Here is a 72,089-nt window from a genome sequence, read left to right as displayed (position 1 = left end):
AATTTAATATACGAATTATTATATCAAATTTAACAACAACGTTATTGTTATATTAAAAAAACAAATATTTGTAAAGGAAACATTTTTTCTTTCACCACATTCATTTGAAACTCGCATGACTTTTAAATTTATTTCTAATAATGATTATAAGTTGGTTAATAAGGTTAAATAAATATAAAACCTAAAGTGTAATCATATATAAACTAAATTTCAATATTAAAATGCTATTTTTACTTTTACTTACAAAATCATGTCTTTAACTTTTAACACATTATACTTAATTTATTAGTTTTAAAATGTTGTTGTATGTAAATCATTATCAATTTAAAGCTACAACTGTTGAACAGTTTTGATAAAATACTTAAGTGTTTAATTTAAATATAACATTATAGGCTTAACTTAAATATAAATTTTTATTCAACTTAAACAACCCAAAGAATATTTATTAAATAGTCAAAAGTGATAAATTGTAGTGTCTTTCTAATAATGATTATAAATTGGTTAATAAGGTTAAATAAATATCAAACCTAAAGTGTAATCATAAATAAACTAAAATTTAATATTAAAATAATATGTTTACTTCGACTTATAAAGTTATGTCTTTAACTTTTAACATAGTATATATTATATTTAATTTATTAAATTTAATATTTTGTATGTAAACCATTATCAGTTTGAAGCTACAACTTTTGAACAGTTTGGATAAAATAATTAAATTGTTAATTTAAATATAACATTACATGGTTAACTTAAATATAAATTTCAGTTCCACCTAAAAAACCCAAAAAATATTTTGTGAATAGTTAAAAGTGAGCAATTGTAGTGCTAAATGGAAAAACTAAATTATAATCTCAATTTAACTAATATATTTTCTAAAGATATTTTTATAATCATTAAAAACTTTCAAATAATTAGCTTAAAATTACTTACAATAACAATAGTTAAAAATAACTATATATAAATGATTATATTGTTACCTTTAAAAACAAAAAACAATGTTTGATGTTTTAAATAATTACAATGATAGAAATTAAAATGTTGAGCAAATAAATTTTAAAAAATTAATTAACAATAACAACAACTATAAATAACATAAAACCATATGTTATTTTTTTATTTTCATTCATGATTAACCCACGGATAGAGGTTATTCAAACGATTGAGATTATGTAGTTTTAATATATGTATATATTATCATATAATTCAAAATAATCACTACATTATATGAACTTAGTATACAAATTATTATATTGATACGTAATAATACCACCTATTAGTTTTACCAACTATCTAACTAACTATTAAAATTTAAGGCAATGTACCTTCTCACAAATAATATAGCACTAACAATCAGGTATCGAACACAGGGAACAGATTTAATTATATAATTTAATTACTAAAAATTAACCTAAAAAACAAGCAAAAGTTAAATTGATTTTTATCTGATTTTGCGAGTTCAGATAAACTTAAACTCTTAACTAACGATTTCAATCAATTACTAAAAACACTTCTGTTTAGTTCGAATCCACTTTTCCTCTATGGTTAGCTATTAATTATGGACTATTAGTGTTGGTTATCAAATATTATGTTGTTAGCAATTCAAGTCCAAATTTACTAATGTTTTTACTAATTCATGTAACACTATGTATGGTCACACACTAGCAAACACATAATCAGTTATAAGATATGGATAAGTTATGTAAGATTGATCTAAATAAACACAATTATGGTCATAATTTATGTTCTCTAGCACAACTAAATTAGTTACTTTCATCACTTATCTACGATTTGGTCGATCCTAGCTCTAACAATTTCATAGTCACTAAACTACTAGGTAACAAGTTCATGTAGTTTAATAGTCACTAAGCTACACAAAACCTGAATTCAAGCAATCAAAGTATCAAATATTAACATGTTAGGTAAAGATAATCAAACACAAACTCAAAACCAACTATTAAAATCCATAATTTTATAAACTAAAACACAAAGTTAAAGCTTCATCTAGCTAAACGGAAGTAGCTAAATTCAGCTACTCATAGATGAAAACACAAACACAAATCCAATTAAAATCTACATAATCAAAGAATATCAATCCAATGTAATGAATATGCTCTTCAATCTCTCGATCTTTAAGCAATTCTCCTTCAAGCAGATGTTTTTCTCACTTTTATGACCTTCAAACTCGGTTCTCTCTCCAGAATATGTCTCCGCCAACCTCCTCAAATCGTAAGAGTGAAGGAGTATTTAAAGTTTTGGAAATATGTTGCTCACATCATGAGCTTTGATGTCTCACATCGTGAGTTGGGTAGTTATCCGTATTGAACACGGATTCTGACTTCCCGTATATTAATCTTCTAGAATCTGATACTCACATCATGAGCTTTGACCCCTCACGTCGTGAGATTGACTTTTCAGCAGGAATTTCCTTCTTTTAATCTTCAATCCTCCAAAGTTCCAGTTCTTATTAGTTATGGACCTTTATCTTCAAGAGTGTTCCTTTTGGCTGCAAAATTCAATTTAATCTTATAAGTATCATATGTCTTTGCATTACCAAATTATTAATAGGTAAGTGATTTGTACACAACAGTTTTTTTCCATACATAACAATTCATGCATTATATAGTTGTACAATACAACATTTTAAAGCACCAATTGTTGTGTATGGATAAAATTTGTTGTGTACGGATCAACTCCCTTATTAATACAAATGTATTAAAATATTGTCTAAAATTGTGTATAAATATGACAATATCATATATCAAATTCAACAACAACGTTATTGTTATATTTAAGAAAACATATATTTGTAAATATTTCAAGTGTATAGATGTTTCTGCACAACTCACGGGTATTAATATATATGGATTATTGACATTGTTAAGGTTGCTCGTTTACAAATTTATTGAAATAATTTTAATGAAGTATTTATATTACATAATATTTAAATTGGATTATGTGCATCAATCAATAATCATTGTTGAAAGTTAATACAACACTTTAATCATAAATGATTGATTAAGCAATTTTCTAATTTAAGCATGTAATCGGAAATAATATAAACGCTTAATAAGTTAATAACAACAGGATTTTGAAATCCAAATTAATGTTTTAGATTTTAACATGATTTTCCATCATTTTACCAATTTTGTCAATAACCAAATTAAAACTAGAACTTGACTTTCTATATAAGTTTGTATTTATTATATAATTATCGCGAGTTAACGTTTCAATGACTAGTTTACAATATTTGATTATATGATATTTTAGATGTAAGATAATCATAGTTTTATGAAGACTTATAAAATAATTATCATCTACTGAATAATAATGTGTTTATATATTTTTTTCTTATTTTTTCGAAAGATAATTTTCACATAAGTTAATAACAACGGGATTTTGAAATCCAAATTAATGTTTTAAAATTTAACATGATCATCCATCGTTTTACCAATTTTGTCAATAACCAAATTAAAACTAGAACTTGGCTTTCTACATAAGTTTGTATTTATTATATAACTAAGTGTAAGACTCATGTGTTATATGGGTTAATTTTAAAATTAAAAAAAAAAAGTTAAATATGAATGTTTAAATATTTGAGAACTTAGGATTTATGAAAAAATAATAATGAATTATTAAAATTGAAATGTTTTTTATCTTTTAAATTTAAACAAACAATTTAAATAAAAAAACTAATGCAATTTAATTTGGGAATTTTAAAATTAAAAGGTAAGTTCATTAATGAAATTTATATCCATTTATTACTACACTAGGTATAAGACTCATGTATTACGTGGGTTAATTAAAAAATTAAATATAAAGGTCTAAATATTTAAGAATTTTGGATTTATAAAAAAAATAAGAAATATAATGAATTATTAAAATTGATTTTTTTTATCTTTTAAATTTAAATAAATAAACAAAATAAACTAATGAGCTTTAATTTGGTAATTTTGAAATAAGAAGGTAGGTTCATTAATGAAAATTGATATTCATTTATTATTATATTTATTGAAATTATTACATTAAAGTATTATGTGGAATCTACTATAATAAATGAAGATAATTTTACCACATGTAAATCTCTAATGTGTTTTAATACTTGTCATTTTGTGATATTTTTTAAATAAGTAATATTCACATGTCAATTTATAGTTTTTTTTTATTTTTTAAAATTAAAAAGTCACATAATACTTATACTTATATATGTAAAGTATCAAATGTAATAAATATTATACTAAATTGCAAATAATATGTTTCTTCATTCATTATTTCAAAATTTTATTTTGAAAAATACTTATTATTTACATTTTAATATTTTATTTTCTTTAGTCAACCTTTTTCTTTAATCAACTCATGTAATACACAGGTTTTACACTTAGCTTATTAAAAGAAAAACCCATGAAATGACTTGTGGAAAAAAATTAATTCAAAATAACCACAAAATGACATTTGATAAATTAAATGAGAGTACGACATATGACAAAAAAAACATTCATTTATTAGAGTAGATTTATTGTAATATTATATTTAAGTATTATATGAAATTTAAAAAAAATAAAAAACCCATAAAATGACATGTGGAAAAAGATTAATTTAAAATAACCACAACATTTGACAAAATGAATGAGAGTGTGACATGTGGCAAAAAAATATTCGTTTATTATAGTAGATTATCGCGAGTTAACATTACAATAACCGGTTTACAATATTTGATTACTGACTTGTGTAATACACAAGTTTTTTTTTAAAAAAAAATTAATATGTTTTATTAAACATTACATGTTTAATAATTTACAAAACTGAATTTGGAAAGAATATAAATATTAGCTGTGAATGAATCAATTTTTGCAAGGTTTCTGCAAATTATCGTGAATTCAAAATGGATTAGACGAAAATTATGTTTCTCAATTAGGAAGGTTGATATGAATTTAAATTTAAATTGAATTTAATACATTAATTGACAAATTAAGTGAACATTTATGGAGACATTTAAATTTTCTTATTTTCTTTATTATATTTTTAGATTAGATTTTTTTATAATTAAATAATCAAGCCAAAAAAACCACAATTTGCCAAGTGGATGTAAATGAAATTGAAAAAACTAAAAAAAAATATTATGTGGCATATTAAATTAGGTGATAACATGTAACAAAAAACTTTCATTTAGTAGGTATGCTATGATATTTTAGATGTAAGATAATCATAGTTTTATGAAAACCTATAAAATAATTATCATCTATCGAATAATAATGTTTTTATATATTTTTTTCTTAATTTTTCGAAAGATAATTTTCACATAGCATTGTTCATATCAACGACTACCTAATTTGAGAGATTTGTAAGTCTAGTTTAGCATAACGCTTTTTGAAAATAAATTCCATATTTATTTATTAGTTACTTAATAAGTATAATATATCAAATACTAATTTATAATCCGTGTAAACTATGGTTACAAAATTAATTAAACTTTCATAATAAAAACTTAAAATTATTAATCAATTATTTTAAATAAATGATTAATTAAGAGATCTTTTTTAGATATATAAAATTAATAGTTGATTTAAATAAACACGTGAAATTATATCATCTTATAATTTGTATTCATTTTATTTTAATTTTTATTGTAATGTTATGAATTTAATGTATTTAGAGTGAGAAATTTAAATTTTAAAATTTAAAATGAAGAAACAATAAGTTGACAAGTGGCATGACATTAATTAGAATGTCTAATATGGTGACACATGATCAAAAGAAGAATGAAACTATTATTTTCTTAGAATATAAAGATTTGAAAAGTCGATGAAGTAATTATTAATATAATTAATTAGTTAGTTAATAACTATCATAACAAAAGTTTAGGTTCATTACAAAAATAGCATGAAACTTCAACTTTATTTTTGTAAAAATAACTATTATATATTTTTTGAAAAAAAAAAGGCTCGACTTAATTTTCAAAAGAAAAAAGAAAAAAAATCCTCCAAAATATCTTTACATTTGACTAATGTTTTTGGTTTGGCTCATAATTTCTCACAACATTAAAATCTAAATGAGACATTTGATTTTTTCAAAACAAAATATGATTGATATTGTGTCCAATTTTTGTTGGTAAAATACATATCAAAGTCTATTTATAGGATACTCGAAGATTGTGGCGTGTGAAAAACATCGATCCAAGCTTCATTGGTATCTTAGATTGTTTGGAGTTTGGAATATGTCCTTTTGTTTGATTCTTAAAAGAAGCTAGAGTATATTACACAATTCATCCCCGTCCAAGTGTTAAATTGCTCGTTTAGTCAATATTTTCAAAAATTAACTCGGACCGTCCCTATAATGTTTTATTCTCATTCGGACCGTCCATGGCGAACATAAAATGACTATTTTATCCTTTCTCTTTCTTATTTGATATATTTTTGATTTGTTTGTTATTAAAAATCTAAAATAAAAATAAAAAATAAAGAAAAACAAAAAGGCTCCCTACTACAAACACTTATCATTTACAGTAACCCCACTCACACCCTTCAATCCTTTATCATCATTTTATCTTCATGAGTTCATCTTCTACCACCAAACCACCGCCTCTTTTTCTCTCAGAAACACTGTCGATGACCCCTTCTTCCCTCGTTCTTCTTCCCAGTTAGTCCTTGAGCCACCACTGTCGACCACCAGGTCCTGTAGAAACACCGGGTGGAGCAAAGGAACATAAACACAAATTTTTTGTGTTTACTGATGCAATATAGATAAATAGAGAGTAAGAGAGACGGAGATAGAGCCGTCATCGCCATTATCGAAGGTAGCTTCATCTTCTTCACCTAAATCCATCTTCATTGATGTACAACCCAACGTATCCGATTGTAACCCAACATATCTGGTGGAGATGGACAATTATTTCACGTGGTTTCAACAGATCCGCCGCTACTTGTGAGATCCAAACCCTAGCGGACGGAGATGGCGACGCAAATGTGACGAAACCCTATCGTACAAAGGCTTGGAGGCAACGATTACTTAAACATCTGAAGCGGTGTTCAATGATGATATAGGTGAAGGAGGTCACAGGTGGTATCGTTGACATTCTGGGGTGAAAGAGGCAGGAGAGGAAGGTTGGAAACGGCTTTGGTTAGCTAGGGCTTTGGATTCCTGTTGGGAGTGGGTGAGAAAGAGGGAGACAGCGCCATATTGTGTCTTTATTGGGTGCGGAGCAGCAGCGATGTAGTGGTGGTGGAGCATCGACGCTAATGCAGGTCGGTGGTGGGGTGGTGATTCATGAAAGAAAATAGGAAGAAGAAGGATATACAGAGGCGGGGCCCAATTATTTAATGATTTCTTTAAAATTATAATTAATAATAATAACAATATAAAAATAAATCAAAAATAAAAGAATAAGGGCAAAATATACAGTTTATGTATGGTAAGTGCTTTAAGGGACAAAACATGTAATTTTTAACTATATAAGGGACTATCCGAGTTAATTTTTGAAAATGGGGATTGAACGAGCAATTTGACACTTGGACGAGGGACGAATCATGTAGTTTACTCCAGAAACTAAGATGCTAAGTTAGCTTAAACTATTAGTATTCGCCTGCTACAATCTCATAGCATCATGTAACTAGATTTTGATATGAATTTTGCCAACAAGCGTTAATCTAAAATTGTTATGCATTTTTCCAACACAAATCAAACATACTAAGTCGGATTAAATTGTTCATCTTTCTTGTTAGCATCCACTTGCTACAATCCCCTAAGCCATAATGTGACAACCTGACACTTTTACACTGTACAATCGATCCATATATCCATAATTCACTTGAATTTAGCATCTTTTAGCAGAATTTTGGGTCCGCACGAGTGCTTTAGGCTTAGTGTATATATATATATATATATATATATATATATATATATATATATATATATATATATATATATATATATATATAGGGAAGAGTTATATGAAAACATGACAACACATCACTTCCACAATAACTTCCACAATACATTACTTGTGAAGAAAGAAATGGACACGTGTCATTTGATTATTGGTTCCGGTAGATGTTGCCCTAGTTATTTGTTTTCCATAGAACTCATTCCTATATATATATATATATATATATATATATATATATATATATATATATATATATATATATATATATATATATATAGGCCTTAAGAAGGGTTAGGAAGGGTGTTGCATCACAAAATCGAGCCAAACACACCAAGAGAGGTGTGTGCGGCCGCACACCAGAAAGTGCGGCCAGCCAGCCGCACACCCAACCGCAAACCCCCTCCAGCCTCACACCCAATCCTATATATAGTAGAGGACCCCCCTTCCATTCACTTTTGGCTGCACCTTCTCTCTCTCTCTACTTTCTCTCTCTAGAAACATCATCCAAGAACACTTAGAAAGGCCTCCAAAACGTGAAGAACATCATCTTTTAGCTTGTTATAGAGGTAAAACACTTGAATCTAAGCTTAAAACTCATAGTGTTCTTCGTGTTCTTCACCCCTTGAAGGAGTGCGGCCGCACACCTTCATCAGGTGGCCGCACACACTCAAAACATCCTCCAAAGTGAGGGTATGGCCTCTATAATCGATCTAAGACTTAGTTTGACACTTGAAACCCCTCAAAATCGACACATAGGACTCAAACAAGGAGTGTACGGCCGTACACACCCTCTATACGGCCGCACACTCCAGTGTGCAGCCTCACACACAAGTCTGGCCGCATTCCCTAGCCGCACACTCACTTTTATGGCCATACACCCACTCTAATACTCATATTTGGCCTTAAACTTGCATAGATCATTAAGTATGGAACATGGGACACTTAGACTTAGTGATTCCAAGCCCTTAGGGTGATTCCCCATCATGTTTAGTCATGAAACACCCTAACTCTAACTCATATATGTGTCACCATATGATTAATAGGGACCACTTGCGTTCAGATCATCCGTTGACACTCAGCACTCACATCGATCTCACACTCGAACCCTACGTTAAACAGTGAGTTCATACCCTTTAATTAACCTTTCAAACGTTTTTGAATGCTTTTATGGGGGGGGGGGATACAAGTTGAATCCAACATGCTATAGTATCAATCACATGTGACTTATAGCTTGCAACTAAAAAGGATTTTCTATATTTTTGAATTGCTTTGACAACAAAACTGTTCTAAATGTTTATTTAACTCATTTTCCACGTAAAATTTTTTATAAAAACTATTTCCAAACTCTTTCAAACTTCCTTTGTTTCCCAAACCATATCTACATCAATATATTTATATAAGTAAGACTTGAAGGACTTAGGACTGATAGCTCACCTTACTTCCTATTCTTGTTTGATTGTGGACTTAGGGTATTTTGTTATCTGTCCGACTGTCGTTGAATTCTTAGTTATATATCATATATATTTGTGTTGGATATAAAAGCCTTCATTTCAAGTTCAATACCTTTGTGTACCCAAGGTACGCAACTAACACTTCTATTTAACTATAACATGTATAAGTAAGGATTCCCACCCGTTACTATTATTACCATGATACTTACTATAGTTAGTACTATTACGAGTCGATACACGATTAATACTATACAACGAGGGTACTATATACTATACAAGAGAACACTCGACACATTATACCAAGAAGTACATTATACACTAATACAAGAGAATATACTAAAACAGAATGTGACATACTACTTCTCGATACAACACTTCATTGTGTTATCACCGTGTAACCAGAGTCTCCTGGAGGGAGAGCGGGCATTATGTGTATAGATCTATACGGGACAGACACTCCCACATCCCGACTACTAGCTACAGTCCACGCCGACTACGCCCAGGGATGACAAAATGTCACCATACTACATATGACCTGGAGGGTCAACAGTTATTCGATCGTCAATCAGCATGGTTACATACGAGTCCACATTCTAACCTTTAACTAACACATTATGAATTAAAGGCCAAACAGACACCCTGAGGTGTATTGTACATTTAATACTACCTGGAGCTTGCATTTTATTACATTCAGCCGACAATGATATTGTTGGGGTAAAACGTTATTTTCCCAATTACCTTACATGAGTGAAGCCTAACGCTATATTTTCATATTAATAATTTCATTGGGAAAACTTTTACATTTCTAAAGGATCAAACTCACAAATAACCAAGTCTTGGTAGAAGACTACTTTTGCTGGAAAATATAGGGTTTTCTAGAGATCATACTATTTTCAAACTTTGATAACAGCTATTTTACTACATGATTGAAAACACTTTTTATACGAGCAAAGACACTAAATACTTATGAACTCACCAGCTTTATGTTGATACTCGTTTTCAAAATAACTTGTATTCTCAGGTCAACAATAGGCAGGTACTGATGCCACTTTTGAGAAGATGGAGCACATACAAGACTCATCTTTTATTTTGTTTATACTTTTGGTGTCTAACAAACTGTACAGAACACACTTGTATTACAATTATGATGTTAATGCAATGGATGTTGTTGCTTGTTTTTACTATTATGCATTGTTATGATACTGTACATGACGTCCTCCACCCCAGAACGTATTCCGCCGTTCTCGGTTTTGGGGTGTGACACATAATCCTTAAATCATAAGCCATAAACCATAAACCTTAAGCCCATAATCTCTAAGCCATGAACCATAAGCCAAATCCTTAACCCATAAGGACAAAATCCATAAACCCTAAGTACTAAGCCCTAAACCATAAGCTCTAAGTCTGTAATCCCTATATCCTTAACCATAAGCCAAATCCCTTAGCCATAAGGCTAAAATTTGTAAACTTAGGCCCTAAGTCCTAAGTCATAGACCATGAGCAATAAGCCCTAACCCATAAGCCATAAGCCATAAGCAATAAGCCCTAACCCATATTACATAAGCCTTATGCCTTTAAGCATTAATCCTAAGCCCCAAGACTTAAGCCATAAGCCATAAGTTTTAAGCCTTAAAACATAAGATGTAATTCAAAAGCCCTAAGTCTTAAGCCATAAAGCATAAACCATGAACCATTAGCCATAAGCTATAAGCCCTAAACCATAAGTCATAAGCCATAATTTGAAATCCTTGGGACATAAACAAAAATCCCTAAGCCACAAGCCTTAAGCTCTAACCTCTAAGCCATAATCATGAGCGATCTAAGATACCAAGCAAGCTTAGATCGTTGTCTAAGATACTAAGTCAGCTTAGACCATTGTTCTTCACATGCTCCAATCTTCGTGCATCTACAAATAGATTTTGATATGCATTTTGTCTGCTATAATTGGACACGACATCCATTCTTTTTGTTTTGAACAAAAAAAATGTCACATCCATATATTAATTTTGAAGATTATCAATAACACCATAAAAAACATAAAAAAATTAAGAATTATTAGCCAAAAAAAAGTTTGCCAAATGCAAGGGCTTTTTTAGATAGAGAAAAAAATCAAAGGTTTTTCTAGACATTTTCTTTTTTGAAAATAAAAATGTATAAAATCAAAGATACACGTTGTAAACCATGGTTGTTAAAATCACAATCCTGATGGTATGATCGTACGATCTTATAATCTCATATACGTAAATCGATCCCGATCTTACTTGGATTGTTTTTTTGTAGGTTCGCGGTAGGATCGTTAATATATATATATATATATATATATATATATATATATATATATATATATATATATATATATATGAAAAAGTGAATATGTGGCTGTCATGTATGTAGTATTAAATATAAAACTATTTTAATTGACTTTATTTTGATTAAAAAACACAATTTTCTTTCACCGTTAGCTTTTTCCTTTTGCTTTTAAACTCATATTATTTTATATTTTGTAATTCATCCCCAAAATTTATGTAGTAGTTCGAATGTGTTTTTTATTAGACCTCTAGTAAAATTTTCATAACTTTCTCCGACACCTACGTTATGTATACTTGCATTTTTATATAGTTTTTTATGGTTCTATATTTCTCTATCTTATCTAATATTAGGTATATATAACATCCACATATTCCTCCCTCTCTCTCTTTATATATATATATATATATATATATATATATATATATATATATATATATATATATATATATATATATATATATATATATATATATATATATATATATATATATATATATATATATATATATATGAAACAGCTTTTTTAGAAAGAAAACATATGAAAGTTATGGTTTAATATGAAAAAAAAAATATAACGGCTTTAATTAGTTTTTGTTAGGAAGAGAGTGAATATATAAATCCCTCGGCGACACATTCCTGATTCCTCTCTCATAAGTTAAGCGCCAAAAAGCAACCATGAAGCCTGTCGCTTCACGTTTCTTCTTCCCATTTCTTCTCCAAATTTCAGTTCTCATTCTTCGAATTTCTCCCTGTAATTCGAGCTATCTAATATATGGCGAAGCGCTCTCTAAATCAATCCTGTTTTTCGAGGGCCAGCGCTCCGGTTACCTCCCAAACGACCAGAGAATGAACTGGCGGGGGCATTCGGGACTCGGAGACGGTTCAACCGTCAATGCCGACCTCACCGGCGGGTACTACGACGCCGGAGATAATGTGAAGTTCGGTTTTCCGATGGCGTTCACGACGACGATGCTGGCGTGGAGTGTGATTGAATTTGGAGAGATGATGCCGCCGGCGGAATTAAGGAATGCGTTGGTGGCGATTAGGTGGTCCACTGATTATTTGCTGAAGACGGTGGCGCAACCGGATCGGATTGTTGTTCAGGTACGATTAGTAACTGCTATGTTATGAATTATTTGGTGTGAGTGTAATTGATTGGTAGAGGTGAGGGCAATTTGGTAATATAGGTGAAGTGGTCTAGCAGTTGTTGAACCTCCTTAATGTGGCTATACAGGACAAAAATAATGACGGTGGGGTGGATTAAAGCTTTCCTTTAAAATAATGCTAACATGTATGTCACATAAATTTTACAACAATCATTAATAAAACGCGATATAACATTCCATTTTAGTATAATAATCATATCATATACCATCATTATGTTTGGGTAACATTTTTTTTTTGATCTATGCATTTTTTTTTTGGTTTACTCTCAATACAAATTAGTTTATATGTAAACATTCAATGAATGATTGCAAGTAAAAACTGAAAGTGATTTGTTGATGTGTTATGTGTATTATATGGTGATGTGCATGGGCTATCCACTATCCAACTAGTAAAATCTGTTAGCGGGTATTCGGTGCACAAAACCTGTAGCATGACCACATTTGTTATTTACTTCAACCAGTGATTTTTTTTTTATTATTAATAAGAATAATAATCTGTTAAAATTATTATTATGATTGTCAGTGATGGATTTGGCATAATTGTTTCAGTTTTATTATGTGTGTTTTGTTTTTTCTTTTTTATTGGATCGTGGTCAATGTTTGGTAATGTTTTTTCTCTTAGTGGTGAACGTTTGGTAATGGTTTTTTCTTAATGGCACATGACATAAGCTAGAATCTAGATATGAGTTTTTCTTTTTGGCTTATGCACAACGAATAACTCAATAGAAAAACCAAAGAAATGAGTTTTATACTAACTTTTTATGAGTTTGTCCTTATTTATTTATGTTTTCCTTTTGATTTCTTATATTGGTTAGTTACTTTTTTCAAATATATTTTAAAGATTATCTATCCAGACAACTATTAATAAAAAAACATATGGTTGTTAAGAGCGTTTAAGTCTTTAAAGGTTTTAAGTTTGTGTTGGTTGGAGTTGAATGTTTTTGGTCCTTTTGTAGGACAACCCGTGAGGCTAATGTAAGTGAGTGTGTATTATGCCTTGTGTTGGATTTATTAGCGTCACCTCCCTATCCACTTCTGTTGGTGGACCCCACATAAATTGAACCCGTGATGTTTAAAAACCTTTCGTTCCTTAACTTTTTTAAATAACCTTTCTTTTTTTGCTGTGTTAAAAAAATAAAAACAAAAACAAAAAACTCATGTATAGCTTATCGGGTTAATTTATGTCCCTGCTTACAAGAAATAGCAATAATATATTGTAGCATTTTACTTTCACCTTTTTCTATTGCATATTAAAAAAATCTATCAAATTATAACAATAAATACAATAGTTGAGTGGATTTTTCAAAGTACAATATGATAAAAATTGAAACGAATGTAAAAATGTTTTTCAATTTATTGTAGGTAGGTGAGCCGATGAATGACCATAACTGTTGGGAAAGGCCAGAGGACATGGACACGGCTCGAACCGTGTACACCGTGAGTGCACCAAACCCAGCCTCAGATGTAGCCGGAGAGACCGCAGCGGCTCTAGCCGCTTCATCCATGGCTTTCCGGTCTTCTGATCCAGGCTATTCAGACACACTTTTAAGAACAGCCACAAGAGTTTTTGAATTTGCTGATACTTACAGAGGAGCTTACAGTGATAATTCAGACATTAGGGAAGCTGCTTGTCCTTATTACTGTGACTTTGATGGATATCAGGTAACCAATTTATCTATTTAGCTCTTGAACTTTTTTTTTTAATCAAAAACAAAAAATTGAAAAGAAATAATTAATTTGGAAGGATGAGTTATTATGGGGAGCGGCATGGTTAAGAAGAGCATCAGGAGGTGAAAACTACTTGGATTACATACAAAACAATGGTAAAACACTTGGTGCTGATGAAAATATTAATGAGTTTGGATGGGACAATAAACATGCTGGCCTAAATGTTCTTGTTTCCAAGGTAAACTCCAATAAAGCAATAACAAGTTATTGAGATATACACTTTAGGCCCTTGTAGTTATTGAAATTGCAATAAACTCCTTTGGATTTGAAATGTAGGAAGTTGTGGAAGACAATTTGTATAATCTCCAATCTTACAAAGCATCCGCGGATAGCTTCATGTGCACGTTAATACCCGACTCGTCTTACTCTCACATGGAATACACTCCGGGAGGCCTAATCTTCCGACCCGGTGGAAGCAACTTACAACATTCAACCACAATCACATTCTTACTATTAGTTTACGCAAAATACCTACAACAATCATCAACATCAATAAATTGTGGTTCCGTAAGTGTGGGGCCCACATTCCTTCGCCAGATGGCCAAACGCCAGGTGGATTACATCCTCGGGGAAAACCCTAATGGGATGTCGTATATGGTTGGGTACAGTGATAGGTACCCGCAACGGATTCATCACCGCGGGTCGTCCCTGCCGTCTGTTAGGGACCACCCGCAGTTCATTGGGTGTAAAGAAGGATCGGTTTATTTTAACTCATCGGGCCCGAATCCCAATGTTTTGGTTGGAGCTGTGGTGGGTGGGCCCGGTGAGGATGATCTGTACGAGGATGATAGGGCAGATTTTAGAAAATCTGAGCCTACGACTTATATTAACGCACCGTTTGTGGGTGTGTTGGCATATTTTTCGGCTAACCCTAACCCTAGTTAGCGAATTGAGAGTTTTGATTAGTATGGAGTATATTGATGTTTTGGGTTTTAGGGAAGAAAGTCTCTCATCTTGTGCTAAGCCAAGAAGGAAGAGATAGGTTTGAGCATGATTTTAAGTACAATGTTTGGGTGGTAATTTTATTTGAAGTTAAATGGTTGTTTATGCGATTGATGTTTATATATGTTTTTAGTTTATGTAACAAAGGAGTAATTTTTAGATGAAATATCCAACTATGTTTCTTAATAAGAACAAAATATACATGTAACCAGTAACATGTTATTTTATGCAACAGTCTTCCATTTCTTCACAATACGACAAGTTGTGGGAAATAGCACTTTACTTGACTCATATTAGTCGAACCATTGTACTTTATTTTATGTGTTGCATACATTTTTTATGCATAATAACAACGTGCTTACATTCTTTTTACAAATAATACTAATATTACTATAGTTGGTACCAATAATAGTGGTGTGCTTGTATTTTGCTACTACTAATAATGAATAATATAGATTTTTGTTATGTATTGCTATTATTGTTAAGGAAATGAAAGTATGATGCTAATATGGGTAAGGAATTGTATGTACATTCATACATTGTTATTTATTTGTGAAAAAAATGCAATTGAGTAGCTATCATGTGTAAGTGTTACATATTGCTATTATGGAAACATAAGAACTTTGCTATTATGGATAAGGAAATGTAAGTACATTGGTTTTTATGTGTAAAGAAATGTAACATCTTGTTGCTCTTTAAAGCTTATATACTGCAAGTGCATTAACGTTATAGGTCAGAAAGTTGAAGTACAATGCTGTTATAGGTATAAAAAAAAATAAAGTACATTGCTTTTATTATTAATAAGAATCATAAAATACATTGCTATTTCCTGCGGTTTGCTCTTGACAAGAACATCTCTAGAATTCTAGTCAACATTTAAGTTTGATTAATTTTTTAAATTATAAGACCAGTAAAGTATTCATTTAAAAATAATCAACAAGAACATATCTAGAAATTCATAAACTTATGCTTCTTTCTGCCAACAAAACAGTGAATTACTCATTTGAAAGAAATCATCTCTAGACATCTTCAAAGTTAGATTTCCTTTAAAACAGATCAAACATACACATTCTATTCAGTTGCTAATCAAAATCACCTGTGAAACATATTTTAGAAAAAATTATACTTAATCAAATTGCATATCGATATCTGATAAAAAGTCATACAAAAACAAGAGATCTTCAAACATTCAATTCTTTTTGCCAACAAATCAAACTGACACTTTGATTCAGTTTCGAAATCAAACCAACAGTGAATTGTTCAGTAAAAAGATAAACTTAATCAAACTTCACAGCGACTACAAATCATCAGCAGAAAACATCAATCCTATTGATTTCGAAAATGAAATGTTATAAATCATAAAACCAGTAGATTATTCATTTGAACGATGAACTACATCAAATTTCATATCAATACTTTATAACAGCACATCAACAAGAACACTGCTACAATTCTTGAAAATTAAGATCATACTCAAAAATCCAAATAGGGCTACAGAATAGAAATCAAATGAGTTTAAAAGGGAGAGGCCAAGGAGTTGACCTGGGGACCTCGAGCTTGTCCTTAATCCGTTGAATCTTCTTCTCCTTCTTCGGCCTCGAGTTTCCGTACGACCCTTTGAAAATCTTCCCCTTTTTCGTTCTCTTATCCCCCCTCCCGCACAGAACAGGTGAGGGCGCCGGAGCAGTCGACGTTGACGATGGTGATAATGAAGTAAATGCGTACCGTTGCTCAGCCGTTAGTAGTAATCGCTTCGCCGTTGTGCCCCATCGTTGGATCAACATTGCCATCTCTCTGATCGCTGCTGAAACCCTAGAATGTAAGTCGACGCGTACACATGATAACTTCGCCTTCCTCGTAACTATATTTCCACATATACCCTTCAGGCAATTCAAAACCTTTTCCTTTTTTTTTTTAAGTTACAAAATAAAATTATTTATTTATAACTTTTGTCACATCCCATTTTTTATTTATTTTTACACAATAATTTTTTTAAAAGGAAAATATACTAAACTATTTTTAAATTATTTAAAAAATTGAAAGAGAACAACATTGGTTACCGTTAGGCTAGAAAACATATTTTTTTTTTTGCTAAACATAGTTAACATTTTTAAAATAAAAAAGTAATTATTTTATCAGTTATTTATCTTGAATATTTTATTAGTCTCTCATGTAATTTATAATTTTACTAAGGTATGTTATAATTTTATTGGATATTTTTTTCCGATATTATAAAAGATGATAAAGGTTTACATACTTATAGTTATAAAAGTACAAAAATAATAAAATACTATGTAACCGTGATGTTTTATAACTTTTAATAATTTTTAATTTTGAAAGTTTTAAAAATTACTTTTAATTTATATAACTTTTTAATAAACTATATTTATTTATTTTTTGTTTATTAAATCAAATGATTAATTACTAAAGAAAAATCTAACATCTAAATATAAATAGAAATATAAATAGAGTGTTTTGAATTAGCTTTTAAAACTTGTTCTTCAATAGTAAAAAAAGAATTAAAAAACTTATTGAAATAGTAAAGAGTTTTAGAAAAAAACTACCATCATTATAGATGCTCATAAAAGATGACATTTCAAAAGTTTATTTTACTTCTGTCATATTATTTTTTCATTAACTTTATGTTGAAAAAAAAACATTTATCAAATAATTTCACCAATGGTTTACATTTTTAGAAGTTTTTTTTTTCTAAAGTTAACTAATTTATTATTTATCTATCTTATGTGTTTTATTATGTAAGATACTATTTTTATGGGCTTGAAGTTTTGAACCTTTTAGTAAAAAAAATCTTAAATATAAAAATATTGAGTGGGAAAAAAAGAAAGAAAAAGATGGTAATGACAAAGAACGAGCAATTGATTGAAAAGACTTCTACAGGCAAGAAAATATAATTTTAAGGAGTACTCATTGTTATCACTACAAGAAGGAAGACTAACCGCATTTTTAGCTAAACATTAATAAGATAATATAATAGTTATGGTCAACAATTTTCAACTATTTTGAAGTAACGAAGAAGATTTATTTGAGTATTATGTGATTTATGTGCTACATATGTAAATATAACGATGTAATAAAATAATAATAAAAATATGTGTCAAAAACTAAAATAATAAATAGACCCAATATCAATGAAGAAAGTTGAAGTAGCTGTGACAAAGATTCCGGAGATATAAAGAACGTTGAAATATGACTTATAACGAAGAAGTTATGACCCGTCAAAGTTTTGCGACAAAACCGGCACGATGCTGTGTATCATAAAAAATGAGTTCGCGATAAAATACTTTTTACCGTTAGCAATCTAAACGAAAGTCATAGTATACGTTAAACCGAGAGCATGCATATAGAGAACGTCCAAGTCTGACTTCGTTAGAGGAAGTTATGATTTTTCTAAGATTTGACATAACAGTATGCAGCCCGGAAATCGAATTTTAGCTAGATCGATTTTTTAGCCGACGCAATCTAAATGAGAATCGAAGATCTCGTTAATAAGAGCGCAACGATATAAAGACAGTCGAAATCGGACATCGAATGACAAAGTTATGAATTTTTAACGGACTTTAATTGTCTAAATCTGTTAAAACATAACTTTAAAAGTAAAGTAAAAAATAGTCGACAGAGTCTAAACAAAAGTTGTAGATCACGTCGCTACTTATGCGTGGATATAAAGATCGTAAAAAATGGAGCTCGTATGCAAAAGTTACGGAATTTAGAAGATAATTAAATTATGGGTTAAGATACGAGGCTGACACGTGGCAAGATCTCAACCCCACCATCTTCCCCACGACTTTGCACACGATGCTGACACGTGGCCTGCGTGCGTCCAGTGTAGGGCTTGGTATGCCCAACGTACTTCAAAATTACGCCCCGCATAATGCATTTTCCTAGCCTATAAATAGAGTCGCAAATCTCTCATTTTCTTCACACCTTTTGTTACCAATCTCTCCCCATAACCCCAAACCCTTTCTTCCATTCCCTAGAACTTCATAAGTGTTAGAGGCGAGTCCCAGAGCGCTAGAAGGCCCCGATAAGAAGAGCTTTTGGCTCAGAAGTTCTGTCCGAGCAGAGCCCGGTTCCTCGCTAAACCCCCTTGTAAGTGAGTTATGCTTACCCTACTTTAAGTATAACTTATGTTTAAGTTCATTATCGTTATTATGAACCTATAAACAAGATTTGTCAATGATTCAAAGTCATTATACTTATTGATCTACTTACGGGGATGATGTCTAGGCTGTGATTTAGTGAGGTGTTTAAAGTGGGTTTTCCAAACAGTATACTTCGTATACCAAACGGACCCTACCTCTGATATAATCCTACCTGTTTGTCCCTTACGTGATAGATCATGACATTAGACTTTGAGTTAATGATGAATTTAGACTAATAATTAATCGCAATAAATATTAGACGAAAAATTAGTAATAATGATACTAGGTTTCGTCGAATGAAAAGAAAATTGTTAGAAGCGAAACGCTGCCCGAGTTTCGAGTCATCACTTTAACAAGTGAGTGCATAGTTACTTTCATCTTACACATAGATATGAAGTATTTAATATAAATTACGTGCTATGTGTGCATATTATTTGTGTTCTTGATATCTATGTTGGATGAACAAAATATACATGTTTTACTTGAATTCTCTTTTCTTCCAATATTAGATGTCAAATTAAGACAATGATGATCTTCCTCGTTCTTTGGGAAATGTTTTTCCTCAATCATCTGGAGATGATCTTCCACATTCTAATCAAGGTGAAAATGTGTTCCTTTCTTTGGCTAATAGTGGAATTGGACATCATCCTTCTTCAACTCTTCCACATCCTTCTCCTGTGACTCTCCCAATGTCACGAGTCGAAAGATATGAAACAACTCAAGCACTTTTGGCAAGTAAGTATGAAGATGGAAATTTTGTGTGTGCGCACGTTCTGAAAATGAAGTCGTAAATTGACAAGTTAGAAAGGATGGGTGTCGTACTCCCAAAGGAGCAAGCCAATGATTTGGTTCTTTTTTCTCATTATGAGTCATATGGTCAGTTCGTTAAGAACTTTCATATGAGGAATCTCGATGTGACCCTAATTGATCTGACCTATATGTTGATGGTTGTTGAAGCATAAATGCTTAAGAACACAACTAAAGTATAAATGCTTATAGGGTCTAATTCCAAGAATTTCATGGACATTGGCAATGGTAACATTAGTGATCTTGAAAAGATTCCTCTTCCCAATCGAAAGAGATCGGCAAGGTCAAACTATTTGATTGTATGGTAAAGAGAAATGCTCGTTTTGAGATCATTCCACATGTTGAACCCAATGAGTCCATTTGTTTCTACTGCCAATTGAAGGGAAATTGGAACGAAGCTATCCAAAATACTTGAAAGATCTTAAAGATAGTATAGTCAAGTCGTGTGACTCTACTTCAGGAACATCCATTATCTAACTCCATAAATTCCTATTCTTAGACTCTTAATACATAATGTGATGATCACATTTTGATGGTATCACAAAATCTAAAAGAAAGAAGGAAGATTGAGCAAAGTGACCTAAATCTGATCGTGAGAAATGGACTTTGGTCACATGGTTCAATGGTCAGAATTTGTAGCTAATACTAGGGAGTTAAGATAATATAATAGATTGTTATTACTCTTCGGAGATGTTTAGAAACATAGTTTTTCATTCCATGGATTGTAAGGACTAGTTCCAATTTTTTCATTTATTTCAATAAAAGAGAAATTTTGGTTTACGTAGTTGCCTTATCTTATTTCTTTGCAATGACATTAATGAAAGTGTTGGTTATGTTTCTAATAATAAAAATATTAATTGTGGATTTAATTCTTATGGTATCGCTTGTGGTATTGTCATAATTGACCAAATGAAAAGAAATCTCATCACCAGTAGGACAGATACTTGGTGTTGTACAAGTCGAACTGTATAATATATGAGAATCTTGGTCATTGAAAAAATTATGACTTAATTCATTTTTCACACACTTATGTGAGTCAAATGAAGGAATAATGGATCTAGTTTATGTTGATATGGACTCTTCAGATCCACCACAAGTGATGATAAATCTATTCGTCATGATTTACTGATGTTTCAGTAAATATTGTTTTGTTTATATGATTAAATAGAATTTTGATACTTCTGAAAAGTTCATGAGTAGCAGAACGAATGGGATAATCTATTACGCAGAAAGATAAAAGATTTTCCGATCTGAAAAGAAATGAGAGTGCCTTAATATCATGTTTTATGATCATCTTATTAATTGTGGAATTTTATCACAATTAATCCTCCAAGAACATCTTAGTGCAATTGTATGACTAAGAAGAGGAATCGAACATTGTTAGAAATGGTTCGATCATAAATTAGTCATACTTTGTTCCAATCAAAGTTTTAGAGCCATGCACTAGTAACTGTAAATCGTATTTTGAAACTCATTTCAAAACTAAGAAGGATAACAACACCTCACAATATGTGGAGTAATTATGTTTTCTTACTCTAGCACATTTAGAATTGGAGTTGTGATGTTTTCGTTGATCGAGAAACAAAAGATAAACTGAGACCTATTCTATGAAGTGTTTTCTTATCGGAAATCTGCACAAACTTTTGAATATTGGTTTTAGCTCGTTAGGGAATGTTTCTTAAGAGAAAACTTATATGTCAAGAAGTCAGTGGGAGTCATATTGATCTTGAGAGTTTCAAGAGTCAACCGACAATGATCCTTTTAGTTATCACTAGCACGCGACTTGATGGTGATAACATGTTGTGTTTATTGATACATTCTACTTTCTTTGCACTTCCATTTGATTTGGAAAAGCCTATGAGTTCTATGTTTGTAACATCCGGGAATTTGGGTATATCTGTTTAACCCTTCCTCTTCTCCAAATTGTCAAGAGAAGCCCCTAAATGGAAAATGTTGCAAAGGAGTACGTTGGGCGTACTCATTCTCTTATAATAAACGCGGACTCCATGAAGTACGCTGGGCGTACCAAAGTTACGTTGGGCGTAACCGAACCAGATGCAAAACCCTAATTTAGACTTGAGCCCCATATAAAGAAGTTTATGGCCTTATCCTCAGCCACCATTTGAGTGAGTGAAACCCTAAAAGAGAGACAACCTTCGTTCTAAGCTGGTGTGAGTGTTTTTGGAGCTAAAAGTGCCTTTGTGTGTTAGTAAAGAAGAAGATGAGATTCTTGTGAAGGCTAGAAGTTGGAGTGCAACCTTGGATTTGAGTTCTACAGAGGGAGAAGCTTCACTTGGAGGTAAAAAGCTCAGAACTTTCTTTGTTATTATGGTTGTGTGCTTCTTGGACCAATTTTCAGGGTTTTTGGTCCCAAGATGGAGACTTTTGAGTAAATGGCCTCCATAAGCTAGAATCTGCCTTATTTCAGTGTATTATGCATTGTGGGTTCATAAAAATCCAATCTTGGACGTTGAGACTAAGTCATGCATGAGATTAGGGCTTAATGGGGAAAGATGTTATATGTTGGAAGTGGTTGGTGACCTTTATATCCACGCAAAGGCTTAAAGGTTTCGAATTTATGACTTAAGAGGCAGTAGAGAGCCTAGATCTGTGATATGAGCCCATGACTTAATCTGTTCAGACCAGAAATAGAGGAAGGATAAGTCTGGGACTTATGCTAGGCGTAAGTCTCAGAACGCGCGGCGTAGTAGGTTGAGGTCCCCAATCAGTTTCAGGCGCGCTTGAGTACGCTGAGCGTACCAAGGAGGTACGCCCCACGTAACTCCTTCTGTGGGCTTTTGAGTTATGTTTTGGGCCTTGAGTGTTGGGCCTGGAGTTTGGGCTTCATGCAATAGAGTCTTGGACCAGAGAAGTGTATATGTGTGATTTGGGGCCCTTGGGTTGGGCTTGCCTTTTAGTTTGAGGTTTTGAGCTGTGTGAGGGTCCATTTATTATTGGGCCTTGGTGGGCCCAATGGGTTCAGGGCATTAATGGGCTGGTAGGTGGTCTATCTTTAGACCAAAATAGCGAGAGGTTGGACTTAGCTCCTAATTAGATAATTGTGGGTTTGGCACAGAGCTAGAGGTCGGTGCGTGGCAGCAGTGTTTATAGGAGTTGTTCTTCATTCGAGGTGAGTCTTCTCACTATACTTTACCTTGAGTGGTAGTTATGTGTGACACGAAGGTCTTATGTGCTTACATTGAGTATTATGTTATCCTGATTGTATGTGACATGATATGCATTATGTCTTTGTGATTTATGCTATACCGAGTTTATAGACCGGACCGGAGGGTCCAACGATTCATGAGGTCGGAAGGCTCAAGCAGACCGGACCGGAGGGTCCAACGAGCTTAGGACCAAAAGGTCCACAGAGTTAGGACCAATGGGTCCACAGAGTTAGGACCGGAAGGTCCATAGAGTTAGGACCAGAGGGTCCACAGAGTTATAGCCTCGAGTGGCTGATATATGTTGTATGTGGTATTTTGGGGAACTCACTAAGATTCGTGCTTACAGTGTTATGTGTTATGTGTTTCAGGTTTTCAGGTTAGCGGGACGACACCGGCTTGATTGTACATGTTGGATTAGTGTCAAAGTCCATAACTATTTTAGTATGTACTTGACCCGATGGTGCATGGTCCTTTTGGGTTGCCTTCACCAAAGCAACTTGATAGGATTAATTATGGAGAGAAAGGATTAAATATGGTTTATTAATATATTATGAGAATAATATATTAAAGGAGAAATCATATTGTTTAATTAATATTAGTCAATAATTAATTGGTAATTAGTTTTGTGACTAAAAGAGATTAATTAAACTTAAGGGAGTGGAATTGTAATTATAAGATAATTGCAATTTGGGCCATGGATTGCCTTTTATTATAAGGTGGACGAATTCTATGGGGGAAGCCCATATGAAATCGTCCAAGGCCTTAAGGAAAGGGCTCCATGGGTTGCTTAGGGCTTAAGCATCCAAATTAGGGTTTCCTTGTTAGATAACCCTAATTGCCTCCTATATATAGAACCCTTAAGGCTCAAAAACCTGGGGAACATCTCTTCTAGGGTTAGAACACGTTTTGGGCAGCCTCCATCCTCTCTCCTCTTCATCCTCTTGCTTATGGTGTTTGTGAACCATTAGAGGAGTGACATTTGTGACTCTAAGCCTTCTAAAGTTAATACAAGGAGATTTAGGATTGTTATTGCTACATAACAATCAAGGTAATATTATAAACCTATTCTCATGTTAATATGATTACTTGAATGCTAGAATTAGGGTTTATAGTCTTGGATAACTTGCATGTACAATAGAGAAACCTAGATCCAAGCATTAGGGTTTGTATGAGCACATAGGATGTTCTTAGGACCAAAACCTATCAGTACACACCAGAGGAAGAGTTATGTTTGAGGATCCTGGATTATTAATTATTCAAATATGGAGTTATGTTTTGACAATTGAACAAATGAGATTGTTTTACAAGTGTTATGAAAAGTATGCATTTTAAAAATGAAAAAAAATGTTTTAAACTTTCACATCGTTACAATGTTATTCATTTAACTACAAAAGGCTAAGCATGTTGGTCGATGAAAGTACACTGATTAATATGGGTGAGCTACTAACAACATGGAAGAACTGGTGGGCCTTTTAAGCTACCATAAGGCAAGAAATTTAGATTAAGAGAAGTTCAGTCCATGAAAGAGAACTAAATGTGATTTTGGTTTGTCCTAAACCTTGTCTTATGACTGTAGGTTGAAAATGAGAATTCTACATGGATGGGAACGTATGCACCTTCGAATCTAGGTGACAAAAAGGTTTCGCTCTAATTCATGAAAATGGTTATGAGGAAATACTTTCATTAATAGATTTTGAAGATCTTATCTATATGAATATTAGTTGTGTAAATTGCATTTTCAAATTCACAATATGATTACGACATCCCTTTTCATATTTTAAATTGTGAGGAATGGCAAGGGATTGTTTAAACTTTCAGGAGATATGTTTATCACGTCTTGAAATATTTTGAACATATACACTATCCGGATAAAGTGCATAAGATTAAGAAGCCTAATTAGAGGCTTGACGTAGCATCATGAATTACGAATATGAAATTCTATGAGAAAGTCAAAGGGTATTGATTTCTACAAGTCTGGTTGATTTTTGAGTACTTGTCAAAGCTAGTGGGAGCATAATTGTTATGCTGGTATTGCATATTGACAACATTTTTCGTAGGAAACAATGTCTCTGTTTTTTGCAAATTGCATAGTTCAAATTTTTTTTTGCTATAGCGGACTTAAGGGAAAGTGCACTCATACTTCATTATGAATCTAAAGATTTATATTGTATAGCTTAATATAACTTAGTCAAAGGCATATATGAATAGCATGTTGAAATGTTTCAACATTGGAGATTCTATATATGAAAATGTTATAGCAAGAGAATGAAAAGATATTAACCCTTGTAATAATGAATCGATTCCTATATGCTTCGGATATAGGATCGACTACATATGCTATAATATTCAATTATTCTATTTTTCAAATGCTCTTAGCATTGCGTGAAAAGGATTAGAATTTCATGTGACTAGAGTTGTTAAACAACTGTCAAGAACATTTTGAGGTTTACCAAAGACTAGTTGTTTGTGGATAGTTGGAAGTATGACATTATTTGGAAGGACCATAGTGACACCTTTTTTATTGAGATGATTCTTGGTTAAAATTGATGGTCATATGGGAATATGGAAATGTTTGAAAAATCTACATGTGAGTTGGAAACTTTAATGCAAGAGGAGTGTTCAAGAAATGCACCTTGAATTTGAAAGTTTATAACCATGGAATTGTTTCTGGTAACAAGTTCTAGTAGAACATTTTGTAATATCGAAGGCTCAGTCTCTATGACTTTAGAACCTCGACATCACAGAAGGACAATGCATGTAAAGATGAAATTCCACTACATCTTAGATAACGATAAGAATTTGGAATTGTGAAATGAGCATCATTGGAGTGATGTCTAGTCGATATGTTCACAAAGGAAGGACCATCGAGAGGCATAGTATGCATGTTCACAACATGGCATGATTGATGTTATTTAATTCAAGTGGTTAGTTGATTACGCAAAACAATATATAATGAATATATTCGTAATTGTTATGGTGATTAAATAATAAGGATTTGTTTATGATTAATGTGTATGATCCCATATTTAATTGATTTATTATTGTGTTTCTCTTTGCATGTATTACTTACTTGAGTAATTTTAGTATTATCCAAAATTCCACAGTCGTTCATACTTTTGGAAGTAAGTAGTTAATTAAGACTGTCATGAATAGATTGTAGATTGTCGATTGAGGTTAAGACATTGCAATTGGAATTTCTACAATATTCTTGATTACTTTGAAAATAAATATTTTACATATTGGATAAACCCATGCATAGAGATTACTTCATGGATTCAATCACAAGTAATTCTAAGACGATAATATCTTATATTCTTAAAGCAAATATATATAGTTCATAGTTTGCAAATCAGTTGTGCATTGGTTTGCTCAAACACATCTGATAATTTGATGTTATAAAGGGTTGTTCCATGTGTGATTTGATATGTAAATTGTATGACTACATAGTTAATGTGATTCGTTCCTTTTGCCTGAATAAGGAAAAACGATATCTTTGGGTCCCTCAGTAATTTTAGTTGATCTATAAAAACTAGGCGTCTGGCCCGGACTAAATTGATGTGTTCAATTTTGTAGTATGAATTGATCACAAATTGGGAAGTCGGGAAACAGAATAAATAAACATGAGGTTGATCATTTAATTCATGACTCGGTTCATAAGATATCTTGTAGAACGAAGGAATAGTTGATCACTTATCTTAGGGCCAACGTTTGATTTAAATCAAAGTTTGGCAGTGGCTTAATTTGGAAAACACTTTTTTTTGTTTAGTTCAAGGTCTATACTTGCAATTGTAGTTACAAACTTATCCAAGTGGGAGACTGTTGGATTAAGGTGTCTAAGCTAGTAACTAAATTGGTATATTCTAATTAGAAGCAAAGTCATTTTTGAGTTGTCCTCATGACTAAAAATAGCTTGAAATGATATTAGGAGAGAGAAATATAATTTATTAGATTATTATATGATTAATAAAATAATTAGAAATTATGGAAAAATGATTTGTTAATATACTATGTGATTAATATATTAAATGGAAATGGACAATTGATTTGTTAATATTTTATGTGATTATTAAATTAATATGAGGTCAATTGTTAAATAAATAATTTGTTAATTTATATGATTAATAAATTAATGTGAAATCAATTAGATTAAGTAATTATTAATCAGAATTAATTTGGAATTAATTAGAATTAATTAAAAGTGCAAGGGGTGAATTGTAATTGCTCAACACTTGAAAAAAAGAAGCAATTCTAGAACCCTCCATGGTATGGATGGTTTTGGAGGGTTTCCTAAGGTTTCTGGAAGCCTCTTGGTTGCATAAAAGTAAAGGATTTGAATTAGGATTAAATTTATTCTTTAATCAATTCAAATCTTGTTTTGCCTGCAACTTACCTAAACCATAAATAGGACCCATTGGCTTGCAATTTCCATTCACCATATTACCTAAAGGAATAGGAACAAAATTCCCTTTATATATCCTATCTCTTCCTCGTTCTAAGGTTTCTGGTTTTAGGTGTGAGCCATTAGATGTATCATCCTTTTGGTGCTTGCTTTTCAAGGAACTTCAAGAGGATTTGATTTTATTATTTTCTATAATAATAAAAATGTATGTAACCCTAATCTTTATGTTAATTTCGATTTTCATAGCCTCTCTCTAGGGTTTCTTGATATTCGTGGGTTATTGCTATCAATAGAGAAATCATAGATCATTTCTAGGTTGCATGTGAACTTAAGGGTTCAAGTGTTTTTTCGACACATGAATTTTTTTATAACCTAGAAAACCTATCAGTTCTATGATTAAATTATCATTTAAGGTATTAAACATGTGCATGCATTTTAGGATGGGTGTCCGTTTGAGTCCCTTATTATATCGATACGAGATTGACCATTATGATGTAAGATGACAGTGAGTGATTCTAGAAAATCCTTACTATACGCAAGCGTGATAACTACCCCTTGTGTGGTGTTCATGTGATAGTTCATTAATACCTAGTCTATGATGTGGACTTAGGAAAAGTTTGTTTGGAATACTTTCCTTCTTTCAACATCCCCATTAATTGTGTTTGGAATACACTCATTCATGATTATATGATGTATGTTTGGAATATACTCCTTCATACTCATGTCATAACCATCAAACTTGTGAGATTCGACTCCTTGAGAGAAACTTGGGTTTTGGGGATAGTTTCATGTTGCATGACATTAATGTTGTTATTTGCTTATCCTATTGTTGAACTATGTTGATTTTTGATTTTGTTTAACTAACAAAAGTTAGGTAAGATTTCTGTATATTTTGAAAGTTGATTTGGGTCATTAAATCTCAACCTATTCAAAATGGTTTTATTGAACTTTGGATCCCTTTTAAATCATAATATGTTGAAACGATGCTTGATAAGTTTTCGGTAATAAAACTTTGCTTTTTTGGAAATGATTTTTTGGAGGTTGATTCAGATAAGTTAGATTGCTATCTTTTACTCAAAATGATCGAATCCACCTCAGGTATTCTCATTAGAAAAATCTATTGCCTAACTTGTTTTGACATATCCTGAGGTTGAAGTTAGAGTCAATAAGTAGAAGACTTTAGCTTGGATTTTGAGAATACCACAACTTGTGCAGTGCGCTTAAATAAGTGTTTTGATGTGTCTATTGTTAACAACCTCACTACTTTCATATTTAACTAAGTTTACTATCTTGGGACCAATGAATGTTTCCACAAACTTTAACTCTGAATATTTTATTTTGGAAATCCGTGATTGAAACCGTAACTTTTCACAATTTCTTTTAAATTAAAATTTTGAAAAGCATAAATATTTTCTTAAACATGTTTTCAAATAGACCCTGGATGTTTTATATTAAGCTCACTGCTACAATTAATTATTTTATATACATATGTCATATTTTTTGAGGAAAAGAAGAGAAGGTGAGATTATTATTAAAAGAAAAAACTTCAAAAAAGGTCCATGTGGTTTCCGAAAATCTGAAGTTTGGTCCCTAATTTACAAAAACCTCACGGATCGTCCCCATGGTTTCAAAACTTTTAAGATTTGGTCCTTCCGGCTCACTCCGTTAGCATTTCACCATTAAATCATTTTTCAATATTATATTGCAGGGGTAATTTCGTCATTTTAGTTGTAACCTTCTCTCATTAATATGAAATAATTACCTATTGTTTGCACGTCAACTCACTACCCGTCCCTCTCCCAAGAAGATAACGAGTTACATTTGTAATCATCGGGTTCATTCTCATCATAAAAGCAAGAACATAAATTGGGATTTAGGGTTTAAGCTGAAGGAACTACAATGGTGCTATCAATATGGTGTTTTCGAGAAAAAATTGCAACCGTGCAGGACTTAGGAAAAAGATACGGTACGATACTACAACAAAACTTGTTTTTTCTTGGTCGATTGTGTTCACGTAGAGAAATCATTGACTTTACTCTTTTTTTGTGTTTGCAGAAGGATATGATAACTATTTCACGTTGAAGATACACTACAGTGGTGTCTTCACCAAAGCACCTTGAAGGAAATACGTTGATGGTGTTGTAGCATATATAGATGATGTTGACAATGATTTATTTTTAGTTCATGAGCTTGATGACATGGTCCGAGAACTAAGGTACAAAACTGAGCAAACCCTTTACTACCATTTATGTATCCCTGAATACCCTTTAGAATATGGCTTAATGACTTTAGGTAATGACCAAGATGTACTTAAAATGGTATCATATGTCCCTAAACACAGACTTATAAGGGTGTATATTGAAACTGGTCAGACAAGGGTAGCTAGTTATTACAAGTCTCCTTCTAAAGTTGTTATTGAAGAGTTGGAGCCTGATAGTGTGTTACCTAAAATGAATAGAAAGAAACCTTGTAGGAGAGAAGCAGGATCATGTAGTAGAAAGATTGATCTAAAAAAAGTCTATGAACCCTGATTATGAGCAGTCACAAGTATTAGATGTTGATGAAGGGCATGATTACTCAAAGAGTATTCTGCCATTTATAAGGTCACAAGCTAGCAAACAAAGTCATGTCATTCAAGAGGAAATGGTCAATCATGAAATTGAAACTCAAGAAGAAGTGATCACTACTGCAGTTGAAACTGAAGAACCAGTGGGAACTTACCATGTACAGGAACCAAGCTGCCAAGCTGATGATGTAGCTAATACTGCAACAGTTGATTATTTTGAAGCATTTGTAGAGGATTATTCACTTTATGCTGATTATGATGTTGAGTTTAACGTTCAAAATTCATGTGAACAACAACCAAAAGTGGATTATCTAGAAGGTATGGTGAATGATGATAGTGGAGAGGCTTTCTATTCTGAGAGTGGCCATGGTTCTGAGGGTAGTGGAGATGATTCTAATGACATTGAATACAATGTGGATGATTCTAACATACAATTTTATGTAGATGTAGACATGAGTGAATTCCATAATGTTGTTGATGTAGATGAACATGGGATCTTAAACAATCATTCAAAAGATGAAAGGAATGACATGGTTGATGATGAGTTGGAAGCTATTGCGACTGATGATTATTAATTTTTTGGATTTCATGAAGATGATAGGAAGAGACTGCTAAAAGAGTTGAGTAAGTCAAGTACATGCTCACATGGAGAGGTTCATGTAAAACCATTTCAGATTGGCCAAGTCTTCAAAACCAAGCGTGATGTTAAAAACTACATGAACTCACATGTTGTAGCAATAAGGAGGTCTTTATACCTAGCAAAAAATGACAAAATCTGGATTAGGGTGAAATGTAAAGGTGTTGTAAGTAATCCATCCAAAGTAGTTGATGGTAGTGGGCCCTCAACTAGAAGTAGGGCAAAGTGCAAGGGTAAAGATGTAATTGCCAATAAAGGTACATGTCCATGGGCAGTCCAAATATCAAGGGCTAATGAAAATTAGGATTGTTTGGTGAAAACAGTACAAGATGAGCATAAATGTTTGCAAACAAGGGCGGTTAAAGCTTGCACTTCCAGATACGTAGCAAACTTAATTCAACAAATCCAGAATATCCCTAGAATTCTAGTAAAAGCTTTACACGAAGAGTGTGCAAGAAACTAGAGCTAGGAATGTCATTGCAAAAGGTTGCTAGGGAAAAGACAATGGTTTAATGTATCATTAGTGGGGACTACCAAGTACAGTATAAATTTTTGAGGGATTATGTGTTGGAGCTACTAAACATTAATCTTGGCACAACAGTTCGGATTGATGTGTATCCAGAAACCTCCCTGTCTATTACCACAAGAAATTTTAGAAGAATATATGTCTGTCTAGGTGCATTGAAGTTGGGATTCAAAGTTAGGTTAAAAGATTTTCTAGGCCTGGGTAGTACTTTCATGAAGGGGCCTTACCCTGGGCAAGTGTTGACTGATGTAGGGTTGGACTCAAACAATGGCATATACCTTGTAGCATATGCAGTGGTAGAGACGGAATCAACAAGTAGTTGGACCTGGTTCTTGGAACTGTTAGGAGAAGATTTGGATCTGGGAGCAAATTCAAACTTATATTCATTTCTGATAGACAAAAGGTATGTATCACCTAACTTTTTTTCTTAGTACTATTTCTAGATACATTTTGGTAACTGATGTTGCATACATTGACTTTTGTTTACGGAATAATGCCAGCAATTGAGAAGGTATTCCCTAATGCAGAACACAAATTCTGTTTGAGGCATATCTAGGAAAACATGAAGAAACAATGGAAAGGATAAGACTTAAGTGACCACTTTTGGGAGTGTGGTAGAGCAACAACAGTCAATCATTTTAACAGAGCAATGGATGAGTTGAAGAAGATCAATGAAGAGGATCATGCTTGGGTGTGTAAGATCCCAACAAACACTTGGGCTAAATCTTACTTTAGTGGTACGTTTGTAGAAATTTATTGATAAATGTTAATCTTCCATGTTGTGTGTTTACTATATGTGTAATTGTCTTCTCTTAATATCTATTATTCAGGAAGGGCACACACTGATTGTTTGTTGAATAACCTTTGTGAGGTATTCAATTCTAAGCTAGACAAAGGTAGGGATAAACCTATTATCACTTGCTTAGAGTATATTAGAGAGTATCTCATGAAGAGTTTATGTGTGGTGCAAAGGGAAATAGATAAGTGTGAAGGACTTCTAACCCCTACTACAACTACAGTGTTTGAAAAGGTTAAGACTGATGCAACTAAGTATGTGGCTAAATACAATGGGACAGGAAAGTGCCAAGTGGCAAGCACATGGCAAGATCAGTATGTGGTAAACTTGAATGACCAAAGTTGCAGTTGTAGGTTTTGGGAGATTACTGGTTTCCCATGTAGACATGTTGTTTGTGCTATATGGGACAAAATTGAAAATGGTGAAAATGCCCCACATGTTGATGAATGGGTCCATCCTTGCTAGGCTATCAACATGGAAAGCCATGTATTTCAACAAAATTGATCAATTGAATGGACGTTCAATGTGGCCTAAAAGTGACTGCCCATTCACTTTACTTCCACCAAAACATAAAACACAGGTTTGTATTTCAAGTAGACGAAATATATAGTATACATGTGAACATGCAATGAATTCAATTTTAACTATAGTATATTAATATGTGTAGGTTGGGAGGCCTAAGAAGGAGGGGTGCTGATGAGCCAAACAACCAAGCTGGTAGATTGAGCAGGAAATATCTGGCAGTCACTTGTTCAAAGTGTCATAACAAAGGGCACAATTCCAGAGCATGTAAAGGGCAGGGAGGCAGTGGTGAAGTTGGAGGGGGCTGAAAACTATTTTTAGTAGTTATTAGAATGCTTGTGTTGTAGGTCTTTTGAAACTTAAGTCATGTGTACTTGTTTGAAGATGTGTTAAGAACTTGAAAACTTTGCATGTAATGCTTGTTTTGTAGGTCTTTTGAAACGTAAGTCAGGCTTGTGTTGTAGGTCTTTATTTGTTTTGAAACTTAGTATGATGGTTGTATTAAGCACTTTAAAACTTTGCATGTAATGATGTGTATGCACATTTTGGTAATGAATTAATCTGTTTTGTGTACTACCCTTCACAGATCAATTAATAACATTATACATTTCAATTGCAAATCAAAACCATCTTAAAGATGCATTTACAATACACTTAACAATTGCATTTCAAAAACATTCAAGAAATTGAACAATCAACTATAACAAACTGCATTCCATTACCATTAACATTACCACTCCATTACACATTAATCTGATACATAAACCAAATACAATAACACCAATTCCAAAACCCCTTACATAAACTGAAAGCAAAAAAAAACCCTATTTGATTAAAATAAAAAAACCCTCTAACGGTTATAAACCAAAAACCAAAACTCCATTACCATCCAAACTTTCACAAGATACTTAGAGATTAAAATAAAACCAAAAAAAGAACACCCAGGAACAAAACAACATCAACCGGTAGTTACACAATTCTGCACTCACAATGGCAACCATCTCTTCCAATCGGTTCATTGATCTTATCAAACCTGGAATCACCACCAATGCCCTAGCACACATAGGAGGATCAGACCATCAAAGGAACCCACATCTTGTACAGTTCCAAAATTGTCTTCCAGGGTTACGATTCGTCCATGAAGTGATCTTCATTTCTTCATTCCCACATCTGCAAGTCACCATCTTTGAATCAGAAGCGATTGGGTGTCGTAAAGGGTGCAACGGTTGAGCAACAGTGGAAGGGAGAAGAGAGATGACGATCACAGATAAAGGTAAAGGGTTTGCCCAAAAATCGGACATGTAATTTCTTTTAAAGAGAGAAGGTTACAACTTAAATGACGAAATTACCCCTGCAATATAATATTGAAAAATGAGTTAACAGTGAAATGCTAACGGAGTAAGCCGGAAGGACCAAATGTTAAAAGTTTTGAAACCACAGGGACGATCCGTGAGGTTTTTGTAAATTAGGGACCAAACTTCAGATTTTTGGAAACCACAGGGACCATTTTTGAAGTTTTGTCTTATGAAAATAAGACAAATTACATATTTGGTGCTAGCTTTTGGTAAAAACAACCACTTTATATCCTTTTGAAGAATTTTGGACATGATAAGTCTCATATGGGATGACACATTTTCTTGCCACATGGACCATTTATGTAATTTTATCTATTATTTATTATTTTTTTATTTGAGTTATTTATGTGTTTTATGATTTAGATTTTTTTAACATTTTGTTCGAATATATTGTTTAACTTTTTTTTTTTTACATTTTGTTCGAATAAATTTTTTTAAATATTTCTTTGACGTTTCGTTTGTTTATATTTTTTTTTAGATTTCATGGTCATTATAATCCTAATTCGTAACATAATCCACTTAAATCATGTTTTTTTTTTCTTTATGTTATTTTAATATAGATAAGTTATATAATTATGATTTTTTTAATTAAAATAAATAACTATATAGCACATATAAGGTTATATAATTATAATTTTTTTAACTAAAATATTTAACTATACAACAAAGACAATGTTATATAATTAATATTTTTGTAAAGCTTTTTATAAACATTTTTTGTAAAAAAATGTAAAAAAATTTGTTAAACGTTAATAGAATTAATATAGATTTTGTATAGAATTATTTAGTTTAATAGGATTAATATACAGGTTGATCGGAATCCGAAACAAGTGTCAAGTTATACCAGTGGCGAATCTAGAATAAAATATCACGTGGTTCCCAAATTAAGTGAAGCCAATAAAAAAATCAACAATACTTGTGAGGGGTCCGTTCGTGTACGGTTTAATGAAATATAACCGAAAAAACCGATCAGGCACCACCAATTAAAATTTTAAAAAAACCGACTGAAATATAATTAAAAAAATTGAACGCTTTAATGCAAAACTAGTTGATTATTAGTGCATTGATATCTTATTGTTTGATAAAAACTATATATTATATTTAACCATATATACTTAACACCACAAATGCCCCATGTAACTTATTTTTTTCTCTCATTTAAAATGGTTTTTTAAAACATTTAAAAAAAAACAATTCAAGGTAGGTCCTCTATTTTTTCTAAGGTGATTTCTAAATTTTGTGGTATGTATATTATAAATGAAATTCAAATTTTAGATAGGTCCTAGGACCTACCTTCTTGCATGCTAGATACGCCCTTGAGTTATACATATGTTAATCGGGATCCATATAATTTGAAAAAGAACAAAATGTCTGGAAAAAAAAAACACGAAAACATTACACTTAAATCCGGTAGACCAACCTCACCATTTTTGCATAGGATCTCAGTAGTTGTCGTTTTTGTTCCGAATAATACTCGTCCAAAATCACATTCTTAGGTCAATGTTTCTATAGTATTTTTCCCCAGAGAATGGGGTTTTCACTTTTCACGACTTCTTTTCTAATGGAGCTTCATAGAGTTAAATCAACCCAAAGAAATATAAAAACTTAAAAATCTATAGTTCATGTTGAATCACTTGTTGCAACCAATAATCAATCTCTCAAACATCAAGAGACTAGGGTTTGGATCCTCCCTTAAATGGTGAGGTAAGTCAAAACATCTATTTCTTCTTCTCATTTTGATACCAGCCAACACACTATTTTTTTTTAGGAAAAATTGGGTTTATGTAATCAACCACGAGCCACATAAGTGAAATAAGGACACAAGCTCAATGCAACTCTAGAGAGACATTTGATTATTAAAAGGAATAGCATGCAAAATTGACACTCTATTTATTTTAATTACTAATTAGGATCTAAAAAGATGAACGTAGCATTATGGGTTCATGTAACACCTCACAATATTAGAAACTTCCCATTCACTTTTGATAAATAACATAACATAACATAACCCATCAAAGCAAGAAAGGTCAAAGCTTTATGGTCAAAGACTCAACTGGACTCGACTCGACTCTGTATGTACTTTTACAAGGGAATCAAAAGAAGAAGATTAACTGACAATGACAAATGACAATAATTAAAACACATACAAACATCCCCAAAGAATCTTGAATCTTTTCAAACAACACAAATGACTAATTTAACCTTTAACCCTTAAGTGAGTATTTCTTCCCAGTGAAGGCTTGGAACTTGGGCTCATCTTTCTTTGGATCCTGCTCTTGTTTACTCTCTTTTGCAACTTCCTAAAAACACAAGACATGGTTTGGTTAAATCAATGGAATGGAATCACAAATTCCAATTCCAATTCCAATTACGTCGTCTAAATTACCTTTTGTTTTTGAGGTTCAGCACTACGGTTAGCATTAGATCCAAACACAAGTTTTCCTTGCGACTGACGAGAGCTGCTTTGTGAGCTGGATCCGGTTGATGGTGGCGGCACACCACCACCAGAAACCGCCACTTGCTTGTCTTTGGTGGTGGAGGAGGCGGCAGAAACAGGTGGTGGCTGGTATTTTAAAGGCTTTCCATCCAACCTTCTTCCTGATCCAGTAAACGGATTAAACTTTGGCTCTTCAACTGGAGCAGCCTCACCTACAACACCACAAAATAAAAAATAAATAAAACATATAAATAAAATTCAAGAAGTTGAAAGAAATATTAAATAAAACCTTCTGATGGTGGTTTGGTTGAAGGGATAGATGCTACAGGTCTCTCAGGCTCTTTGTAATCAAGAGGAGGGGCAAAATCGACCTCACAATCAGTTTCAATTATGGTTATTGCATGAGAAGGCTTTGATTCAATGATATCAATGTAGTATTTCTTGTTGTTATATGCCACCATAATGCTATCTCCTGTTGTCAAACAAGAAAAGTTCCTCAATGTTGTCTCCAAGCTGCATCAAAACAAAATTCAAAGATTATTTCAGAAAATGTTATTACAAGGAATGGATTCTATCAAAGGAATTGGATTTGTCAACTTACATTGCTTTTGGGTTAGAGATATCCAAGAAGTCCTTTGTGTGTGGTTGTAATTTTACATATGTACCCTTTGGGAGGGTCACATTTTTTACACGCACAATGTCTCCTTCTTGTAAAAGCAGATTTTCCATCATCTACATGGGAAAATCAATTCTGTTAATGAGCATAAAAACTAAGATGTCAAAAGACATAAATAGCCCTATAAGTCTATTACCCAAGAGTTAGAAAATGAAAAAAAAAAATGCATACCCAATAAGGCATATAAATCATGCCTTCTTCTGCAATGAATTCCAACACCCCACAATGTGAAATCCTCTCCGTAGCAGCATTTCGAAGCTCAAACAACATTGGATAATCAATGTGAAGAGAAGCTGAAATTAAAAAAAAAAAATGCTAATTGTCATCATCGTCTTATATAGATATTAAGTTTTGGGCTATAAATAACTTCCACCATGGTTTTAAGTACAATTTCAAAGAAAATTTAGTATGAGAAAGAGAAACTAACCAAGGCGATCAAGGGCAGAAGGAGGCATTATAACTAAAACAAGAATAAAGAAATGTGAGTGATTGAAAAGGAAACTTAAGGGAGAATACATACATACATACAAACATACTAGAATACAAATAACAAATACTACTCACTTTTATCACCATTTTCTAACTGAGGCTGCAGAAGCAAAAAAGAAATGTAGAATTAGAACAATAGTATAATTCAAACATGTGTGAAACCAGAGTATGAATTATAAATTATAATCATACTTCTTGTGCACTTTGCATATGAATAATAAAATAAAAATGTTGAAGCTTCTTAAACCTTATCAATAAAAGATGCAGGGTAGCATCGATATGTTTGCTCAAAGGATGTTCCATGATAGCCATAACCATCAAAATACTGCAGCTCAAAAGCAATACAATTAGTATAAACATGATATAGAAACTCATCAGCATCAAAAAAAAATGATAACCTATCAAGAAAATATCCACTTACATCTTTATCTACACTAAAAAGGGTTAAATCCAACCAAATATAGTACATATAAAATTAGACGACTTCATTCTTTCTTCAGTGGATATTTATTTCATATCAATTAGCCCTTTTGATCACCAAAAGTGAAGTGTAGATTTTTTCAAGGTTAATAGTTTTGTATAGAAGGCTAGAGATTAGAAGTGGCATATAAAATTAAAGAACATGATCACAGGATACATACCATATTTACTCTTCTTACTTGACAACAAGAAATCGAATATTCAGCAACCTGATTAAAGAACAGAATCTACGATCAGAGAGCATATAGAAAATCACACAGATAACTAAATACACTACAAACGTACGAATTTATATGTTTATTTAATCATATGAAAAGAGATTTCTTTATATAATCGAATATACAGCTACCATCCCAGCATTTATCCACAATTGAAAATTAAATACACCTAAATAATGATGATAAAACAAAACCCGAGATTAAGAATCAGAAAACCATGAAATTCAGGAAATAATCTTACCAGATGAAGAACGACGGATTTGGAACCTGTTGCAAAGACTTGGAGAACAAAAAACCCTTCGAAAGAATTTAATCTTAGAATTCGGATTGATATAGATTTTGGAAAAAGAGGAGATTACGCTACCATGCGCCTGGTGCGTAGTGTGCACGCTAGTTGCATCCGGGCTGAGCAAAATGAAAAGCTTTATATAAACACATGTTTTAGGCCCAATTCATTAATAAATAGGTTCTGGGATAATTGCATCTGGGCTTCATTTTGGGTTAAATCAACATGTGTTGTAGAAAAGGTCCATGGCCGAAAAGACACATGATATGTTAAGCATCAAAATGAACCAAATATACATTCGATAAGATAAGAAATGTATAGAAATGTATAAATTTCCATTTTACTATGAATCAACTATAATCGACCGATAGGGAATCACCTTCTTATACGATAAACTTTTCTAAAATCTCCCCATAAAATATATATCTTATATAATTTAAAAGAAATTTTAGCTAAGTTGTCGCAAATATAAGATATCTATCTCACATAGAGTGTCTAATTGAGATTGATTTTGGAATAATCACATTTGGGATGTCAAGCACTTTATGATGTGTTGTTCAATTATAGGAGAGTGTCTAATTGAGATTGATTTTGGAATAATCACATTTGGGATGTCAAGCACTTTATGATGTGTTGTTCAATTATAGGTGGATATTCGGTTGGTTACAGTTACGGTTTACCTTCATATGATACATCATCATTAGTGTTCTTCATTGTGAAGCAATAGGTGTATATAAACTCATCGGAATCGAACAACATTGATATGATTTTAATAGATCATGATGTAGCAATATGAAATATATATGATTCCTTGCTTTTGTTTGTATGAGTATAATTTTTTCATTCGTTTGTTTGTATGATAATATAGGGTAAATTATATATTTGTTATTTATATATATAGATTAATAGAGAGTTCCTCTAGGAACAGTAATTGTTTCCTATTGAACATTTTTTTTAATAGTAAAGTTTTCTTCTAAAAAACTTTAGCAACAATTGTTTGAGATGTTAACATTTTTGGTCTTTTATTCTTTAATGTTACATCATTTTGCTACAATAATTTCTACAACTTGGCAATTTTGGTCCATACTATAATAATAATTACAATAAGCCATAATATTTTCTACAACTTGGTAGTTTTGGTCACTTCTTTAATATTAATTTTTGCTTTTCAACATCTAACCACCGTAGTCTCTATATTTTGACAACTTTCGTCCATTTTCTACAACTTGACACTTTTGGTCCATTTTCTAATATTAATTACAGTAAGCCATAATATTTTCTACAGCTTGGCAGTTTTGGTCCCTTCTCTAATATTAATTTTCTTTTTTCAACATCTAACCACCATAGTTTCTATATTTTATCAACTTTCGTCCCTATGTATATTCCAAAAAATTGTCTCATAAACAAACACGAACTGTGAAATCTGAAACAACCAAGAAAATAATAAAAAAAACTTCTCGACTCCTAGCAACGCAAGGACATACCCTCTAGTTATTATAAATAGTCTTATGAAGAAGTTTGATTATTTGTTGAAGGAAGGGGATGTATATATATTTTCAAAAAAAATTGGTGATAATGTTGCTTGTTTAAAAATTGTAAGTGACAACTATAAAGTAGTGTAAAAGCATTAGGAAGATTTAAATTGTTTGGGTGTTTGTTGACATTGAGTGTGTTTGATTTCTAAACAATGTAGGGAGCTTATTTATTGTTAATATTTGATTAGTAGAATATTTATTTAGCGGTTATAAAATTTTAGATATTTGTGCAACAATTATCGTATATTGAAAACTGTTAGTATGTAGTAATTGTTGAAAAATTTAGGGTTCACTTTGTAAAGATCTAGATCAGAAAAGTTCAAGCCCGTCGACATTGAAAATAAGTGAACTGGAACCAATGTTCTGAATAACGTGAGGCGTGAGTTTGATGGCAAGGTCAAAGTTAATTCATGGCAAGCCTTAGCGAATTATGATGTTTTTCAAGACGTGACTATTTTATATACATAAAAAATATAAATAATATAGTTATTGATTTTTATCAAATAGATCAAGTTTTTAGAAGTGTTAAATTAATATTTAATATAAAAAAGTTAACAAAGACTCAATTATCTTAGGTCCGATCAGAAAAAACTAAAAACAAAAAAAAACCCGCGCCTTGAAAAAAAAACTCGCGCCATAACGCGTTAAGGCGCGTCATGACACAATATTTGAGCGTCACGCTTAACAAACCCGTCTTGGACGTCTTCGTAACGACTACATCACGCCTTACTCCATGACGCGCTTTTTAGAACCATGACTGGAACCAATTACTTTCCGGCTCAACATCGCACATATTCAGCGACCAAGAAATTTTCAAGTTGAACTACAACACCGAATGCAAAGTCGGTGGCATTGAATATATGTTATCAATCTTAAATATATATGTTCTCGTCAACATTGTTTTTAGACTTTAGAGTGCATTGAATATAATTTAAAGAAGTTTAAATCACAAATAGTTGTTTCGATACCGACCTTATTTTCTCTATAAGCAATTCTCAAGGCCGAACATTATATCACTATTATTTCAATAATGTAGTTTTTTGCATGGAATTTGTTTTTTTAGGGAAAATGCTACTATAGCACAAGTAACTTTTGCGTTTGGTCTGATTTGACAAACTATATTATTTTTTTGCACAATTGACCATTAATATTTTACTGTAGATGTCAATTACACCATTGTGACCGATTTTAAAAGGTTTCTCAGTTTCACATCCTACCTTGAATTCGACGTGTATGGTAAGCTAATGGGAAAGTGCCAACTTATTTCCACGTTGACTCCACGTCAGCTCCCCTCCTATACAAAAAACTAACACCTGTATATGGAACACCCCTACATCCAATCTTTCCGTTTTCATGTAAGCTTCTCTCGAGCAAAGATCCTCAATCTCTTCTTCCATAAACCCTCCCATCCAGATTGGTAACTTTAGGGATTCAGATGATCTGAAGACTTGTGGGTGTGAGAAGCCGGCAAAGGAACGAACGAGTTGGAAATATCACAACCCGAGAAGGCGCTTCTGGAACTGCCGCAATAGTTTGGTAAGCTCTCATGGTCGCGATTTCTTGTAATCTTCAATAATCATACGATTTGTAGCATTTATGATGTTTAGATAAGCGTAAGAAAACCCTAATAGTGTAATGTCGTTGATTTTTGTGAAAATGTTGAAAGGAATGATTTATTTGTGGGATACCTTTGTTTGTGTCATTTATTTGTTGTATATAACTCTAAGATCTCATACGACTTGACGATAGTGTATATTTTGGTGTATATTTCAAACAACATTAAAAAGTTGTGATTACTTATTCTGGAAAGACGATGATCTGCCTAAGGGGTACTACAAGAACCTTATCAGAACATTGAAGTAGCAGGTAGATTCAAAGGAGAACTTTGCTAAACTGATCAGCTTTAGGAAGAAGGTTGTGGAGTTGGAGCTTTTGCTTTCAAAGGAAAAGTTAGTTGTTGACAAGCTTGAGAAGAAGGTAACAAAGGAGAAGGAAGTTGTGATGATTCTTAATTACAAATTGGAAACTTCCATGCAGCAAAATTCCATGTTGAAAGTTCTGGTTGTGATGATTTTATTGATTGTTGCACTTTGGTGTTTTAAGTAGAAGGGGATATTGTAGGATGTTTTGGTATATGTAGTTGTCTTTTGGTCGTTTAATTAGTTTTCTTTTGGTGTTTAAATACTACTTTTGAAAACCGCAAAGACCCATGTTGGTTGTAGATCCCAACATTTAGCAGCTTATTTTGGAAACTGCAAGACCCATGTGTATGGGCAGTTTTGTAATTGTTACCTACTCTAAGGACAACTTCATTAGTGGATCAAGTATTTTTTTTTATGTGTGGACCACTATCTTTTTGTCAACTATGGACCATATTGGTCACTAAAGTATACACATATAGTCTATTTTGGAATCTGCTTCTATCAAACACATTGTCTATTTTAGTCATTAAAGTATATACACATAGAACCATATTGGTCATGATCAACCATGCAAAATATAGCTTGAAATCTTTCAAAAAAATAGCAATTAACTTTCATATTTTATAATAGTGCATAAACTGCATAAAATACTTCCATTAAATACCAAAAATGCTCATGGTAATGGACATTTTTGTAATTGTGTGTTATTGTATAGATTGTACTAGTTGAAAACATAACAACTTCATAGCATCAAAGTATCACAACATAACAATAATAAAAGCATAAAACATATTAATCCTAATCTATAGCAAGTACTTTCTCCTTTGAATTCCCTGGAGCATTATCATCCCCAACTCTCTTGCCTAATTTCACCTTTATGATTCTTTTTGATTTTCTTTTCCTTATCCCCTTTAATATTTCAGAAATTGGTTTCACACGGATCCTTATTTTCACTTGAACTTGTGCACTACCACAAGCTTCATCAACTTGACCATTAACACCACCATCTTGAGTTGGAGTAACTTGCACATCAATTGGAGTGAGTTGCACCTCCTCATGTTCCTACCCTCCTAAGCCACCTTCATTAACCTACACATAATGTTTCATTAATATTTTGTTATAGTGCATATTAAACTCCAATTAACATTAAAGATAATACATGGCATCTTGTTTCATTGACACTTACTCCATTATTTCCATTATTTCCACCTTCACTAACCGTTTGCTTTTTTTTCCTTGTGTTAACATCATCAGGGCCTTTTGTAGGGCAAGTGGCCTTGTTGTGACGAATCTCCTTGCAGATGTTACGCTTGATTTTTTTTCTAGTCATAGATACCTTATGGCTAGTAAGTCTATAAACAACACCCCTCTTCATTTTAGTCATTGGCATGTCATGCATTTTTCTGCTCATAGGTGGCAAAGGTGGGATATATTATATTTGTGGCCACATGTTACTCCCATTCATGGCTGCAATTATATATTTGTAACTTTTCATGTATGTGGTGGTACTAAACATCACATCCACATATGCTTCCACATCCCTATTTAGGTATGAGATACATGTTGTATAATGCATACATCTGTACCCATTCAATTGCCACAACCTACAAGAACATGTACTCTTGTCAAGGTCAACCTCAAATGCCACGCCTGTTCCCTTTACTTTGAATTGGTTTAATCCACTTGTTAACACCTTAAAATGCCTCATGTGCTTTTTAAGCTCATTTACCATATCCCTTATTTCTGGACAAATCTGATTACCCCATTGTTGTCCTCTCACATTCATATTGTACAATCTTTCCATCATCTACAATCTTAACTCTTCTAACATTGTTATAATTGGCTTCTTTCTGGCATCTATAATTACAACATTAAAGCTCTCACACATATCATTCTCAACTGAGTCACAACATCTACCTGCTTGGTAGTGTTCCCCAGACCTAGTTTTTGGATCCTTATCCATCAAGTACTTATGTGCCTCTGGGTTTAAATTTTCTAATTCTTTCATTGTAGCTTTAAATGTATTCTCATTTGATGCTTTTAATGCTCTCCAAAATAGTGCCTCACAGTGGGCCCCACTATATCTATTAAGTAAATTCTGACAAATGTATCTAGCACACCGTATGTGCTCTATAAAAGGCATTGTCTCCTTTACAGCCTCAACTAACCCTTGTAAAAAGGAAATTATTTTTCATGATGTTAAAATATGAAACATAATGAATTAAAGGATAAAATAATAAAAACACATACCTTATGTTGATCTGACATTAAAGAGTATCTAATTCCTAAGTTTAAATGAAGATCATCAATAAGAAGATCCAAAAACCACTTCAATTCCCCTTGTTCTCAATAGACACCGCTGCCCATGCAATATGAAAGATTTTGTCATTTGCATCCCTACCTATAGCATAAAGCAACCCCCCTACAAATCCCTTTTAAGAAACACTCATCAAGTCCAATTATCTTTATACATCCTTCCATCCAACCTTTTTTCACACCATCAAAACACACATAAAACTTGTTAAAATAGTTCTCCCCATCATGCATATGATCCACCTCAAGTTTAATAGTGGAACCTGGATTTGTTCTTAGAATCTCTTGGCTATATGACCAGAGTTTTGCATAATGATCCTTAATATTATCCTCTACTAGTTCCATTGCATATTTTTTTTGCTCTTCTGCATTGCCTTATTCTGACATTCACACCAAACTTTTTGATCACAGTTAGTCTAAGTTTCCTCACACTTATTTTTTGCCTATGTAAAATTTGTCTGGTATAGTGACTCCCAATCCATCAATATGTAACCAATGAGCCTAACTTAAAATTCCTAGCACACTTATGCTCATACTTTAAAGACTTGATCTGGAAACTAGATTCACCACTCATCCTAGATAGTCTAAATGTGCATGCACCTTTAGAACACCTAAAAAGAAGTCTTTGTCTGTCATTCTTTTCAAACCATAACTGGTACCCATTAGCCACTCCATAATTTCACAACATGCTTTTAAACTATTTTGGATCCTTAAATTTCATTCCAAGTATGAGCTTTTGTTTTCTCCAATGTAAACTCTTAATGAAAATGGAATGCATCTGTAGGGAATCATGCATTTCCTTCCCATTATCATCATCTGTAAGTCATTTTACTCATCATCTAAACCCCATTCAACACATAATTAAATCAAGAAAGGATCATGGACTGTTCTATTCATAGGTATAGCATCTTCATCATTTTCAACCTCCACATTCCTAAGATTATCTCCATTTTCCACACCATCAACACATTAGTCTTTATCATCACCTTCATTTTGTTCTTCATTAACCCACCCCCAAGTCCATTCCCATATTGATCGACATAGAAAGAAATTATGTCATATGTGCCATATGCATCATAAATAAAAGCAGTATAATCTACAACATCTAAAATTGGCCGAATGTCATCACATAAAGCTTTTTCTAGTTCACAGTAGTAAAGTTTTTTAATCTCCTCGTGCATAAAACGTTCCAGGAAAACGACACACTCATAATAAGTCACAAAAGAAAATTCAACATTATTGAAGGAGCTTTTCACTCCCTCTAAGTAAGACAAAGGATTACGAGTAAATACACCTTGGTAAATGAGCTCCACTATCGCAAACAGTCCAATATCAGGATTAGGATGTGCCATTTATGCTACTAGCTTCATTTAGAATTCGATCGGCAATACTGATACCTTGAGCAAACACAACTATGAAAACCCTAACTGTTGACTCACTATTTACTTCTTGCAGAGTAAATTGAGGTCGAGGAGAAGGAGACGAGTGAAGTGAGGATTCGTGTTAATATATTTCATTAAAATGGCGTGGACCAAATATACACATCATTAACAATTTCAACTTAAAATAAATGACAGGTAGGATGTGAAACTGGGAAACCTTCTAAAATCGGTCACAATGATATAATTGACATCTACAGTAAAATATTATGGTCAATTCTACAAAAAAAAAATATATAGTTGGTCAAATCGGACCAAACGCAAACGTTACTTATGCTACAGTAGCATTTCCCCCTTTTTTTTACCTTTATTGATTGTTGTTCTACATTAAATTGACATTTGCATCCATTAGTTAATGTCATTTGTATATTGGTAATATTAGCATAAATGATGTAATTTGGATATTTCAATAACTTGAAAAGAATAAATGGTAATATAATTTATTACATATCACATATAAAAAATACACAATTTAATATAGAATATAACCATCATGAGCTTTCTTTCATCTTCAAGGGCTTCCACTACATCTTTATACAAGTTTGTCAAGACTTTCTCATTTTCAAATTCTTCACTAATATATAAAATTGTGAAATCTTTTCTGTCAAACTCAATAGTCATAAAAAGAGTAAAAACTTGTCTTTCGTTAGTAGCTTGATCAAGTTCGAATGAAATGTTCCAAATTTTCAAACCAAAAATTTCCTTTTAAAATATAAGCAAACAACTCAACCATTTTCATAAAAGGCACTAGTAACCTCAATTGGATGGGTAACTCTCATGTTATCAGAAAATGATTCATCGAAAGGAGAATTAGAATAGATAGATTCATCATATGAAAAGGGTCCCAAGAGCCTAGATCATTGGACTTTTAGCTAACTTTGGAAGGATCCATTTTGAAAGGAAAGATATATTCACATAATTTTATATCCTTGGAAAAAAAAAACAAAGTCGGTGTCAAGACTAAGAACTTTATATCCTTTTTTTAAAAAAGTATCCCAACATAACACATCTTCTATCCCTCTAATAAAACTTATTATTATTATTTAATTTTGTAGCAAAACCGACAGAACTAAACACTTTAAGGTTTTCAAAATTAGAAGTTTTACAAAATCATTTCATAAGGAGAAGAACCATTATTACAGAAGTATGTGTTCTATTAATCAAGAAGACAGAAGTTAATACATCATCTCCTTAATATTCATGAAGAACACCCGATTGAAAAGTTAACGATCTTGAAACATTCAAAATATGTCTATATTTTTGTAATGTCCCAAAAACCTAAAACCATTTTTTTATATTAGATAAAAATCAACCAGGTGTGTTAATCAAACCTGTAAGAAAGTCATAGTGTATCAATAATCATCCAAAATACATCAGAGTCAATAAACTGAAACATCATGGTATGTGTGATGTGATCATCTCGAGCTCTTCTCTTTCGATCCAGAAGTACCTAAAACATAAACTGAAAATAGTAAGCACAAAACTTAGTGAGTTCCCCAAAATACCACATACCATACATATCATACATTCATCGGGCCTCTCCTGACATCCATCAGGCCCCTGCTCGGCATCGGGCCTCGTCTGGTATTCATCGGACCCCACCCGGTACAGATCTGTCAGTAACATGTGATGATCCCCACCTTACACACTCATCAGGCCCCGCCCGATATATATACGAACACATAAAACACATGCAAGAGTCACACAAACAACTAGCATACAAATAACAATAATACTTAGGCTGACATTGGTGCCTTCGACTCATCAAACACTAGGAGGTGACTCACCTCAATTGCTGAAAAATCAGATAAATGATCGGACTGTTGATCGGGGAAATCTCCACACTAAATATGATTAAATAATACCCTAATTAATAATTAGGTCATAAACCATAACTGAGAGCCCAAATCCATAATCCCGACTATTATGGTAAAAGACTATTTTACCCTTCCCTTAAGTGGCCCAATAACTGTGGCCCAAAATCAATGGCACTTAACCCCAAAAACCCTAGAGTCCAAGAGTGGCCCAAATTTAAAAGAAGCCCACAGCATGGCGTACGCCTCGCGTACGTGCGTTGACCTGAAAACGGGCTGCTGACCCAGTACGCGTATCGTACTAAGAAGTATGCTCGGTATACTGGCTAGTGAGACATTCTTCCACTTTTTGACTTAATTTATTAATCCCTTAATGTCCAACCAACATATCTACTTCATTTTAAGGTCTTAACACATAAAGTTGGCGGCTTTACTCACTTGCATGCCTTAATGGGACCCAACACTGAGCCCTAGGTCCAAAACTTCATATAAAGGCCAATAACTCAAACATGGGTGAACTTAAACTTCCAAGATCCGATTTTTATGACTCCATGCACTCCTAAATGCTCAAAAAAACAACTCAAATGGTCTGGAGTAGTTCATACTCCATAAGACCAAGGTTTTGGGACAATAAAGTGCATAAACATGAACATAATGAGATCTAGAACAAAGAACTCCAAGATGTGAACTTGATACCGTCTAAGGATGCACAAGAAGGTGTATAATTTGGATCCAAGGCCTTGACTGTACCACTCCTTCTTCAAAGAACTTCCTTCACCACCAAGAACCACCCAAAAACACCACAAGATGACTAAAAGCTTAAGACACTCAAAAGAGGGCTAGGGTTTCGTAGGATATCTTTTAGGGTAAGGAGGCTGGTGAGGGGGAAGGTCTTTAGTCCATAATGTTGCTTAAATAGGGTTCAAACCCTAAAAATCAGGGTTTGTCCGCGGACAACATATGCGCCCTTCCTCAAAAGTTTCACTTTCACCCCCCCCCCCTTGGGACCAAGTTTGCAAACTAAATTAATACCAAGGATCAAAATGAGAAATACCTGGAATCCGAGTGTTACAATTATTCCTCACTTGAATTAAACTTCGTCCACGAAGTCTACTGCCATAAATAACTTTGGGTAATGCTCTCTCATCTCGACCTCTGGCTCCCACGTCCATTCTGAACCCCTTAGGTGCTGCCACTGCACCTTCACGAGATCCACGACCTTGTTTCTCAGAGTGTTCGTCCTCCTATAAAGGATCGTTACTGGTCTCTCTATATAGTTCATGCGATCATCCACCTGAATGCCCTCTAATGGAACCACTACGGAATCATCAACCAAACATTTCTACAATTGAGAGATATGAAAAGTACTATGGATCTGACTGAGCTCCTCTGGCAGATCCAGACAATATGTAACCCTACCCACCTGGTCTATCACCCTGAAAGAACCAATGTACCTAGGGCCTAGCTTAACCTGCTTCCTGAATCGGATGACACCTTTCCAAGGTGACACCTTTAGGAGTACCATGTCCCCAACCTGGAACTCCAAGTCTGACCGGCATCTATCTACATAACTCTTATGTCGGCTCTATGTTGTCTGAATTGTACCACGAACCTGTTGAATGAATTCCATCTTCTTGAGTACCACCTCTGTACTCCCCATAACCCGCTATCTGACCTCACCCCAACATATCGGGGTCCTACACTTCCTCCTACAGAGCATCTCAAAAGGAGGTCGATCAATGCTGGCGTGATAACTGTTGTTATATGAAAACTCCACCAAAGGAAGATACGTATCTCAACAGTCGCCAAAGTCCAATACACATGCCCGCAACATATCCTTTAATGTCTGGATAGTCCGCTCACTCTGACCATCAATCTACGGGTGGAAATCCACGATGAAGTGCCGATGAGTACCCAACTCCTCGTGAATTCTCTTCCAGAACATGGAAGTAAACTGAACGTCCCTACCAGAGACCATAGAAACCAGCACCCCGTGCCATGCCACAACCTCCCAAATATAGATATCGACCACTTTCTCAACCGAAATACTCTCTTGTATCGGAATAAAATGAACTCTCTTGGTTAATTGATCCACAATGACCCATATCGAATCCACTATGCATGCCATCCGCAGCAATTTGGTGATAAAATCCATCATAATCTCTTCTCATTTCCAAACGGGGACTTCCAAAGGCTCCATATTGTCTTGAGATCGATGATGCTCGACCTTGACATTCCGGCAAGTCAAACACCTCTCCACATACTAGGCCACGTCTCGCTTCATACATGGCCACCAATAGTCAGGCCAGAGATCCTTATACATCTTCATTGCTTCAGGATGAATAGATAATCTCGACTTGTGTGCTTCCTCCATCAGAACCTGACACGAACCACCCCAATTGGGAACCCACACCCTCCGATGTAGGGTCAATAATTCCCGACTATCATAATCAAATGAAGACACCTAAACCACTATACGCTCACTCGTCCGGTGCTCTTCCTTCATAGCCTCAACCTGAGCCTCTCAAATCTGATCTAAGAGTGGGGTAATCACTGCCATTCTCAAACACAAATCCCTAATCGGGGTAGCAACCGCCTTGCGGCTGAGAGCATCGACCACCACTTTGGCCTTCCCTGGGTGATAAAGGATCTCACAATCATAATCTTTCACCACGTCCAACCATCTACGCTGCCTCATGTTCAGATTCGACTGATCCATCAGATACCTCAGGATCTTGTGGTCTGTGTAAATAGTATAACAGACCCCATAAAGGTAATATCGCAAAATCTTGAGGGCGAAAACCACCACCCCATCTCCAAATCATGTGTGGGGTAATTCGCCTCATGAGGCTTCAACTGCCTCGAAGCGTAAGCGATCACATGACCCCGTTGCATCAATACCGCACCCAAACCTGGTGGTTGATGCATCACAATATACCACAAAGTCCTCAGCACCCTCCGACAGGGTCGTAATTGGCGCCTCACATAGTCTTTGTCTCAGAGTCTCAAAAGTTGCCTGCTGCTAAGGCCCCTAACGAAAAGGGACAATCTTCTTCGTCAATCGGGTCATCAGAACTGCTATCTTGGAGAAATCTTGAATAAATCTATGCTAGTAACCTGCTAAACTCCGAATCTCAGATGGAGACCTTAGGAATTCCCATATTCATATTCCCCTCTTCTGCAATTTCATTAATCTCACTCTCATGAGGTTTTAGAACATTATAGAGATCTCCCAAAGAGTAGTTATCAAAGCTTTGTTGGGTCTTGATCATCAAACTAATGTTTCTCCATTACTTTCGAAGCCCCATTAAAAAGGCGAGATTGTACTCGACAGTAGAATGTATGACTCCATAACGACTGGATTTGAAGATCAACTAATTAGATGATCGTAATACATTTCGATTGTTTGCACCGTCCTTTTGCTTGAATTCACCCAATTCAAGTACACATTGCTTAACAAAACTTTTTTTTGTCTTCTCGCTTCCCTGATACTTCACTTTCAATGTATCCCAAATTTCATTTGCTAATTTGCAACCTCAAACATAATTGTAAACCACCGGTGGAAGAGCACCGAGAAGTTCACGCATACACCTTTTATCATTCGTTTTCTTTTTTTCATCTTGCACACCAACATCAGCAGAGGAACCAGTTGTTCTGACTTGTTCTAGCCTTCATGGACAATAGTCTCCACTTGTAATACAGAGCCAAAGAACTTCATCAATCCCATTGAGATAATCTTCCATTCTATCCGCCTATTGCTCATAATATTTAGGGATTAGCATAGGAATTTTGGTAGAAGAACCGATAATATGAGAGAAACCAGTCATGGTATTCATGTTAAAGTTCACCATTGATGTATAAACACAAATGACGAAAAGCTTCAGAAAGTTGAATCTAGCAGATGATTCTATCATAAACAGTTCAGAGAACACTCGATTTGTCAAACAAAACGCAGAATCGAATCAAATCAATTGATTATATCGGGTTTTCTAGATCAAAAGTGCGAAAAATTTCTGAATCGAAGATAGCGATTTAATACTTTTGAAAACACAATAAAACCAGAAAACAATTGAAAGAATCATGCTCTGATACCAAATTTAGTTCATATGAATCGAGTGTAACGAATGAAATCAGATTATGAATTGAATCAAGAACACAAAATGTAAATATAATCTATTTGGCTCTTTTAATGCTTCTGAAAGAGTACACGAGTTGAAAGAGTAAAGTGCTTAACGGTTCACAAAAGTTAATATTACTCCTATACCTACCCCTATTTAATAGGAGTTAACAAAAGGATACAAAAAATACATAAGGACTAAGACATTTAAGCTTCGATCTCTAAACAATGCCTTTTGTAATAGATACATTCAAATACAAAATTACAGACTTCGCATCTAGACATGACAAACGGTACATCGACACCTCACAACCTATTTCGAACTCAAAAAAATTCATAAGAGTTAAGGGTCTACTTATAGTGCAGATAAGATGCCCTGTATAAACCTAATTTGAATATAATATTAATATTTCAAATTAGGTAATTATCCACCTCCTTAATTATCCACATGTGATAATCTAGAAACCCTAGATTATCCACATGAAATCGTCCACCTCCTTCCCTAGGAAGGTTTTGGAACCTCTTGCTCAACTATTGAACAATTGCACTTTAGCCCTTGTATTTTTAATTAATTCTTTTAATCCCATAATTAATTCCAAATAATTTCTGACAAAAACCCCAAATGACAAGATCTATAGAACTAAATAGCAAGATTGGAACTTTATACTTACAATAGCCTAGAAATGTAGTGTATTTGATGGATCCAAAATTGAAGCATCATTCCTTGCAACCAAATAAACCATCTTGATCTTTAAATTTTTTCAAAATAGCATAAAAAGCATACAAAAGAGGAGATAGGAAAGGGGAGGATCTCAAATATTGAAGGTGGAGACTAGGGTTTCTCCTAAGGGGTCTTAGAGGTGGTGGAGGCTGATAAAATGCCCAAAAAATGCGGAATATTAAGCTTAAATACGTTGAAAACCCTAAAACCATGGTCATGGGCCTGACAGCTCACCAACTCGTGGTCCCGACTCACCACTCTGTGGTGACTACTACCTCGTGGTTCCGTTTCACCACTCTGTGGTGATAGTTTTCATCCAAATCCATTCCAACTTCAAATAATCATAACTTCTTCATTTTAACTATGTTTTCGGCGATCTTTATATCCCAGGAAAGGTATTGACGAGCCCCACACTTCTATCTAGTTAATTTTCCAAACTAAAAACCCTAATCTCTAAAGGAAGCTTGAAACATCACTTTTCCCACTTTCCCCTTTGACTCCAAAACAAAAAAAAACCAAGGATTAGATCACATAACCAATATTAACAACATCCAATAGGTTCTAAACCCTATTCTGTTGAAGCCCAAGTCCTTTACTTGATCCATTTATTTTCCAAAATCTTGAAATAAGAAACTTCTTGAAACCGGATGTTACAGAATCATTAGAGGCATCCACATTATTAGTACTTGCTTTCCAAGGAAGATTTCAAGAGAATATATTGCATTATTCGATTATTGCAAGAAGGTATGTGTTCTAACCATATGAGTTTTAATTTTACGTACGTTAGATGTTTGCTTCATAAATATATTGCTATAACTTGAGAAAATTTAATAGACTTCTAGGTTGCATGTACCCATAATATGATTATGATTCCGCTGTGCATTTATTCGTGGTTGTAGCCTAGAAAACTCATCAATATCAAATCAGACGAGAGATAAAGAGAGGGAGAAAGAGAGAAAGTTTCTTGAGTATTGTAGATGAAGAATGAGCTCATCCAGATCAACCTAACTTATATATATCTAATACCTACACAATCGTATCCAAATAAAACTCGCATAACATTACCAGATATTATATAAATAACAAAACAAACTAACAGTTACAAAAACAACAATTTATACCCATTTATAAAAAACATCTGAATGGTAAGTTTGACCATAAGTTGACCAAACACTTTTAACAATTGTAGTTGGTGCACCTAGTTCTTTACTCACGCCGTTTTCCATTTACACCGTAATACACATGATATTCACTCTTTTCCACTTTTCCCATGGAAGTGTGCTAGAACATGGTTCCAAAAATCCATTGTGAATTGGGCGTTGCCAACTTGGTCATCTAGAGATATAAAAATCCAAGCTTGTGTTAAACACCGCTTATTCATATTTGGTCCAATTTCTTATACTTTTTTTTGTCTTTTGTTTGTTTTTTCTTGCTAATGGTGGTATCGTTTCTTCGTCATCATGTCGTGGGAGGTTGTGGTTGAGAAAGTTGTGTTTGGGAATGTGAAGAGTAACATTGTTGAAATTGGTTTGGTGTTTGGAAATGATTTGGTTGGTGGAAGTGATTTCGTTCAAATGGTTGTTGGAAAATACTATTAGAAAAAATATTACCCTAGGATTTGCACGAAAGGAACAAACAATAAATTGTTACTGAGGTCTGTGTTTAACACAGTTTCCTCAAAACAAATTTGTCTTATATGGGTGTTTGTTTCCCAGGGTACAACAATAGAAATCAATTCTTCTAGATTACTTGAACCCTTACTTGGTTGGATTATATGTTGGTTGCAACAAAATATGGAAGATGAAGCAGAAGCATAAGAGAGGAAGGACATTATTTTGTTTCAATCGATGTGTTTCAATCAGTCACATCGGCGTTGTACTTATACTACACAATGTAACTTATGTAATTAAAACGAAATAGTAATTGTCACAATTAAATAAGACAATTAATCAAGAAATCAAAAACCAAAATCTATGATTAATGGCTCTTAATTCGTATTGTAATTGTTAACTAAAAAGAAATAATTGCAAAAAGGTCCTTGAACTTTTTTAATCGACCAATGGTGCATTCATACACTCGCACACAAGTTTAGTGAACCCAAGCCAAACTAGCTCACATTTGCACCCTCTGCGTGTGTGCGCAAGAGAGAGCCTTGGTTTCTATAAATCTTACATAGGTAGCTAGTCTTTGTAGTTATAAACCAATTTTTTTTTCTCCTACCAATGTGGGATGAGTTAAAACTCACTTAACTCATTTATTATTCTCTTCCAACTAGCCTACTTTGACAAGTAATTTCTCATTCATTTTGAATCTATTTTGGACGTGTGATATATCGAAACGAAGATATCACAGAGGAGGACACAAATATATAATCATTAATCCGTTTTGATTATATGTAGTGTCCAAAATTCATGCTCAAAATGGGAAAATCCATTTTTTGAAATTAGTAAAACTATTTTTCCAATAAATACCTATTGTTGTATATGTGAGGATTGTTACATGTCTAGTACCCCTCTCGTTGGTGATTCGAAGTGTAGGTATTGGCAAGGAATTGTGTGAAGCTTGTATGGACCGGTGCGTGAATCGAAAGTGGATGTTTTTTGGGATGGGTGAAGTGTTTAGGATTTTGGGTGTTGACCCATTTTTGATGTAAAGTGAATAAGAAATACTTTAGTTTAAGGCATTATTCCCTACGTTTTTATCCTTTACTATGTTTTTACATCTATTGACCTTACGATTGTGACATATTTAGGTATCATGTTTCTTGACGTGTTTGGGCATTATTCCCTAAAAATCTAGTATTTTATTTTATAGTTGTTAAGAGATTATTAAGCTGGAAGATCAATATATACAACAAGGACATAAAAGACATGATTTTCAATGGAAGATCAATATATACAACAAGCACATAAAAGACATGATTTTCAATGAAACATGAGAACAAAGCAATTATACAAGATACGAAAACACATGATCTATAATGAATGTGATTGATCATGATCAAAGGAGCAACGCATTCTTTAATGATTCACTCCCCTCCCAATTGAATACGTATTTCCAAAATCTCCACTTTCTCTTATTGGAAATTTTCTATACACCAAACCAAAGGAATAATTTTTAAAGCATATATCTCACTTAACTTTTTGTTGAAAGTGAAACATTGTTTGAGCAAAACATTTCAATTTACAAAGAATAATCATTTCTAAACCAAATAAATGCTACGTATAATCACACTTGTGGTATACATGATATTTGTCAATTGTGTCATTGTGTGTTAAGATCATGTAGAGCCATAATATCAATAGAAAAGTAGGGTTCCTTTTTCGAAGTTTATATTCGATCTTATCCTTGTACCAATATTGTGGCTCTATGATAAAAAGAAAATAAGAATTTTTGTAATGAATCCGAAACTATAACCATTGACATATATAGAAAGTCTTCTGAACTATATATTCTAAATAAAATAACAAATTTATGTAGACTGAGATTGACTCTTAATTTTTCGTCTTTATGAAAGATACAAATACACTGTTCATTTACATCATTGAAAATATCCATGTCCAGTCTCCTCTCATCTCACATTGTCCATTTTTGTTTAGTTTAACCTAAAACAACAAAAGTTGACGGATTTCACACAAATCTCCACTAGATATGTATAAAGAAACCTAAGAATCCATAGAGTGACCACCAAATATGCAACTCAATATCACAAACATTCCCATTCTATAACAAGATTCTAAAGCTTCAACAGGCAACCATAAGAAAATCATGAACAAAAAGACACTAATTCCTTACTGGCTCTCAAACTTCACATAATTTGAAACCCTTTTTTCCATAATCTAGATTCTCCATTGTGCCTCTCTAGATGCACCATTTACAAATGATTTAAGCAGAGAAAGTTAATTGTTCGATAGTTGACAACCAGCTAAAAAGAGAACGAGAGACGTCCATTCACCAAGTAAACTCAAGGGTTGCAATCATGCAACAAATGACGTGTAATATTGTTCACAAATTGGAGTAGGGGTGTTCGTTTGGATGGATCGGTTTGATCCGATCCAATCAAGTGAATCCAAAGTGATTTTAGTTTTCAAAACATGGATCCGAATAGTCCAAACTAAATTTAAATCAAATCTGATCCGATCCAATTACAATTCGGTTGAATCGGTTTTTATAATTCGGTTTTCAAAAACCTAAACATTTTAAAACGACAAATAATTATAATATTACTAAACTTTACACAAGAAGCAAAAAAAAATTACTTAGTTAATTGTGATTTGAAATTTATAAACAACTAATAAGAAGATATATTATAGTTAAATATTTTATAGATAGAAAACTTTTAGGTGAAAATGCATATTAATGTTTTTTTATCGGGTGAAATATTCCTATTTGAAAAAATAAATTACAAAATTAATAAAAAAAACTATAGATATATATTATAAATAGATAAATAATAAATGTATATTCGTTTTTTTCAGACTATTCGGTTCTTATTTTATAAACCAAAATCAATCCGAAATCCAAAATAAAAATTCGGTTTTGTTGAAAACCAATCTAAAAATCCGAATATTTGAACCAAATTGTCCAATTGGATAATTCGGTTTTATCCGGATAGTGAACAGTCCTAAATTGGAGTGTTTCACTAGTTTAGTGTTTGAAGATAGCGATAAATTATGACTACAATCCAAATCACTAGTCATCAATTTATAATCCTATCATTCCAAAGTAAACTATGCATGACAAATCAAAAAAAAAAAAGTTGAGATTAATATAACATTTTGATCTCGTATAATTGTAGAACTTTTGTTACTTTGAATTCCATATTTTAGTTGATGTCTATGTACATTTCGTAGTTCAAATCAATTCCGATTTGTGACACACGTTCATAACAATAGTAATAGTATAATGCAAACGAATAATTTAAACCTAACTTGATGAAAAGATGACACCATACCTATCCTTATTGTTTAAGTTAAGGTGTTACAAAGGACACGTGTAGAAAGTTTTTGTGAGGAGCATTTTGGATCAACAAAACTTTTCCAACTTGTGTACAAATTTTAAAGCTCTACTATTTATTAATCTTTTTCAAAATTAAAACAACATTTTCTTCAATTAGATAGTTCCTTCACTTTATGTAAGACCTATAAATAAACTAGATCATTTGAAATTTGGGGCTTGTTGAGTCGGTGGTTATGTGACACAAAAAAAAAAAAAAAAAAAAAAAACTCAATTCCTTTTGTGCATACTCCAAGAATGTGAGAATTCACAGGTTTGGCATCATCTTTACGATTTTAGGATAGGGACATTTGCGATTTATTCTATAATCTTAAGATAAGCGTTCAAGATAAAGATAGCATCGTCACAATCAAATCATCAACAAGAAACGCATACATAGTAGATTGATTGAAATGTTAACTTTCAAACTCTCATCAAATGTAAAAAGATATAAATGCCCTCTCATAAATAAAAAAGATAGTCATTGTTTCTAAGGGGTGTTTGGGTATCTTTTGAGAGGGCAAAAAAACTTTTGGAAAAAATTCTAAAGAGCCAGGTTCCTGACTTCTCTAAAAAGAGCTTTTACCAAACATCTTTTTGCCATCTCAAAAATATCGCAGACACCCCCTAACTTGTAACAAATCCAACATGCAATCTATGTTTTTTGTGCAAGCATCAACGAAAAACAAGATTGAAAAATATGTATATGCATCAACCACAAGGCAAGATTTCAAAACTAAATTAAAGTCTAAGATGATAATATTATGAAAGATGATAATATTATACTACCCTCTCATCCACAGACTGATTCATCTTCACAAATTTACGAAAAAGACGAACTCTCTTTTTATGAAATACAAGTAAAAAAGAGAGAACTGATTAGCGAATTAAAAACAGAACGACCTCAACGATAAACAACCAAACCCTTTATTCCTTCTTCTCTTTTTCAAGCACAAACGAACAATCACTGATCACGGTCATCCTCGCCGGAGACTACATCACCTCCGGCAGTGAGAGTGAACCCCTCGCCGGAGTAGTAATACTCGTTAATCCCATTTGCAGCAGTTAAACAGCAAGAAGATCCGACACTCAAATAAGGCATGTTATGGAAAGATTCTGCAATTCCACCCGCGATTAAAGCTCCAGCCATGCCACCTTCATCATGAACATACTCCTCGATTCTGTGCTTAAGAGTCTCAAACATCACCTCCGGCTCATGGTTCATGGCCCGGAGGACGTCGCTGCAAGATGGGCCCGGAACAGCCCGGGTCACGGCAAACCCATGTGGGCCGTCGATTTGAGATACTCGAATCACTGAAGGTCCGCCGAACAGGTTGTGGAGACTTCCCAGAGCTTCTTCGTATGCACCACCTAAGAACATTCCTAGATAGTATTTCATGGAATTCTCACCTTCCAGTTCATGGAGAGGTAAGCTTGATTCTCCGCCGATGAACTTGTTGATCTTCCCTTCGCTGTCGCAGGTTAAATCCGATAGAACTCCCTTCTTGTTTGGAAATTCTTCCAGCCTGTGAATCGGGATGATTGGGAACAACTGGCCGAAGCCCCAGAAATCAGGAATTGAAGTGAACACAGAGAGATTGATATGATAAGTGGTCACCGAATCCGATGCTCCGATTGTTTTCGCCACCAGATCGCATAACCCATCAACGGAGGCCAACTGCTCCATGTCAAGAGTTCCATCTCTGAATTTCTCAATGCATCTTTGCTTCAGCTGATCAGCATACACCAGACAAGCTTCATACTCGCCTCTGATGGCGGACTGTGAAAGATTATCATAATCGGATTGAGCTTCCTCAGGGAGGCTTTCGCCGAACTGCTTAACGTCAGTGGAAGACAAAGTTGGCACGGTGTATTTGCTGGAAGAAACCGCTTCGAATATGAGGATTGAATGGTGGGACACGATTGCCCGTCCGCTCTCGCTACAAATCACCGGATGCTTCACGGATTTCCGATCACAAACAAACTTCACCGCCTGAACAACCGCGGCGGCGTACTCTTCAAGAGTGTAACCCACGGAGACATCTGAGTCGGTTGATTTTGAACCATCGTAATCAATGCCTAGTCCACCGCCTATGTCGATGACTTTCATGGATGCACCAAAGCGGACTAATTCACTGTAAATTTGCGCCGCCTCACCAACGCCATCGGCCAGTAAGTCGGTGGAAGGGATCTGAGATCCGATGTGGAAATGGAGCAATTGTAGGCAGTCTAACATACCACATTTTTCAAGCTTCTTCACAACACGGAGAATTTGCGTCGTTGTAAGTCCAAACTTACCTTTTTCGCCGGAAGTCGATCCAAAATGGCCTGAATGCTTCGTACGGAGCTTAGCACGGACTCCTACAACGGGAAGAACGCCAAGTTTTCGGCTCATATCAATAACTGAATCCAGCTCCTCTTCTTGCTCGAGAACAATCACAGTATTCAACGAAAGCTTTCGAGCGATCAAAGCAAGTGAGATGTATTCTGCATCTTTGAAACCGTTGCAAATCAGGAGAGATTCAGAACTTCCTTTGCAGAGACAGCTCATGGCTAGAAGAAGCTCTGGTTTGGATCCGGCCTCCAATCCGAACCTAAAAGAGGAACCGAATTTCACAATGTCCTCGACGACGAACCGGTCCTGATTGCATTTCACGGGATAAACTCCCTGGTAATGCGAGCCGTATCCCTGCGACTCGATGGCGCAATTGAAAGCCGACTGGATCGACTCCAGGCGGTTCTTGAGAACGTCCGGGAACCGGATGATGAGAGGAAGCGGCAGGTCAAGGCCTCCGGTCGATTTCGGGTCAGACGCCTTCTTCACAACCTTCAAGAGATCAATCTCCTGATGGTCCATGGTTCCGGAACCATGCGGACGGACAGTGACATTGCCGGAGGAGTTAACAGAGAAGTAAGGCGCACCCCATCCATTAACTCTGTAGAGAGCAGCAGAGTGATTCGGTGACCAATGAGCGGCTGCGGATGATAGATCAGGTAGACCGGTGTTTCTCGAATGAGGTACGCCGGAAAAAGGCTCCGGCGCGGGAAAAGAACCATCCCAGGCAATGTAACCGGGAGGAAACGGGGGAGAAGCATCAACGCAACACGCTAGGGTCGGCATCTCTTCCCCGATCTGTTAATCAATGGTTAGAAGGAAAGAATCAAAGAATTCAAAGTATTTAATTTGGCTAAGTTTGTAAAGTTAGGGGGCTTTACAACCCGCCGAGGCCGGAGCCCCGGCTACCCCCTCAAAAGAAGCAGATGAAGAACTGAATCAAAGGAGAAACAAGCCCTAAACTCCTAATCAATACAAAAATCCCCACAACTGCCGCTCAGAAGAAGAAACACACAAATTTATCCAAAAATGAACACTCGAGTAATCAAATCAAACACCGAAACAAATCTAGAAATTAAACACTGATCCCACCATGCAAAATCAGAATCTCAAAACCCAAACCCCGACAAAACAAACGGAGCGGCGTCCGGAAACCTAACGGCGACAATTAAACCTAATGTGCTTACTGTTTACAGAACGATTCACGAATGTGAAATGGGCGAGAATTGCATGAGAGTTGATGGCCCTTTATATAGTAGTTGGGGATTGATATCTCTTTCTCGGACCTAATATTTCAAAATACAGATTTATGTACAATATGTATTGCATGTTGTACAAGCTTTCCCACCGTTTCTACTTTGATTCCAGTACTTATTGGAATGAAAAAGAAAATCATCTCGAAAAGAGAACTCAGGTACACATTTTGCCGCATATAGTACAAGTAGATGACACCAACTCAATCTTATCCTGGATATAACTATTATTGCTCTGGAATTAGGAAAATTTTCACATTAAATTATTTCAAATAAAAGAAAGGTACAACATTTAATGCATGATTTAAAAGTTATATGTATTCTTATTCTGTCTTTAACAGCTATAGCTCTGAAAAAAAAAATACTAATCAGCTTTCCCGGAATTGATGCACAAAGCACAAAGATACAAATAGTATTCGATGTACAATGCCTAATACGTAATGTACAAGTTAGTATTGAAATTTGATTAAATAATATTTTATAGAAAGTCATTTTATTGCTTATTTATCTAAAGACGGGATAATGAGTTTAAAGAATAATATATTTTTTGATTTATACATATTTAATTATTAATTTTTTTTCATTTATATTTACCCTTTCAACTTGTTAAACTGTATACATTTAGTTTTTATGAACGGTTATTTCAGATTAACCGGTAAAAATGACTTAATAGGGTAATATATTTCTCATTTTGTACACATTTAGTCCTTAATATTTTTGTACACATTTAGTCCTTAATATTTTTTTTTTTTGCAAAATAAGTCATTTTTGTTTTTGTACTCATTCAGTACTTATGAATGATTTCTTTAGGTTTTTCTCATAATATCTTACGTGGGATAACCATATGGTGGTGGGATAGGTTGAGGTGGTCGTGCTATATGTTGTAGGTCAAGATACCTGGTGCGGGTCAGCTGTAAGTTGTAGGCTCGAGAAGAGCAGTTGGGTTAAGGCAACATGTCGACAAACCCTGGGTATTTCAGTCTGATTACTTATTGGACTTGTTGCATGTTGGTATTCCAGTCCAATGACTGATTAGGTCAAGGTATTCTAATCTGATGAGTGTGTTGGCATTCCAGTCTGATGACTGATTGGGCCAATGTATACTAATCTGATGAGTGTGGACTCGTTATGCATGATAATATGTTTGTTGGATCGTGTATTTTTGGGGAAAACTCACTAAACTTTGTGCTTACCTAGTTGGTTATGTTAACAGGTTCTATCGTTGATCGTGGGAAGGCGGAGGCATGGTTGTATACACTCATCAACAATATCGAGGATTCTGCGTTTCTTATATTACTCTGATTTTCGATAAATGTATTTTGGAATAAACGTTTTTTCTTAATAATGGATTTATAATTAGGGACTTTTGTTTTATTAAAAAATGAAAATTTTTGTTGTGAAAATGAGATGTTACACATAAACATCAATAGCTCCACACACTTCATCAATGATTGTCCCACGTAAGATGTCGTAAGAAAAACCTAAAAAAATCATTCATAAGTTCTGCACGAGTACAAAAACAAAAATGACTTATTTTGAAACAAAAAAATATCAAGGACTAAATGTGTACAAAAAAAAAAATTAGGACTAAATGTGTACAAAATGATAAATATATTACTATATTAAGTCACTTTTCTCGGCTAACCTGGAGTAACCAGTCATAAGGATTGAATGTGTACAGTTTAACAAGTTGAAAAGGTAAATGTGGACGAAAAAAGACTCAGTGACCAAATATGTACAAATCGAAAAATATATTACCATTTTAAGTCATTATACCTCTAAAGATTTCTGCAGGCCAACCATATTTTTTTCGTAGCCATTGTAAGATTTTCGTAGTCAACAGCCAAATCGATGTCCTTTGACAAAAAAAAATCATAAATGATCAAGATTTTCGTAAATAATCATCTACAAAAATTATCGCTATTTGAGTTATTTTTACATTTTTATAGTAAAAAGTTTTAAAAAATATCTATTATAGTCAAAAAAAAATTTAGAAAAATTTATGTTTATTAATAATAAGAAACATTTGAGATTGCATTGATGTTTCATAAAGATGCTACTTTAACTATTGTATGTTATGCCTTAAAATATGTACACCAAGTTAAAAACAAGGTTAACGTTTACCATTAATCATAACCAAAGTTCTAGTATATGTGATAAGGATTACGTACATATAAAAAATATTAAAATTTGACTTCATACGAAAAAGTTATACTTCTTCAAAGTTTCGCGATAAAACCGACACAATTTTGTGTATCGTAAAAAGTGAAATTTTGGTAAAATAATTTTTAGCCTAAGTTATCTAAAATAAAGTCGTAGAAGTCGTAAAACCGATAGCATGCATATAAAGAACGTTCAAATCTGACTTCGTACAAGGAAGTTATGATTTTTCGAAGTTTTAGCGCAACTGTGTTAGCACAAAAATCGAATTTTAGATCAGTTAACTTTTAGCTGAATCATATAAAGATGATCTCGTAATAAGGAGTCCAATGATACAAAGATATTCGAAAACATAGTTCGTATGTAAAAGTTATGAATTTTACACGGTCGTTAACAATGTAATATTCGTAGACTCTTAAATTTAAGATCGACTGAGAATAAGCCGACAGGGTCTAAATGAAAGTTGTAGTACTCGAAAATACTTATGTGCGGACATAGATTGCATCGAAAATGGAGTTCGTATGGCCCATATATATATATATATATATATATATATATATATATATATATATATATATATATATATATATATATATATATCAATTTTTTAAGATTCTGGCTGTACCTACCCCCAGCCATTGTCAAACACGTGTCAACATCTGAGACGGACAACCAGGCCAGGGAGCGACGCACACCTTGTCTGGGCGCGGGGTGCTCCATATATTTTCACTATAAATGGTGCTTCAGCCCTCCATTCAATCTACACACCTCCTCAACTCATTCTCTCGAGTTTCTCTTAACTTTAGTCAAATTTTTCTTTAGTTTTAAGCGTTTGGCGAAGTGTTGAGGTCCCTGAGAGCCCAACATCTAGTAGCTAGCAGGCCGAAGTTCTGCCAGTGTAATTTTTGGACTTTTTTCAAGAAAATCTCTGTAAGTTAAATTACACTGTAACATTATTTTAGTGCAATTTATATTTATATTCATAATCATTATTATGAACCTGTAAATAAGATTTATCAGTAATTCCAAGTCAAAATATTGATTGATCTACTTACGGGGATAAGGTCTAAACTGAATTTAGTGAGGTGCTTAAAGCGGGATTTTCAAATAGTATACTTTGTATACCAAACGGACCCTACCTCGATATGATCCTACCTGGTTGTTCTTTACTTGATAGATATTGATATAGACTAAATTAGTGAGGAATCTAGACTATCATTAGTCGCCATGAATATAAGACTAAAACTTAGTAGTATGAACCTAGGTCATGTCATAGAAAAAGCTAAAGTACCAAGGCGAAGTTTTCCCCCAATCCCGAGGCATCCACTTTTATCAAGTGAGTGCATAATTACTTTCATATTACATATAAATATGATGTATTTAGATAATTAAATGTTATTTGTGCCTATTATCTGCATTATTTGTTGGATGAACTTATATGACATGATTTTACTCGATTTAATTATACAATTATTTCGTGTGTGTGTGTGTATATATATAGGGTAATGATGGGTAATGAGAGATGGGAGATGATAGATGAAAAAATGATTAGGACATGCCCTAAACCTTACATGCAATGTTTGCGATGGTTGTAACTTGTAGGTGATGAATTACGAGTTTAGGCGATGTACGAACCGTGTATTCATATGATGTACTTTACTAACAAGTATTGCGAAGGAATCCCCGAAGTAGTATTGTCAATGTGATGATAGGCGATGAACAATAGGATAAGTCCTTAACGATGAAAATATAAAATGTGATGGCAAGTGATGAACATTAGGATAAGTCCTTAGCGATGATTATATTAGAAAATGTGATGATCATCATGATAGGATCCAAGAAATAAATATAGAAGAAAATGGGGATGTGTAATTGGTTTAATTTTTTGATAGATAATTAAACATGCTAATTATATTATTGTGGGTTGAAAACTCTATGCACTCACCAGGTTTTCCAACCTGACCCACTCGACTTCTTTGTATCATAGGTAGCGGTACAAAGGTACATGAATGATGAGAGATTCAAGGATATGTAGGTTGTTAGTCTAAGATACTGTAAGGTCTGTTGTGAGATCCCGATTTTTCTTATAATCAATGAAAAAGATTTCTTCGAAAATACTTTTACGAGACTAAATTTCACATTTATAAATAAACTCTGTTTTGAATAAGCATAAATAAAAAATTTTAAAATGACCTTAAAAATGGAGATGTCACAGAATCATCATTTCTTTTCCCCACAGGGATATAATCTTATTTCCAAAGGAATCAAACTTTTGTCCTCGAAGGAACCTCTATCTCATTCCCGAAGGAATCATCTATCTAACATCTCTATCTATAGTATGTGACTCAGCACAAAATATTTGTCCCGTGGACAATCTATCTCTTTATTTCATTAAGAGATCTTCCACTACACATCTAATACTTAGCTCATTAAGTACTTAATCTTTATCTATGTTTATTAACATGTAGGTATTCTACACAATACCATACAAGTCTAGACATACATACGTACACTTATGATTATACTACATATAATCATTCAATGTCTCTATCTACAATGTCTTAGGTACCCACATATACCTTTTCTCATCATCTACTCATACATAGGATTATAAAACATATAATCACATTCTTTCTTTATCTACTCTCAAGGGCATTACTAATAATACCCTTGTTCTTTCTCAATACATCTCTACATACATTGGTTATACACACATGATCAGATACATGATTTGAAGTGTATAACTACAAGTACATAATCTTACATAGGATTATAGTACATATAATCCTCTTATTTATTTCTCTTTTTCATGCTTAGATACATGATTCTCACATACACACATGCACACACACACACACACACATATATATATATATACACACATACACACATACACACACACACACATATATATATATATATATATGTATGTATACACACACACACACACATATATATATATATATATGTATACACACACACACACACACATATATATATATATATATATATAAGTTAGTGAAGACTAATAACCCTTCTTGGCTCTTTTCTTCAATTGATGCATTCTTGATCCATCTTCTTGCTCATAGGCCTATTCATATATATAAACAAGTTCTTAATACTTGTCTTTAGCAATTAAGAGCTTATCTACTTCTTAATGTCAAAATGATCACTTAATTGATCATAACTCTAAAATTTTATTCTCTACTTTTAAATTCAAACCAATCATTGATTTAAGTACCCCATAATACCTAATTCATCATAACCTAATCTCTAATGCATCAATTATCCATAATCACTAGTTAGGGGGTTCAAACCCTTAGTTCTCATTCATAGATTTCACATTGGAAATCTCATATAGAACTTGTCCATAACTTTTAAACACTTAATTAAACATTACTAATAAACTCTCTTGACACAATCCAACATAACTAACTCAATTCAACAAAACAACATTAAGCCCTAACTAGCTTAATTATTGAAAAGATGATTACCTCATGAAATTTCCACCTTCAATACAAGCCATAAATACCCTTTTTTGCATCTTGATCGAATTCCATCCTCAAAATAGCCAGAGCTTAGCTCTGAAGGGCTTCAGGGTGTCAAATGACGATAATGAAATCTTAACAGCCTTCATATCTATTGCAACACCGCATTACGGAGAGGTCTTTACTACACCGTGGTGGCTATTTGACTTCAGTCAATGGAAGCTTACTTACACCACCGTGTTGTGGCGAGCTATGTACTATGTCTTGGTACCTAGAGATCAGCAAAGTGCATCACTGATTCCATTCCAGCTTTGGGGACACTTTTTCCCCCAACTTCTAACGCACATAACTTCATCGTTTCTAACCTGTTTTCTAAGATCTTTATATCCACACTAAAGTGGGAACATACTATACCACTCTTTTAACTCATTTATCACTAACCTAATTACATGTCTTAATCTATTAAGTCAGAAACTTGGCCTAAAAGCATAAAAATACCCATTTTACCCTTTTGGCCAAAATACATCTTTTCATGCATTGTTTCTCTTAAACTTACTCATAATAATCTCATTTTAGTGTCTTAAACTTGTCTTGGTCGTTTTCATGAAGTCACAACTTTATAAACTTTCTAAACTCTCATAATTGACCATTTTGCCATTTTGTCAATAGTTAACTAAAAGTCAACTCTCTAAATTCCGGGTTCTTATAAACTAGCCACCTTAAAGAGATTTCATCCTCGAAATCTTTCCTTACCTTCCTTATCCATTTTCTCTTCCTTTGGCTCCTTTTATAGAGTTATCTTCTACTTTAACCTTTTAACCCAAAATAATAATATACTTTCATTTTCTTTGCATTTTCAATGCAATGGCCAAAACTTTCTTCATTTATCTACTCAAAATAGTTTTTAAGGGACATCTACTACTCTATTTACTCTTATGCAATCACATTGCATACTTAACATCATATTTCATCTTTTTGTCCCACTTTACACAACCATGAGTATAAACTTACAATTTTATTCTTTTTTCTCATAAGTATGCCAATACACTTTTTAACCATCTACTCTTAGGTAAGTTACTCACTCACTTTGCCTCCATTGCACCATTTTAACCCCATAAATGGTTACACCATAAATTTTCTAATTCTTAGTGAAGTATTACACTTGATTACTCACTTTCAGTCTAAAGTGTTGTATCGAACTACAACTCTTTTTCCTCTTTCATCTCTTAAATGTTTGTGCACCAAATTTTCACATATATATTTCTTCTATTCCTAAGACTCCAAGTCTCAATCTATACATGGAAATTTCTTCTACCATGTTTATCTTTCTTGACCCACCACTCGATCCTCAAGTAGCTTAATGGGTCCATTGAATCACCAAAAGTTCAATATGTTTGCAGCGCCCATATAGTGCATACATACTATACTTATATAGATTCAACCTCATCATTACATTCCTTGATTCACAAGTTTTTTTTATCTCCTTTCCTATTCCATCTCTTGATCCCCGGGTAGCTTAATAATGATTCCATTGAATCAGATAAGTGCAATGTGTATGTAGAGCCCATACTTCTACATGCACATTATACTTATATAGTTTCAATATCACCATTTCACTTCTTAGTTCACAAATCTCATTTATTACATGATAAATTCTTCTCAATTTACCATGGTAACACTTCTTATCTCAACCCACTTGATCCTCGGGCAACTTAATGGCTCCGTTGAACCATAATAAGCACCATGTGTCTGCAACACCCATGTGTCTGCAACTTAATGGCTCAATTTACTTGAAATCATTGGGTACTTATCTTCTTTAGCCCTCATCTGCTCGCAAGCTAGCTACTACGACTTTCTCCCTTATTCTTTCCAACTTTATACTTGATACATCTAAAACATGTATTTTCACATGCTTACACTTTTCTTTCATTGGAAAGTTACATACTCCTCATGTTTCTAACTTATCATCTCTAGGTGACACCCGGTCATCTCATTCTCTACTAGGACTCTGCACCCACTCTTAGACTCTTCTCACGGGTTCATTATCTTCCCACTTCTCTATCCAACTTCATAACTTTTCTCTAACTGTTCCCTTATTACTCATAAGTATAATCTTTCCTCTTTCTCTAATAGTTACCCATAAGTAAATTATTACATAACATACATATATATTTATAATCTAATTAGCCTATCTCTTCTCATCCTAGGAGTTACACCTCCTTCTTATTTATCTCTTATAGGAACAATAACAAAGTGTCCTCTTAGTATGCATACTCGATATCTTACTTCCAAAGAATTCCCGACTATAGTCTTCTCGTGTTCCTTAGCACTTAACACAACCACTATGGTAAATTTTTACTATATTTCTCTTTTTCTTAAGTTTCCCTCATAACACTTGATGCACCACTTTCTCTTAATCCACATATATCTCTCTTATCGCTTCAAATATATCTCTGGTCAGTGCTATCATTATAACATCAATAACATGGTGCAAGCTCTACTCTTCATATCTCATATACTTTCCATATAACAATGGACATTCTTCTCTTTGCATGGATAGTTGATTGCAAGCAATGCCAATCTACTATTGGAATCATCAGTACACATCTTTGACTCTTTCCAAGATAGACTCTCTCTATCTTTCTTTTCTTTCTTTGGGTGTACAAACCATCTTACTCTTTCTACTATTTATGTCCCCGTTTTTTCCATTTTTTATATACATTTCTACCTCTATTTCTTTATATCCCCATGCTCTAACCTTCAACATCTCTTGTTCTTTAGGACACCTACTCTATATGGTGTTCGCGCACTGAGACACATCATCTCTAACACATCTTTTGTATCATGATACCATAGTATCATTCCTTTCTACATACTCGTTCCATCTCTTTAACTAGGGAGCCCATTCATATGTCATTTCACAAAATCACCTTTCTTTCTTCCTTTTCAATATAATAAACCCAAACCCTCTTGGTTGGTCAATCTACTAAACTAATACTTTTTAGGTTCTTTATCTACACATATCTATAGCCATGTACTTGCATCTCATAACATGGTTTATCACAAAACCAACTCATAATCTCTGGTTCTCATTTATCTTCCACAGTTTAATACTAGGAATGGACATACCAAACCTAATTCACTTAAATTATGGCTTTGACACCAGTTGTAACGACCCAGATTTTCTAAAATTTACTCTGTTGGGTTGAAGATTCGTTCAAGGATTGCGTCATTGGGCTCGGATGTTAGTCCAATTGTTTTGTGCTCCGGTTTGGGCCTGTCCAACCGTGAGCTTGCTAGGTTTACTATATAAGTATATGCTTGCATGCATATTAGGTTAACGCTTAAGAGAATAACGATTACTTTGCAGATTTCTTTATCGTTCTTGTAAACCTCCAACCCTCTACAGTTGATGTTCTTGATCGAGCTCTTCTGAGGGTTATTTTATAATCATTCGACTCGTTTGATTCATTCTTGAGTTGTTCTTTACTTTGCGTTCGTTCTTGTTGTTTAATATTTATTTACCTGTTTAAGATCTAATCGATCTTCAAGATTAAGTTTTAATCTCATCAATTGGTATCAGAGCAGGAGGCTATGTAATCGATACACTTCTTTTCTGTGAAAAGGTTTCAATTAGGGTTTTTCCGCAATTACTGATATTTATTGAGCCGTCATCTCATTATTGACGTATCTTGATATTTATTGTTTTGCCCTAATCTGATTTATTACAAGTCTGATCTTTGAACAGGTTATTCGATCATTATGGACGAGTCGCAATCGAATCCCATCAATATTTCCAACAGCATCGGATCAACAACGAAGATTCCCATCCTATACACCCATGATTATGAAGTCTGGGCGCATCACTTCGAAGACTATGTTATAGGATCCGCGGATAATGGATACCTCATATGGGAAGCAATTATCAATGGACCGTTTTCTCACTCTGCAACGTCGAGGATTATTAAAACTCAAAAGGAGTATAATGATATACTGAAGGACGTTAAAGATATTGCGCAAGATGAAAAGGATAAATTCCAGTGCAATATCAAGGCGTTAAGATTGATCAGATTCGCCCTTCAGTCCGACACTTTCAGGTTGGTAAGCTCATGCACGACGGCAAAGGAAGTTTGGGATAGACTTCGTGAACTGTACTCTACAGACGAGGATCTTGAACACTCTATCCAAACCTTACTCTTATCTGAGTTTGGAGAATTCAGGCAAGGAGCCGAAGAAACTGTGACCCAAACGTTCGATCGCTTCAATCATCTTCTCAGCAAGATGATCAAACATGACATCGAAAGGAAGCTTATCGAGCAGAAGGTTACGTTTTTGAATGGTCTTAGGTCAGAGTGGAGAGCAGTGGTGTCTATAGTTAAAGCCCATGAGCAGTTTAAATCATATTCTTTGGCGAAACTGGTGGGTATTCTCAAGTCTCAGGAGAAGATTGTGCTGCAAGAAAAGAATGTTGTCTCAAGCCTTGGTTCGCTGGCCCTCTTGTCAAAAAGTAAAGCTGTGATGGAGGACGAAGACCTCAACTTGGAGGAGTATGACCTCACGTCTGAGGATTATGCTATAATGGTGTCTAACCCCAAGAGGTTCATTAAGAAGAGATTCCCCAGCAACAAAAACCGAAACTGGCAGGGGAGTTATAGTTCAGTAAAGGTTAACAATGAACCGAAGGTTGAAGAGTCCAAGAAGGAACCGAAGGCAGATGATGATTCTGAAGTAAGCTGTTACTACTGTGGAGGGAAAAACCACTATGCTAAGGATTGTGTCCTCAAAAAGATGGCTGAAAAAGATGAGGAAAAGGATGAGGAAGCTTTGCTGCAGAAAAAGCTTGATGAGATGAGGAAGAAGAAATCTACCGCTAACCCTTCCATGAATGCTCTAATTGTGCCGGGTTCAGTTGCTGATGACGAGTTCGGTGGCGTGGAAGTTTGGTCAACCGACTTTGAAGACGATGAAGTGAGGAAGCCTTCGCATGGAAAGGCTTG

General features: G+C 33.7%; 4 protein-coding genes across 4 annotated transcripts; 1 reads left to right on the top strand and 3 right to left on the bottom strand.

Annotated features, from left to right (window-relative positions):
- Nucleotides 1-12,252: 12,252 nt before the first annotated feature.
- Nucleotides 12,253-15,767, top strand: LOC111887747 (endoglucanase 24). Its single transcript, XM_023883908.3, has 4 exons — nucleotides 12,253-12,744; nucleotides 14,169-14,468; nucleotides 14,551-14,712; nucleotides 14,811-15,767. The coding sequence occupies exons 1-4, from the start codon at nucleotides 12,316-12,318 to the stop codon at nucleotides 15,417-15,419; spliced, it is 1,500 nt and encodes a 499-aa protein (XP_023739676.1). The 5' UTR covers nucleotides 12,253-12,315; the 3' UTR covers nucleotides 15,420-15,767.
- A 1,038-nt stretch (nucleotides 15,768-16,805) lies between these two features.
- Nucleotides 16,806-17,328, bottom strand: LOC111887748 (30S ribosomal protein S31, mitochondrial). Its single transcript, XM_023883909.3, has one exon. The coding sequence runs from the start codon at nucleotides 17,264-17,266 to the stop codon at nucleotides 16,982-16,984; it is 285 nt and encodes a 94-aa protein (XP_023739677.1). The 5' UTR covers nucleotides 17,267-17,328; the 3' UTR covers nucleotides 16,806-16,981.
- A 19,045-nt stretch (nucleotides 17,329-36,373) lies between these two features.
- Nucleotides 36,374-39,095, bottom strand: LOC111887742 (uncharacterized). Its single transcript, XM_023883904.3, has 10 exons — nucleotides 38,956-39,095; nucleotides 38,658-38,705; nucleotides 38,264-38,341; nucleotides 38,092-38,116; nucleotides 37,955-37,987; nucleotides 37,699-37,820; nucleotides 37,453-37,583; nucleotides 37,141-37,364; nucleotides 36,801-37,063; nucleotides 36,374-36,714 (listed from the first exon to the last, which is right to left on the bottom strand). The coding sequence occupies exons 2-10, from the start codon at nucleotides 38,658-38,660 to the stop codon at nucleotides 36,619-36,621; spliced, it is 975 nt and encodes a 324-aa protein (XP_023739672.1). The 5' UTR covers nucleotides 38,661-38,705; nucleotides 38,956-39,095; the 3' UTR covers nucleotides 36,374-36,618.
- Nucleotides 39,096-58,584: 19,489 nt separating this feature from the next.
- Nucleotides 58,585-61,428, bottom strand: LOC111887744 (arginine decarboxylase). Its single transcript, XM_023883905.2, has one exon. The coding sequence runs from the start codon at nucleotides 60,975-60,977 to the stop codon at nucleotides 58,821-58,823; it is 2,157 nt and encodes a 718-aa protein (XP_023739673.1). The 5' UTR covers nucleotides 60,978-61,428; the 3' UTR covers nucleotides 58,585-58,820.
- Nucleotides 61,429-72,089: the final 10,661 nt, after the last annotated feature.

The sequence above is a fragment of the Lactuca sativa genome, chromosome 4 (genome assembly GCF_002870075.4).
Source record: "Lactuca sativa cultivar Salinas chromosome 4, Lsat_Salinas_v11, whole genome shotgun sequence".
Classification (NCBI taxonomy): Eukaryota; Viridiplantae; Streptophyta; class Magnoliopsida; order Asterales; family Asteraceae; genus Lactuca; species Lactuca sativa.
This window is presented reverse-complemented; position numbering and strand designations above follow the sequence as displayed.

Bases quoted from the DNA above. Each gene is read 5' to 3' on its own strand.
- LOC111887747 (XM_023883908.3), top strand. From the start codon at position 12,316: ATGAAGCCTGTCGCTTCACGTTTCTTCTTCCCATTTCTTCTCCAAATT. The intron at 14,469-14,550 runs GTAACCAATTTA...TTAATTTGGAAG, and splicing joins GTGACTTTGATGGATATCAG to GATGAGTTATTATGGGGAGC. The intron at 14,713-14,810 runs GTAAACTCCAAT...TTTGAAATGTAG, and splicing joins TAAATGTTCTTGTTTCCAAG to GAAGTTGTGGAAGACAATTT.
- LOC111887748 (XM_023883909.3), bottom strand. From the start codon at position 17,266: ATGGCAATGTTGATCCAACGATGGGGCACAACGGCGAAGCGATTACTA.
- LOC111887742 (XM_023883904.3), bottom strand. The intron at 37,988-38,091 runs GTGAGTAGTATT...TTCTTGTTTTAG, and splicing joins GTTAGAAAATGGTGATAAAA to TTATAATGCCTCCTTCTGCC. The intron at 37,064-37,140 runs GTTTTATTTAAT...GTGGTGTTGTAG, and splicing joins AACCAAACCACCATCAGAAG to GTGAGGCTGCTCCAGTTGAA.
- LOC111887744 (XM_023883905.2), bottom strand. From the start codon at position 60,977: ATGCCGACCCTAGCGTGTTGCGTTGATGCTTCTCCCCCGTTTCCTCCC.